The 72,089-nt window shown below is 41.6% G+C and overlaps 1 protein-coding gene, 1 long non-coding RNA gene and 1 pseudogene across 3 annotated transcripts; all 3 read right to left on the reverse strand.

Moving 5' to 3' along the window:
• Window positions 1-2,048: 2,048 nt before the first annotated feature.
• On the reverse strand, window positions 2,049-7,130 carry LOC143829887 (uncharacterized). The gene is made up of 3 exons (XR_013228269.1): window positions 7,078-7,130; window positions 3,722-3,754; window positions 2,049-2,092 (listed from the first exon to the last, which is right to left on the reverse strand). It is a non-coding gene; the product is annotated as an uncharacterized LOC143829887 (long non-coding RNA).
• A 3,694-nt stretch (window positions 7,131-10,824) lies between these two features.
• Window positions 10,825-14,176, reverse strand: LOC143828919 (mucin-6 pseudogene; annotated as a pseudogene). The gene is made up of 3 exons (XR_013227952.1): window positions 14,076-14,176; window positions 11,622-11,807; window positions 10,825-11,076 (listed from the first exon to the last, which is right to left on the reverse strand). The product of XR_013227952.1 is annotated as a mucin-6 pseudogene (transcript).
• A 1,973-nt stretch (window positions 14,177-16,149) lies between these two features.
• On the reverse strand, window positions 16,150-58,897 carry MUC6 (mucin 6, oligomeric mucus/gel-forming). The gene is made up of 24 exons (XM_077321446.1): window positions 58,770-58,897; window positions 57,694-57,729; window positions 46,493-46,555; window positions 45,937-45,966; window positions 44,950-45,000; window positions 43,097-43,337; window positions 41,608-41,734; window positions 38,983-39,070; window positions 37,788-37,897; window positions 36,436-36,643; window positions 34,464-34,586; window positions 34,234-34,354; window positions 32,803-32,941; window positions 28,998-29,102; window positions 27,190-27,262; window positions 24,746-24,883; window positions 23,078-23,239; window positions 21,221-21,315; window positions 19,985-20,117; window positions 18,875-19,124; window positions 17,642-17,694; window positions 17,443-17,552; window positions 17,066-17,217; window positions 16,150-16,786 (listed from the first exon to the last, which is right to left on the reverse strand). Exons 1-24 carry the CDS (start codon window positions 58,816-58,818, stop codon window positions 16,603-16,605), a joined length of 2,841 nt encoding a protein of 946 aa, XP_077177561.1. The 5' UTR covers window positions 58,819-58,897; the 3' UTR covers window positions 16,150-16,602.
• Between the last annotated feature and the right edge of the window lie 13,192 nt (window positions 58,898-72,089).

Raw genomic sequence — 72,089 nt, forward strand, 5'->3', positions numbered from 1 at the left:
TGAAGGTATTTGAACTTTTAAATTCCATAAATATGGCACAAATACAATTTTACATGCTGAATGTATTTTATGTTGATACAACAGTAACATATATTTACATTTTATAGGAATGGTAATTATTACATCTGTTTCAACCTTCTCCCATATTTCTGCCCTTTCCCTCTGGTCTTTAAAATTTCCAGAAATCTTATATTTCTACTTCAAAAATATTTGCACTCTAGCAGCTTTCCCCTCACTCTCATTCTCTGTAATGCCCTTAAGTATATTACCCAGGATTCAGTCTTAGTAGTTTTCTAGCCCCATCAACTTCTATCCTCCTTCTCTCATCTCTGCATGTCCTGTCTTTCGCTCCCTGCCACATTCTCCTCCCTTGGCTGGGTCCCTCAAAAAGGAATTTGAGGTAGGTGAAACTCTACCATAAAATAATGGAATGAAAGTTTTCAGCTTGTCATTATTGCATTTACAGTCACCGATTAATTTACGGCTTTGCTTTCCTTTTTAAATCTGTACATAGGTTTAAAATAATCCATAGAACTAATAGAGTATGTACTTGTGGGAACAACTACAAGTGACACTGAGGGCCATTTTTCACTTCTAAAAATATAGCATTTAGCCAGTGCAATTGCTTGCTATTAAAAATTGCGCCCCCCACCATTTCTCACCTCCTTGCTCTCTCGTTTTCTTCTCCCACTGTCTGACGCTTCCTGGCACTCCGCATGGCTGATTTAAATGGCTACGGAGAGGGACTCGCAATACCAGTGAGTCTTCCCCTGCAGCCAGCCACTCAGCTTTCTCCTAGCTTTAAAGGGAAAGTGATCTTTTTTTAAAAGTAAAACTTCTCCGTTGCTAATCCTAGATGCATAGTGCATAGTTTAATGCCACCCCATTTTGGAATTATGAGGATTGAAGATCCACAAAAGTAAAAAAAAAAGTCCCATTCCAGGAAGAACGGAAAGGGAGGTAGACATGAGGGCGGGTGCTGGAGATGGAGATCACGCTACTTCTGGCCACTTTGGTTAAGCACAGCTATTTCACTAGTGGTTGCTGGTTGCTCTCCTACTGCTTGCACTACAAGGCTGGGGGAATCCAGTTCTGTGGATTCCCCAGCTAGCACTTTAAAATATAGGATTTAGCTGCCAGTTTGCTGCTGGAACGGTGGATGCTGACAATGTCAGGTAAAAAGGAAAAAAAAAAGCATTTGCAAGAGGTAACCCTTTCCCTACATTTTCTGGGTGCGGAATGGCTCTGAATATACAAAACTTATTCTAAGATTTGTTTGCATTCTGAGTTAATGACTGCCTGATAGGAACACTACCTGCCCCTCCTGGATTCTCCCTTTCATTCAAGAAGTAGAAGAAGTTGATTACAAACTACATGACTCAAGAAGAGCAAGAGAGAATGTAATTGTCATGGTGCTATTCACTGAACTACGTAAAACTGAATTGTTCAATCAGGCACTTCTATAATGGAATGATTCAGAAAGGGACTGTGGATTTTATATTTGTTTAGATTTCTGTAATCTTTGTCCTTGTATACTGTTATACAATGTCTCATCTTATTGACTGCACTGTGAAATTCACTGTGAGTCTCAGCAAGAAAATGGACTATAAATGCAGCAAATACATAAATGGAAAGTGTTAAACACAGGTGAAACCTTTGCGTGTCCACTGATTCTGCCCTTTTGATCCACTCCTTGGTCTATCTCTGCATCCTGTCCCTGCCCTCCAGCTATGCTGTGATACCAAAAATAAGACTGACTGTGAGAAACTCAGCAGGGGGCAGGCATGACCAAGGAAAAGTGAGGACAGGAGATACTGGGGGGGGGGGCAGTCATTCACTTTTCATATATGCTGATCCGCTGCTTAATCCAGCATTAGGGTTCATTGGAGAAGCCAAATTCTCCCATGGCTCTTGCTAATTAGGTCAGGTGCCTGACTTCTATTTTCTGACTTTTATTATTATTCACAAATGAAGAGTACATTTGTACTTTTCCTGTCCTATACAAACTTTAAGTTAACCTCAGTGCACATATTTAAAATGTACTCACCTGTTGTCATTGGTAATGTAGTAATTGGGGAAGCTGGTGTGGGAGCTGGTAAAAAAACAAAAATCATGTACAATGAGTGGACATAATATCAGCTGTGAAATGTTTTATACAATCCAAAGGCTTTAGAGTTTTTGAAATTGCTGTCTCCAAGTGTAGTTTAGTCCCATGGGCCCTTCTGACAGTGAACTACTTGGAAAATGAAAATGGCAGAAAAGGAGAATTCTTATCCTTGCCCCAAAATGAGAGGAATAGAATATATGCAAATTCATGAAGAAAGCTTCAAAGATTTGAATTTTGCCCAATGGGATGTATGTATCACAGTATTATGCCTTCATCCAGTTCATATGTCTAGTAATGGATGAAGATACAGAAAATCAAAGGCAATTTTAATAGCACTGAAATGGATGGACTATGAGAGACATACACAATTACTATAACTCTGTGTAGAGTTATCATTGCCCATGACATAAGATATTGTAAATATGTTAGTTCTGAAAGGTAAAAGATTAAATTACAAAGGCAGCTGGTAGATCAGCCCATAGTAGAACTTCATGGTTGTTTGGCAAACATTTCCAGTCCTGGGCTATGCTTAACTGCTAACTTCTTGTGTTCTTCTCTGTTGCTAAAGGGATGTATTTTTAAGCAACAGTAGCAGAAGAAAAACAGTGGAAGAATCAGCCTAAAGTGGCACTTCCTGGATGACAGGAAATCACTTCTTCTCTTAGGTAGTTCTGATCTGCTGACTCACTAATCAGCTGGTAAGTCCTTGGAGGCCTACTGCCATTTATGGTTGATTTCATGAATGCTGTGTGCTTATTTTAACACTCGCCCCAAAGCCCGCTGCAGGTTGTAATGCAGCACGTGCTAGCAGGTCAAAGGGTGTGTGTGGGGGGGAGGCAGACCTTGCAAGGAGTGACATGGCTCAGGCATTGGCCCCAGGAGGGCAGCGTCTCTTGGGAGTGGTGAAGGATGTGGGTGGAGCAGCGCAGGAGGGGTAGCTGGACAGGGCGGAGGGTGAAGGGCAGGCCAGCCTTAAGTGTGGGGCAGGTGGAGGCGGGATGACAGCTGCAGTGGTTGCAGGGTGAGGGCGTGTTGGGCTTGAGGTAGGTGGGCTTGTGGCTGGCTGCTGGTGCCCCCAGCCATGGTGGCATCCCCTCTCTGCTGTTTCAGCCACCACCTCATTCTTGTGCTCTTGTGCGCTGCTGCAGCTTCCACCTCATTGCCACCAGCGCTGCCTCCGCTGCCAACTCCTCTCCACCATCACCGACATGGCCACCAGTGGCTCCTGCTCTCTGCTGGTGCCACTGCCCAGGTGGAGCGGTGAGGCTCCACAGATGTGTTGTCCCTGGCAACCAGGCTCGTCTGGGGCCAGGGTGGTGGAGAGGTGAGTGGCTGGCTATAGAGGGCAGTTCTTGTTGGGGGCCAGAAATCAAGTCCGGACACTCTCTGGAGGCCGGACATGCTCCACCCACCGGGGTGTTTCACAAATATTTAGAAACATCATGGATAAGGATATGAGGTATCTTGAGCACATTTTTCATGGGAAGTTGGCATAACGATGTCTTAATTAAATACATAAACCCCAAGAAAGTTACCGTACAAAGAAAAGACAAAATAAGTTGCAAGTATGTAGTCTGTGGCAATGATTCCTGTTATTTAAACTCTTGTACTCACTTGTTGGGCTTGGTGATGAAGTGGGTAGTTCACCTGATGAAAAGATAAGATAGAATGTGAACACAGTGTATAATATAAGTAATGTATTATATGCTTTGGAGTTTTAGGAAAACGTGAGTCAAAGAACTTGGAATCTTAATAAGCTAGATTTCATTCATTTTTTAAAGAAACAAAAGTCACATGGATAAGTACAACTGAAATTGACAATTCATGTTTTGCATCAGTTCTTGGAGTGATACTTCATGTATACACAATATTGGAGAAATATTGTTTTATTTGTATTTGTACCATATTGTTTTAATTATGTTTTGTAATGGCCTTTGGCTATATACAATAAATGTTATCGTATCGTGTGTAAATATGACAAATAAGATTCCATAGAAAACATTTCAGTAAATTCATACTAGTAATATCTCCCAGAATGTACAACAATGCAGCAAAACACTAAAGATGGGAGCCTGGGGGTTTCAAACTTTTATCAAGTATTTGTCACACAATAATAGAGGCTACTTTATGACAATGATGACCATAAATTTGGTTAATTCAGTTAGAGCAAAGGACTACCGGCAAATAAGATTAACAGAATAAACATAAGGTCAATGTCAACTTCAGTTAACAATTCCCCAGTAATATTTGGGACAAGTACAAGAGGAATTGGGCTCCAAACTTGTGATTAATCTTTGGTTTTATGTCATTCTCCAATCTGAATTCAGGAAATAGGTTTTATTATTCTCTTTCATCTTCTTATTTTTTTCATAGTTCATTCAAATTTAAATATTATAAACTGCTTACAAAATTGAAGCTTAAAAAGGCAATGGGATATTTTATGATGTTTGATGTCTTCAATAGTAGAATATAAAATCCTCCTTAAGATGATTTCAGTATTTGAAAATTAGAAATTTTAGTGACATGAGTTAATGGTACAGTACATAATTTGTATGCAGAAGGTCTCTGCTTGAATTGTGCCTAATTGTGCCTGTATATGTTGACTCAATTATATTTGCTTTTCCTACATGTAAGTAAAGTGTGTGATACTTATAGCTGTCCTGATTTCTGATGGTCTTGTGATTTTAACAAAATGATTATGTATAATGATTGTATTAGCTATATAGTGGAGCTTGCTGTACTTTAGATGCTGTACTATTCCCAGCCACCCACACACTTGGCTTGTAACTAAGATATTAACTCTTTTAAAACTGTTTCTATTTTTATTTTTTTTATTTATTGTGGGATTTTAGACTGCCACTCCCAGCAAGTTGGCTCGTGGTGGTTCACAACAAGTCATAAAAACAGTACACAATATAAAAACTATAGAACCCCATTAATAAAGCTAAACAATTCCCTGAACCAGATACAAACGGCAGTACATTATAAAACTATCCACGCAATGAGCCATTGGAATCGGTCAAACTAACTCTGGAGATGGTAATAAAATAAGTGCATTACAGGGGGCCATCTTCCAATTCTAATACTGTGCACAAGGGCCTGTGGGCCAGAGGGGGAGACCCAGTCTTATACCCCAGGATTCCCCCACCTGGCCTTAACCAAACCCCTGATGGAAGAGCTCCATTCTTCAAGCCCTGCAGAACTGTGAGAATCCTAAAAGGCCCCCAGCTCATCCAGGAGCTTGTTCCACCAGGTTAGGGCCAGGACCAAAAAGGTCCAACTGGTATGGATCCAAGGCTGAAGTTTCATCCAAAAACGATAGGAGCTGGTCCGTTGTGGCCCTTTCAACAACCTTCCCCAGGAATGCAAGATACGATACCAGGCCCACGGGTCCGGTGATGGTTTCTTCAGGAGAGAGCAAGCTACTGCCACCTTGAGCTGCTGAGGGAACTCTCCTGAGGTTCACAATATCCCTCAGGATCACCTATCCGCTGGTCGCTCGACTTGAGCAACCAAGATGAACAGGGATCAAAGGGGCAAATGGTTGTCCTCACCGACCTCAGCAATTTGTCCACTTCAGATATAGAGAGCCATCTAAAGCCATCAAACCTAATCCCCCGTGATAGCCATGGATCTTCCAGTTCACATGGACTTCATCTGGCCTGAAGACTATTTTATTAATATAGTTTTGTGCTGCTAAGTATTGTTTTGGCCTGTTTTTATGCCACTACTTGTTTTTATGGCTAATTATGGGTTATTTTCATGACTTTATTTTGTGATCTGCCTTGAACTGCTCTCAGAAGAAGCAGCATATACATTTTATAAATAAACTAGCAAGAAAGCCCATTGCAAGCAGGAATGCAATGGGCGCTAGGACCCAGGGGACACCAGGAGGTGCAGATCTCGCTCTGTCTCTCCCTCTCGCTAGTGTTTCTTGGTGTGCCTCTCAGCAGAAGGCATAGCAGGTAATTAGGAGGGAAGGAGGGCTGATGTGCTGTTTGGGGCCAGCTCTCTTTGTCTGCCTCTCTTTCCCTCCATGCAGCAGGGGCGGCTCTCTCTGTGTCTCTGTCAGCAGCTTGGGGTATCTCTCTCTGTGTCTCTCTGTGCCTCCCTTGCAGCAGGAGCAATAGGAGGGAATGAGGGCTTGTGCTCAGTCTGGAAGGGCTCTGTGTCTCTCTCTCTGGCATGTCTGAGAGGAACATGGCTAGCATCCAGGGAGGGAGGGTGGGAGCTGCAGGGGCAGGGCCAATCAGGGTGCAGCCAGCTGATGGGCCCTATTCCAACTTGGACAGCCAGACACGTTCCACCCCCAAGGCCGTTTCACAAATATATAGAGGAACCATGGATGGATAAGGATGTTGTATTAAAAGATTTGTTAAATCACACCCTTTCTTGATTTCTGTAATGCAAATTACATTTAGCATATAAAGAAACAGATTAGAATTTCAGAGTTTAGTTAATCTCAAAGTGTTGGTCTACTTAGTGTTAGCACTTATAAATTCTCATCACATGCTTACAAACTGTCTGACTTGTATTTGACTGCTTTTGCATCAGGCAAATTTTGAGTAATAGTCTGCCTATTCTAAAAAGCTGCAACATGTGTGGTAGAAAGTGCTGTCAAGTCATAGCTGATTTATGGCAACCCTATAGGGTTGTCAAGGCAAGACATTCAGAGGTGGCTTGCCATTGCCTGCCTATGTGTCATGCTCCTGATCTTCCTTGGGGGTCTCTAATCCAAATACTGACCAAGGACAACAAATCTGGCTTCCAAGATCTGACAGGATTGGGCTAACCTCTGGGCTACTTAGGTCTGGGCTACAATTTGTGTATGGGTGCATAAAGGGTCACTTTTCAATTATTCCTTTTAGAAACCAAAACAGTCCTCCAGACATAACTTATAAAGTAAAATAACTCTCTTAATAGTGTCACGTTTACAAACAATTTAAAGGAAAATAGGTTTTTTTGCTTACTACAAGGCATGCAGGACTGTGTTTGATAATCATAGTATTCATCCTGTGAACAGTTGTAACAGCCTAGAAAAGGAAAGAGAAATATATTGTTCCTTGTATAACAAGATAATTTAACTCTTCCCAATGGCTGTCAAAAGCAATTGTGTTATTTGAGCACTTGTATTATTGTAAGAAATTGTATTGTTTAGCATAGATTTTCACATATGCATCATCAAGGAAGGTGACTGATTGCCAGATGAAATGTGACTTTTAAATGTTCCACATGAGATGAAATAGTATCAGTTTGCCAATATTATAGGCTGGTACAAACTGATAGAAACCAGAACTGGAACAGAAGAATAATAACAATAAAAAGTATTTGTTATACAACAATTTGTATCCTATATTCTACAGAAGGAAATATAAAACATCAAATTGCATCTCTTTATTTTGTACTCTCTCCAAGAAAGCCTAGATGGGGAATCCAAATGGCCTCTCTTGAAGGAAAGTCAGCATTTGTGTGGAGAAAAAAACACAATAGAGCAAGGGTAGTCAAACTGCGGCCCTCCAGATGTCCATGGACTACAATTCCCAGCATTTGCTGGCAGGGACTCATGGGAATAGTAGTCCAAGGACATTTGGAGGGCAGCAGTTTGACTACCCCTGCAGTAGAGTCTCCCTCCCTGAAGCATCAGTAGAATATCTGAGAATACTGATCCACAAGATTACCTCCGTGGCCTACACCGGCCTTGGGGAATCCAGTCCCTTTGTTTATTTGTCTTTCCCAGGAAAACTGTAACAAAGGTCTACACACTAGCATTTGAACTATTTGCCTTGGCACTCAGGATGTAATAGGGAGACTATTCAAAGTTGGAAGGAACTCTGAAGAATCTTGGCATTTTGAACTGTAGATGAATGGTACAGTGACTGGGAATGGTAAAAACAAGTATCAGCTTTTAGAAGAAATAATAGTAGCTATCAAGAAACTTGCCTGACAGTCTTTTGTATGATATAATTACTGTACACACCTACCATTTTTGTTTTAAAAGGAATAAAAATTGTTACCTTCAATGTTGACATATTTGTAGCTTTGCAACTGGTTTGGACAGTTACAGGGACGGTAATGCCAGGTGCAATTTATTTCATTAAAGTAATCAGAATAGATGTCCTGCATGCTGGTTTTCTTGTGGCTATTGAAATAATCACAGTAGACAGCTAAAATAGATTAAAATATTATTGTTACTAAATCTGTCCTCAAGGGAAAACACGGTTTCTTTTTTTCTTTTATTATGAGAAAGAACATGCAAATAGTATTTGGCAATATATTTCACTTATTTATTTATTTAATTTATTTATGATTGGATTTCTATCCTGCCTCTTCTCATAAAGAGTCATAGTGGGTTACAAGATAAAACCATAAAACCCTTAATAACTGTATCCCCTAATAACAGCAGCAAGATTGGTATAAAACAAGTATTTGGCCCCCCTCCTGGAGTCTCCCCCTGACAGGATGCACAGGTGTAAGTGTGGCAGCCTGATCCCATGGATGGACCCAACTGATCTTAAGCTCACACCCTGGCCTCACCAAAGACCTGGTGGAAGAGCTCCGTATGGAGCCCTTGTTAAGTACAGGAAAAATACTAGAGTTCCTAGGACCACAATTTGACAGCCAGTAATTTACAATACATAATTTCCCCTTTTCTATACCCTTGGCAATCAGTACATTAGACCATTTCTGCACAGGAAGCATTGTGCCAGACTGCAGGCTGGAGTTTGAGCTGGGGCTGGTTGTCCCGCCTCTTCCTGCTCCCACACCAGGGGAACATTTGGCCTGATGCACCTCATCTGCTCCAGATTTGTGCTCCCCCATTACAGAAACAGTCTTAGTGCTGCTAGTGTTGTGTAGCAATTGATGCATGATGTTACATTAACAGTCACTTTTAAAAATGTTATTGATTTTTAAAAAAATTTCTAGTTATTATTATATATAATAATAAGATCCATCACAGTTTTAAAAAGCAGTACTAAAAACTTACGACAGAACTCTGGGGCTCTCCAGTCAATGCAGACACCAACTTCTAAGCAAGCTTCTGCATATGCTGCAATGGCATCACACATGCATAAGCAGTCTCCTCCATTGTCACATCCACATGAATCCCGGACACAAGTTTCATAATATGGCATGCGATATACCTGTAGAAGTGACAGGAGTATTAGGAATGTAATGGGAAGGCATACATATATTTTCTTTTAGTTTTACACTTTAATAAGACATAATCACATATAATTTAAACCATAGTCAGGCTTTTACACATGGATTTCAATATGGATCAGGACCAACATGCATAAAAAGGATACTATATATATTGGACCCAGATAGCACAGGTGAGCCCAATCTTGGAAGCTAAGCCATGTTGGCCCATTTGGATGGGAGACTTCCAAAGAATACCAGGGTCATGACACTGAGGCAGACAGTGGCAAAACACCTCTGAACATCTCTTTCCTTGAAAACCCTATGGAGTCACCATACATCAGCTGTGATTTGATGCATCTAGAATTAATTTATAATATTTATATTTCCCTTGAGTACTCATGATGAAGCAGGCGACAAAATCAAATAGCAACCTTTATTTCATAGAACATGCTTATAGTAATTTCCACATGTTAATAGGATATGATTATTGTGTACAAAATATTTTAGGTCCATGAAGATGTGGAACACATTTGACCACTTGGGAGGGGGTGGGAAGAGAAGCTTGCCGGGCCACAAGCTAATTGGCCGCTTCTGCGGCCGATTTTTTTGTGGCCTGGAGGGGCGGCGAGAGGGAGCTGTGGCCGCTGGCATGTTGGCAGCGCAAACGTGCATGCACGGGCTTGCCGCACATGCGTGTTTGTGTCCCCACCAGACGCAAACGCATGCATGCGGCAAGTCCGTGCATGTGCGTTTGCGCCGGGGCTGCCGCGCGTGCACGGGGCCCCAGGTCACCCTCTCCCCGCACCCCAGCACAGCGGTCCGCGGCCTGACAAAGGTTGCGGACTGCTAATCTAGACCTATTAGTCAGAATTTGCACTGAAACATGCAAAAGGGTATTAAGGGAATACACTTTTGTTTGAAGAGTGTTTATGCAAGCATTTTGTTATAGAGACTACAATGATAATCATATCATCAATATTAATTTTTTAAAAATTATTTTTAATCCAGCCTTCCAAAATGTTCAGGGCAGGAAACAACAGTAAAATCCACAAACAAGTTATTTTTTAAAGAAAAAACATTACAGTATACAAACGACCCCCTCTAATATTTCCAGACAGGGGAGTCCTCTATCAGAGAGCCAATCTTCCAGCTTCTCCTCCTGTTCCTAGTGGTGAGGCCAACCAGCTGTTTGGAGGATGTTATTGTGGGCCTCAACCATAAGCCTGGTGGAACAGCTCCATCTTACAGGCCCTGTGGAATTGATTAAGGTCCCATGGGGCCCTGATCTCTGCTGGAAGTTCATTCCACCAGGCTGGGGCCAGGGCCAAAAAGGCTCTTGCTCTATTTGAGGCCAATTTCTCCTCCTTTGGTAGTGCTCAAAAATAACAGAATACATTTTATTGGTTATATTTTAAAAGCTTGCTTTTTAATGTCTGTGTTTAAATACTGCATTAACATTCAACATGTGAATCAATATGGAAATGTTAAAGGTGAAAGCATATATTGAAAAATATTCATATATTGCACCAATTCAAGCTATTGGTACATAAAGGATATCATAAAATGGCACTTTTTCATGCTTTTACCTTGCTGTGGCAAGCAGCAAATACTTTACTGTTGATGACTGAGCACTGCTTCTCTGCCCATGCTTTGCGATAGGGATTCTTGCCACATGGATCAACCACAAAAAACACATCTCCACAGACAGGATTCTCTTTCCAGGAATTCACAAACTCCAATTCATTTGAGGCCACATATTTACTTCGGGTTTCAAAGTCATCTCTTATATTCCCATTGTAATTGCCACATAAACCACAGAGAAGATCCTAGATTTTAAATAAACAAAAAAACACAGCCCTTGCAATCATATTACTGCATTTTGTTTAAAAAACACTGACTTTTAGTATTATTAATAATAATTTGATTTATTAACCACCACTCCCTGACAGCTCATGGCGGATTACATACGTCTGAATAAAACCCCATATTATTTATATTTATATTTATATTCCTTGTGTCATTTTTTTAACCTCACACTATGTTATGACACTGAACTAAATTTTCAGTATGATCCTTTCTTCTGAGAAAAAGACCTACTGCCTAAGAAAAACGATGCATTGGTGCCCTTCAAGCAGTCACCAACGTTTGTGGGAGCTCACTCACACCAATAAAAAACCAGCAATTTTTGCCCATCGTAGTTACCTTGCTTCTCTGTGGCATGGCTAGTTTGATAAAAGCCTCCGCAGGAGACCTTTGCTTGCGGTCTAATATGATGGTGCTATGACTGCCCATTCAGCTTGATTTATGTCATTTTAGATATATTTTCCTGGAAAGCTGAAGAAAATCCATTCAGGAATGTACTTCATATTACCTGTGCTTCTCTGAAGATTTTAATGAATATATTCATATGCTTGTTCCAGATCAGGACCATATTGTATTTGCCAGGGATTATGATGTCAATGATGTAGTAGAGGCTGTTTTCTCTTATGAAGTACTTTACCAGTGGATTCACACCAGAGACAGTGTATGTTCGGTCTGCCAAAATCATTGTCATGTCCTGCAAGAAAAATGGCACATAATGAGTGAATCTAATAAAATCTTGGAGTAATGTTTTTTCTTATATGATAGGATGACAGGACTTTCTATTGAATACAACTTTTTTGGTTATTTTGTCTCAATTTGTTTTGTCTGTTTTGAGGGTTTTTTTTTTTTTTTGCAGAAAAGATTTATAAACTATTTAAGGCAGCAATATATATATAAAAATGCCAGGTATCCAATTTCTTAGAAAAAAGAGAATGGATTCTTTAAAGCACCATGAGCTATTTTAGGGAGCATTACATTTTTTGCAGGAAATTGAATGTGTTGCTTTTGCTTTCTTTAATTTCATATCGAAAGTTACTGCACTGAAAAACAAACAAATAAGCACACTGAAACTTCATTTATTTTCATTTTCAAAAAACAAAATAAAAACCTAAATTTTAAAAATTGGGAGCCCTATCCTCCATCTTTCTGTTATGCCTATGAGAGGGGATTGTCATATGATTCAGTGATACATCTTTCAGTCTTTCACCTTTCTGGTCAGTGCTTGAACTGTTTCAGCTCATAAGCACAACAGGGGGGTTGTTATTCACCTCTGTATAATGATTCATCATTGTTTTTCTTCTCAGAGAAATGCTCCTCTGGTTTGGCCTCACTTGGAATACTGTGTTCAATTTTGGGCACCCCAGTTGAAGAGGGATGTTGACAAACTGGAACATGTCCAGAGGAGGGCAACAAAGATGGTGAGGGGTTAGGAGACCAAGGCGTATGAAGAAAGGTTAGGGGAGTTTGGTCTGCTTAGCCTGGAGAAGAGACAACTGAGAGGGGATCTGATAACCATCTTCAAGTATTTAAAAGGGTGCCATATAGAAGATGGAGCAGGGTTGTTTTCTCTTGCCCTGGAGGAATGGACCAGAACCAATGGGATGAAATTAATTCAAAAGAAATTCCGCCTAAACATCTGGAAGAAGTTCCTAACAGTTAGAGCAGTTTCTCAGTGGAACAGGCTTCCTCGGGACGTGGTGGGTTCCCCATCTTTGGAAGTTTTTAAACAGAGGCTGGATAGCCATCTGATGGAGAGGCAGATTCTGTGAAGGTTCAAGGGGGTGGCAAGTTACAGTGGATGAGCGATAGTTGTGAGTGTCCTGCATAGTGCATGGGGTTGGACTAGATGACCCAGGAGGAGCAGTCGGTGCAAACTTAAATGTACTTCGAGGAATGTTAGAGGACAGGAAGACCAGGAGGATCATGGATGCTTTAGGATGCTTTGGGCTGATCCTGCGATGAGCAGGGTGTTGGACTAGATGGCCTGCATGGCCCCTTCCAACTCTGTGATTCTATGATTCTATGATCATTGTCCGTGGGGTCGCGATGGGTCGGACACGACTTCGCACCTAACAACAACAATGATTCTACCATAGCCTCCCAATCTGCACCCCCCCCCCGAGTTCCAACGCATGCGGCCGCCTGACGCCATTACCTGCTTCGCCTTGGACAGGGCAGGTTGGCGATGACTGCGGCTCCAAAGAAGATGCCTCCACGCCGCCCCGCGCAGCCAGCAGCAGCCAGCAGCCAGTGGAGCCGGCGGTGGTGGCGGCGGAGCCGGCGGTGCTGCCAAACCCGGTGGAGCTGGCAGCGGCGGCAGTGCCGGTGGCGGCAGCAAAGCCTGCCACACCTGCCCTGCCCACACACAGAGCTGCTCGGACTCCGGACATCCTCGCCTACATTTCCTGCAGGTAGGCCGCACCATGGGAGGGGGGGGCAGACTAACCGCTAGCGCCCGCTGTATTTAGACTACAACAGGCTTATTTTCTAGTTATAATATATTGCAGTTTATTTTGCAATATGCTTTCAGCCATCCCTAATTAGAGAAATAACTTTCATGAAGTTTAAATGATTTACCCCAAATTCTCTAGTATTATTATTATTAATATTATTAATATTTATTAACTGCCCCTCTCTACATCCAGACTTGAGATGGTGAACATTCCTTAACTATATTCATAGTTACAATGTGCATAATTTATTATCAGACAACTTTCAATTCTGTCTCATAAAAATCCTATCTAACACTGATTTCAAACTTGGTAGGTTAGTTATATGTCATGATGAGACTATCAGTGTCTAAGGTATCTACTAACATAGTAGAATTGTTGGAAGAATAACATACTTCCAACAACTCTACTATGCTATTAATGTTGGAATGAGGAAATAATTTCTTGATTGCCTTGGGACTAAAACAAAGAAACTGAAATTGAGTATAATAATAATTGCATATTATTCTTACCCCTATATGGACTTTGATACTTCTGGAACACGTGACCCCTGTATTCCCACAGATAACATTCTCAGTCACCATTTTAAAATTATGGTGAGATCCACTCATGCCACAACCATCCTTGGGGAAAGAAGAATCATTGGAAAATCATTAGTACATTAAGGGTAACCAGGTAACATATTTTATATGAGGATTCAACATACAAAGAATTCATTGAAGATCACATAGCAAAATAAATCAGTGGCCTCTGCCCACAAGCATGATGCAAATAGTAGCATGGAACTGGAAGCTCCATGGGCACATTAACATGAGGTGAAACACTGGCATATAAAAAATATCAGTATTCAAATGCGAAGTCGGAAGGATAATTAGCTGAATTTAAAAAACTGCACTCAACCATGTGTGTACTGGATCACTTGAGCATATTATGTCTCTATATTATTTCTTGATTGGTAAATAGAAAATGACCAGAACCAGTCCATTATGGCAATTGTGCCCATGAATGAGGTAAGGCTTATGGAAGTAATGTGCATTCTAGTATAAGATATCAACCCTACCATGTGGGTTCTCTCAATTAACAGTGTAGTTCAGTGGGCCTTTTAAAGGTAAAGGTAAAGGTATCCCCTGTGCAAGCACCGAGTCATGTCTGACCCTTGGGGTGACGCCCTCCAGCGTTTTCTTGGCAGACTCAATATGGGGTGGTTACAATGTAACAAATAGGAATCCATGAACAATTCATAGGGAAAGCTTTGCCTCTGTCTTCTAACATATCACATACACTGTTCTTTACCCTTTCCTCTTAGTACAGCCTCTTCCTCCCATCTTCACCATATTCCTTCTCCCTCAATCCCCAACACTGGACCCCACCTCACTGCACCTCCTTTCCACAGTCTCTGTATACCTACTCCCACCTCACCACACTGCTTGTGGACCTACCCCTCTCCTCACCATTCTGCCAATCCCCCTTTGCCACTCTGGCCACCCACCTCTACTCTTGATGCTTTGCCCGGTTGCCCAATCCTCTTTTGCACTCCACCCACGTACTTACTGTTTTGCTTATCCACCCCATCCTCAATGCTCTGTCTATACATTCACCTCCCTATCCACAGCACTTTGCCTACACAGTCATCCTCAATCCTCATCCACTTTGCTCACTCATCTCCCTCCCAGTCTTTACTTTCCCCCATTCCTCAGTGGCTGTTCAGTATGTCCAGCTACAAGGGGGTGGCAGGCAGTCCTTCTCTCTATTGGATGCATGCCGACATTAGCAGCAAGTGCCGCTTCAGGAGGGGAGGAGGCTGTATCAGTGCCAGTACGGGAATTTGTGTCCATTCTAGGGAAACTACTGTGCACCTCTTAAGGTTGTTCTTTACCAGTTACTCCTAGTCCTTATCACTCTGCTCATCTCCTTTCCCCACCGCCACTCTGTCCACCATGGCCATCCTCCTCAAGGCTCCCCACCCTCAGTGTTGCCTTCTCTTTTTTGCTATGAAAGGAACAATGGTGGCAGTGGGGGGCTCCTGCCCTCACCTTCCCTGCTTGCCTGCACCTAGCTGACTCAGGCATCAGTCTCCCTAATGTCTTCTGTACATGGAGAGGAAGATGGATGCTTCCAGGGCAGCAGAATCAAGTTGCAGTACAAGTGCAGACAATGCTTTTCTATTGAGGAGTGAATTAAATTCCCCCTCCATTTCTAAAGGTTTTTTCTTTATTATTTTTTTTTGGCAAAAATCAGATTTCCAACAAGTTTGCAGGAAATTCCTCATTCTGTCTAAATGGCCTCAGTCTGCACATTTAAGTATCTGCTGATGAAGTTACCTTTGGCCATTAGAATATGTACTAGATCAAATCAATGCAGAGGATTGTTCATGCTTGTAGCCCCAAGCAATCCTGTTCTGTGACAGTTTGCTTTTTTAATCCTTTTATTGTAGAATGCAAATATGAAATAAAACAACATATATCAAATTCAGATCAGAATGAAGAAGTTACCATATTCATAAAATCCTTAACATTTATGTTGAAAAGGAAAAAGAAAAAGAGAAAACAACTATAGTATTTTCTTTTCTGTGACAGTTCATATTTTTATTCATTATGCCATCTGCTACAAGAAAGTTTGGACTTATAATATCTTAATTTTAGTTTCAATCAATCATTAAAGAATTATGGCTCAGACTACAGTCCATATTGATATCATCGTTATTCAGTCAATAGAAAATGTAATAATTTTGGTGACGCACTAGCTATATAAAGATATCTGGTTTATGAGGATATTGCTTCTACAATCTGTTTGTACTTCCTTTCATATGAATAAATTGGAAGAGATTTAATTTGTGCATGGAAAAGGTAGTTGTATTGAATGCAGCAAAAAAATTCTGGTAATACTGCTTTTCAGAATGTAGTCACAAATATTTGAAATAAATAAGGTTATCATTTAAGCTGTAGTATGGACTACAAAGTAAATCTTGATTCAAATAATTACATTTATTCAAGAGCATGTATTTAATGTTCCAATATGTTATTTTTAAATAGTTTTTAATTAGTTGGAATAATGGTATGTAAGCAATAAAAGTAATGTTACCATAGCTAATATATATTCACAGTTGCCATCAAATACAAAGCGCTGTCCATCAAAAGTGGTGATATGACCTTCCCCATAGAGGCTGCATGTTGAGGAGCACTTAGCTTTCTTAACACACTTCCATTTTCCTCTTGTGCAGGTGCTAGTGAGAAACAGAGAACTGATCAGGAAGACTTCAAATACATAAAAGGTTAACACAACAGTAATGTGTAAAACATCCCAGATTTCTTCATATGGCTTTAATTTTATTTCCTGAAATCTCATATTCAGCTTCACTGTATTTCAATAGTTACTCATCCAGTGGCATTAAGTGGATTTTCAGAGCCAGACTTTTTAGGCTTTGTAGTAGTAACTGCCTTTTGAATTGCATCATTGTACAATTCGTTCATAAAAACAAACTGATGTAAGTATAAAGTCTTACCAGGTTTTGCATTCGGTGTGAATTTCCTCCCCTTTTGCATAAGAAATGCCACCATATTCACAAGGGCATTCATCAGCTGGCACACATGTACCATCTAGTTTTTCAAATAACCCATCAGCACAAACACAACCTGATTCGCATCTGCTGGGAACCTGGAAACATATATCAATTCCAAACTCAGACAATAGGACAATAGGAGTATTATCTAGAAAGCTGGGATATGGAGTACTTTCAGATGTTCCAGTCAACAGTTAGTTCACATTAAACACTGCAAGAATTTACACATTTCATTTCATAATGACAAATAGCATGGCTTGCAAAGTTTGAAAATGCTTTTTTTGATGTCACAGTGATTGCTGAACAGATCATGAACTTACACATTCTATTCCAGTAGCCAGCATCTGGCAAGTTGGTGCACAGGCAGCTCCATATTTATTTCCTGAAATTGCTGAGCATGATATATATTTTTTGGGAGGTTTGCAATTTTCTATGAAGAAGAAAATAGACATGGATAAAGTTTTACTTGTACAACACTTCAGAGACGTACTATTCCAAAAAGTGGGCTGACATTCATACCTGCAGGGTCTGTAGCTTTTCGAGTGCAACTCAGATTCCCATTAATGCAGTAGCTAGAAAAGAAAATGGTGTTAGTATATTCTAGGATGAGGTCAATACAACTCACTTCTATTGTTATTTTTTTGTATTCTGATTAATATTTTGGAGGACATGGTGGTTTTATTGGGTTTTTTGCAATCCATTAATGATTAGCCTCTGGTTCTTTGTACTGTTAATTTTAACTACTGTCATTCTTAGTTTTGCATTAGACAGGTCATAGCAGTGTGCTAGTAGACTAGCCTGGCATTGATGAACCCCATCCAACTGGACCCCATCCAGGCATCCATGCTTCCTGATCCTGTCCTCTTCTACCCTGCCAAAGGACCTCCATCTTGTAGCTGAGTTTCAGGCGACTCTTCATGATCTATCCAGACACAGCTTCCAAACAACTGGTGAATGTTTCTGGAGGGTGGGGGGAATCTGGCCATCCATCCATCAGGAGATAGTGCTGGGTGCCGTATGCATACTGGTGACACCCCAGCCCAAAGCTCTGGAACAGCTGTGCCAGAGGGTGTATATATATGGTAAAAAGCATGGGGGAGAATATCTCCCCCTGCAGCATCCCACAAAGGACTGCAAAGTGTGTGCCGGGTGGGTGCGTAAACAACTGACAAGGAGCATAAGCACAAGCACTTAGATGTTTTTTCCCGAAACTTGGCTTGATATCATGAAGAAGGTGACATTGATGAAATGTGGCTTCACCACTGCAAGTCCGAAAGCAAGCAACAAAGTATGCATTGGAAGCATCCATCATTTCCTGTAGCAATGAAATTCTAGAAGCAACCATTGGCGGGAAAGTAGATGTTGACCATCTTCTGGAATTCTCATGGTCATGGCTGAAGCTGGACGTATGGAGCACTCAGCATCCATCACACTAGTACAGCCAGTTTCAAACATTTCAATCCACTCATAGATGACTTATACTAAACAAGAAGGTCAGCTTGCCAGACAGACTAGTCACATGACACTCTCAGACATGACCAATTACTACTATTCCCACCCTCATCATTTCCAATGAAAATATAAGTGCGGCAACTTTTTGAAGACCCCTCAAAGAATTCTTTTTTTTTCCTTCACATTTTTGAAATCTAGTGATTAAAAAATAAAGAATTTAAATTTTGTTATAAGCAAAGGACACAATCGAAACTCCAGTAGAAGATGCAACCCAAGTAGGTTAGCATAATAGATGCTTACCAGGTAATTCCACCAATTATGACTGATTGATCAGCCTCAATGATCTGTCTATCTTCCAAGTAGCAAGGGCACTGGGATTTACGGACACATTCATTTTTGTAGTTCAGGTATGTCCCTTTTGGACAATTGCAGCCATCTATAGGGATGTCAGTGGAGTGGCATTCTAAATCCCGGTTGGAGAGAGACAAGCATGTCCTGTCACATGACTGAGTGTTATAGCTGAATGTCTGATTTCCAGTACAAGACAGACCTGTATATAGGAGAAAAATATAAGTCGGTTTTGCTGGTCAGAAACTATCCACTGTTTCTTGGCACATTCTACTCTGTCTCATATTTGATTCAGGATATTAATAGATTTCAGGCAGTTCAGTGAAGCCTGTTTTAGGCACTCAACTCTTATTGCTCTACTTCCAGGAAGACTATTGATGGTGCAGAAGTTAGAAGAGCTCCAGAAAGTCCTCTGACAAACTTATTCTGCAATGATCCTGACAGTCATCCATTTTCACAGAATTCATAGCTGAGCAATCACCTCAGGATAATAATGGAATCTGGGGGCAGTGAACTTAACAGGTAGGTTGCCACCCATGCAAACACATCCTCTCTGCACCCCTGCTTCACACCCCCGTCTTCCATTAGAAGTATGGTGGGAGACCAAACAAGACAAGGGGAGGGCCTTTTTGTGGTGGCACCTATGCTTCAGAACTTTCCTCTTGCTTCTATATTGCTATAAATCAAGAAACAGGTGAGCACTATTTGTTTTTGCTATGGAATTTGTTTTAAATAGTGGGCTTTTTGATTGGCTTCTAATTGTTTTCTTTATTCTGATGTTTTAGATTTTTGAATAGATGTTATATTTTATAGCTTAAATTGTTTGTAAGTCACTTTGTAAGCCTGTTAGGTTGAAAAAGCAAACTACGAAATAATCTAAATAATAAAAGTGAAATTACACCCTGGCTTCTCAGGTATGAAAAACTACAAATTATACTACTCAGTTAATTTTCCTGAGTAATGGAAATTGGCTTTGATTGTGAAAACTGAATCACCATCTGCCCTTAAGGAGGTATGTAGTTAGCATATTCTGTTCTGTATACTCATTTGAGGACTACTTACTGCAGTTGTCTATGCTGCTCCGCCAGTTCCCAAGAATGAGTCCCATGGAAGCACACACACGTGCATATGATCCCAGGGCAGAACAAATATAAGGAAAGGTCTCTTCATAGTTACAAGCTTGGTATACACATCTCTGAAAACAAGCAAATGTTGTCTTACCAACTTTGATTACTAGTTTGATTGAACTAGTTCATACATACGTATCACTTGATCAGACAACACAGATGAATTCAAGATGTCAAACTGACTTCATTTAAAAGTGTTGTGTTTAATGTTACACAGAGGTTCTGTCTTTGGCACTTGACCTATGATGGCTTATTCAATAATGAATGGTGATGAAAATGTTACAGTATAAAGACAGATGTCCTGAGTCTATTCCAAATCTGCATCTTTCAATGTTTAACTAGCATTCAATGTTTTACTAGGAAATCATGAGCTACTTATAAGGGCTCCTGTTTATACATATGAAATTCAAGTTGGGACCTGGTTCTTTTGAAGGGAATGGCAACTTCAGAAGGTGACCTCCATGGCATCATGTCTCTGCTGACCTCCCTCCCCTTCCCAAATTCTATCCTCCCCCGGAAATACCCCAAATTTCTAGGAATTTCCCAATCTGTAATTGGCAACTCTGTCTCCCTCACAAGTCAAGGTGGGTAGCTGTGTCTGTCTGTCTGCAGCATCAGGAAAGAACAAGAGTCCTGTAGCACCTTAAAAGACTAACAATATTTGTGGCAGGGTATGAGCTTTCATGAATCACTGCTCATTTTTTCCAATATCTGAAGAAGTGCAAAATGACTCATGAAAGCTCATGCCCTGCCTCAATTTTTTTTTAAGTCTCTGGCAAATATTTGGGACTCTGAATGAGTTCAGGAACCGCACAAAATTATTTATGTAATCACAGCAGCATAGTAATGAGGTAGGTCTATTTTGGCTACAGCCAATTGTATTTTACCAGAAACTTCAATAAAATACTTATAATCCTTTCCTTTGTAGTCCGAGGCTGCTTAAACATGGTTCTCTGTGCATAGGGTTGCCTCTTTCCTCCCTTTTCAGATTGAGCTCATAATATGTGGCCTTTAACATGTATTTGATTAGTTTGACTGAATTTAATTTAGATTTGAAAGAGAAGAAAAAAATCACCGAGTTACACATTACGATTCATTCTGAACCATTCCAGGCACCCATAGAATCAAATATTTAGCTGGTTTGTGCTGGGTGGTTTCTTGTAATATCTACCTTATAAAATGGAGCAGGATTCACCACTGGATGACATTTCTCAAATAACGATCCCTTCTTAGTAAGAATGGAACAGTGGGTCTCTGCACACATTTCTAGACAAAAGACACAAAGATGTAATCCAACTTCCTTTATTTCTGAGCTAATCTTAAAATAGTCAAGATGAAGGCAAATTGGCAACAGTGGATTTCTGCACCCCTTAAAAATAGTGTCATGCCCACTGAATGAAAGCTGAATATTCTGACCCCTCCATATGACATCGCCCACATCCAGCATCTAGACAGCTGACTGATCACTACATCCTCCATTTTAAAGCACTTGTTCAGGAATCACATAAAGTGGATTCACCACCCTAAGAAGCATGATCCACCAGCAGATAACCAGCAAGAAAACCAGCAGAAGGAAAGTATGGAGGCTCAAACATACTATAGTCATCTGAATTGTTCCGCCTTCCCTCTCTATTGTTCCCAGGATTTTTTTTTTCTTTTTAAAAATGGTGACGTGCCTGGGGCAATGAATATGTGTGTAGGTGATGCCAGAAATAAAAGCATATTTTATTCAGTCTTGTGACACAAAACATTCTTTTCAAAAGTTCTCTTCCCCCAATATCAGGAACGATATTAATTTATCAAAGGACTTGTGATCCCACAAGGGGTGACATTCAAAAAGCACTATGCATCTATGATTCTATGCATAGGCATTGTAACAGATAAGTATGAATTAAAAAAAATTAGCGGGCATCGTGGGACCTTTAAACTGTGTTAAAATATGAAGTAAGGGGATTGGTTGCCTGAACTGATTGACAGGGCGAAGTGCGACATGTATAAGGCCCATTGCTCTTGTCTGCCTTTTCCATTAGCAGATGAGGAGAGTGAGACACGTGAAAAGACAGCAGAAAAAAGGCAAGACAGCAAAAAGGTGAGGAGGGCCTTGGAGGTGTAATGTAATTTAGCAATTTGCCATTCTGTGGGCAAAACACTATTTTTACTAATGTGCAGAAATTCCTTGGGTATTAGATTATTGTTACTTTTGAAGCCTATTTCCTGGCCTACTTCATTTATTTTCTTGACATTTATGACTAGGTTTGTCTCTTATTTGTTTGTTTGCTTGTTCGATTTATCACTTTTATGCTGCTTTTCGACCTGACTCAGTGTCCCCAAGGTGTCAAACTTTAAAACAAAACATTCAAATGTATCAGACATTTAAACACATTTAAAATACAAAGATATATTTAAAACAAATAAAAAAACACAAGAACACATAAAAATATACACAAGGCTAGTAAGAGTTAGTGAGATAAAGCCCCATCCAAAAGAGTTTTCATCTACTAGTGGAAGAGAACAATGGAAAAAGATAGATGGATTTCCCCGGGAAGGCGTTCCAAAGTTTTGATATGTGATAAAGAAGGTCCTCTTCCAGGTTGCCCTCTCATCTAGCATTTGACAGTGGAGAAACCAAAAGCAGGGTCTTCAAAGAGGTTGCTTGATAAAAGTCAACATGGATTTCTCAGGGGTAAGTTCTGCCAGACTAATCTTTTTTCTTTTTTTGATAGAATGACTAGCTCAGTGGATGCAGAAAATATGGTGGATATAACATACCTTGAGTTTAGTAAGGCCTTTCATAAGGTCCCCCATGACATTCTTGTGAAACTTTTAGTAAAAATAGGGATGGACAAGTTAACAATCAAATGGTTTTGTAATAGGCTGGCTGAGTCCAAAGGTTGGCTTCTAGTTTCATCCTGGTTCATCCTCATCTTGGAGGCGGGTGACCAGTGATGTTCCAAAGAGGAGCTAAACTATATAGTAATAATAATCACTCCAGAATAAGAGATCCAGTCAAGCAGATAATTTTACTTACTGTTCAATTGACTCATGGAACAAGGATCTGTATCTCTTTCTACGGCAGGGTGGCAATTCCCTGCTCTCCAAGAATCCACAAAAAGAGGTGCCGTTCCTTCAACAATATCCATGCTGGTCAAGAAGTCATCTGAAGTTTCTCCATTGTAGTTACCACACAATCCTGGTGACAAAGAAAAACATGGGAGGAAAGAAAGAATGAAGTCAATTCTTTGGTAACCCAATGTACCTCTCTACGTGATTATGACAAATGGGAATGTTCTAGTCCACCATGTTTCACTCTATTAAGGATTCTAAAACAAATGAGCTATGGGCTGATTATGGAATAAAAATAGATTTCACAGTCCTTTCCAGTCTCTGAAGTAGCCTCTGGTCAAATTCAGAGGCATCAAATATATCTCCAGCTCTAATTAGATAGTGTCAGAAGCCCACAGTTTATAGCAGGTTACCAATGACTGACTCCTGTACTGCAATAAAAATTTATATCAAGAAGTCTGTCTGAGTTTAGAGATGTTCCAATATAGATCAATTTATAGGGGCTTTCCGCACTCCTTCAAAATCGCACAATGGTTGCCAATTGAAAACGCTAATGATTTGCCGTTATGCACAACGTCGTTGACAATCTGCCACACACCTGAAACTGATCCGAAAAAAGCGCTTCCTTGTAGCGCTTTCAGGGAAATCCCCAAAAGTGGATTCACCCTCTGGAAAGTGCTACACTCCTGCAACCAATCTGCAACACTAGTGGGAAAGTTCTGTGCGTTACCATTGTTGTGGTTTCTACAAAGTCCCTCCCCCTGGCTCTCTCCTCTGATCTTCCAGCAAAGCGATCTCCATTTTTTTTCTCCGAACGAGCGGAGATCAACGCACCGGCGAGCCTCCATTTAGCCAGTGAGGCTTCCCCGGCTGCAGTCCCTCTCCAAAGCTGTTTACAGTCACTAAGCACAAACAACAGAGAAGCCCGTTTGCTGATGTATTTTCCCTTTATTTTTCACACTGTTTTCGGCCGAAAATCGCACCCGTGAGGGGGGGATTTTTTTTTTCACTTGGGGGGAGCGTGGCAACGGTGAAACGGCAGCTCAAACACACCTGCCAGCTGGATGGGTCTCTCCGTTGCAACGAATCAATGCATATTCGTTGCAACGTGTGTGTGTGTGTTTTTTTTAAACCCTTTCTTAAAGGGAAAGGGGCTGTTTGGGAGCATGCTAACGGCCGCCCATTGGCTGCTTGACGGCCAGGGGCGGGACGAGCTCGGCAATAGCGCTTCCTTTCTAGCGATTTTTGCCGAGACCGGAAGCCTGTGGGAAACGATAGAAATGCAACTGGATTCCACTACAAAGGCAGGTATGCGTAACGACAAATTCCACTATTTTAAATGGCGATTTTTTGTTCAGCAAACAATTTGCTACAAGGATCCCGGTGCGGAAAGCCCCACATTATTCTACACTACAATATCAATAATGTCATCTATCCTGCAATTTGTCAGCAAATCTTGCTGCGTGAGGTCTACCATATCTGAGGTCATGCTATATTGCATTTTATATGATATTTCTAAACTATATCTCAAGCACTCTTCGTCAGACTATCATCTTTTTATAAGTATTTGTGTACAAGGTCTCACTGCCATTAGTCACTGAAATGAAGAATTAGAGAGTATGGGAGTCAGTACCTTGGGTTTTGCCTTTGAACTGAAAGCCAACTTTAATATAAGCTTGTAACACCGGCAGAATTTGAATGATCAGATCCAGCCCAAATGTTGTGTGCATCTGAATATGAGTAGATGATTGTTTGAAGATAGTGATGTTCCCTGAAAAAAATGATAGAATTGAGAAACAGTGATTATGGCTTATCTAGTTACCTTATTATTTGTTTGTTTGTTTATTTATTTGATTTGATTATTTGGAGCTCGCCACTCCAAAAATGGCTCATGGTGGGTTACAACATAAGTAAAAACCCCAATAAAACTTCTTATATTCTCTTGTATGATTATTTGGCACTTTTATATCTAAGCTACCTTTCGCCCTGCAAGTGGGTTTATCAAATCATGTTTAAAACATATTAAACAATTTATATTTTAACATCTCTATTCATTTCACAACCCCCGTTGTCTTGTCCAATTGCTCTTCTCAGTCTCCATGCATTTCACAGGCATGGGGGGACATCAGCATGGAGATGGAACAGAAAGAGAGAAAAAGAGAGCTTCTCCACCCCAGTGTTACTGCACCAGGCTACACCCGGGTGTTTGCAATGGGACTGGGGGGCCCCACCTCTTACTGGGTTCAGATGGGGGAGCATTTTCCCTCCTGGATTCAGACTTTCCTGGATTTGTGCCTCCAGATGAGGCAGCTGGGGCAGAGAGATTCCACCGTGCTCTGTGGGGATGTGGGGTGTTTTGTTTCATTTTTAAGAAGGTAGGATTGTACTACAATGCAATCCTACTTTCTTTAAAATGAAACAAATGCCCCAAGTGGCTCCACAGTGCTGTGCAGTGCTACGAAGCCAACTAGGGCATTTTTTGTCCCTGGATGCCATAAGCAGGGTAGGAGCTGGGCCTGGAAGGCCTGACTCTTCCCCTTCCACACGGGCCTTCCCTGATATAGGCCTCATTGGCACCCAGGACAAAAAAGAGAACGTAGGGCAATGGAGGGCCTGAATCAGGTCAGGCTTGGGCCTGGGCTGGGCTGAATGTGGACATTAGCCCTGCAACTGGAAGAGTGCCAGTCCGGGCTGAATTCTTTGTGTGGAATTAATCAGAGAGACAGCATATAAAATGGATAAGGCAGGGGGAGGCCAATAGTTGTATCTCAGCTCTCCTGCCCTCAATCATAGGCTTGGTGGAAGAGTGCTGTTTTTTTAGCTCTGTCAGAGCTCATATCTGTATTGGCAACTCATTCCACCAGGCAGGAGGCAAGCTAAAGAGGCCGTGGCTCTGATCAAGGCTAGTCACACTTTCCTGGGGCCAGGGTTCATTAACAGAGTGTAGTGCACAAAGCTCTTCAGGGGACATACTGGGAGTGGCAGTCTGGCAGATATACAGTACCCAGATTGTTGGGGGCATTAAAAGTTAGCACCAATACCTTGAAATTGATCCAGAATTCTACTGGTAGCTGGTGGAGGGTGGGTTGAATATGAGCCCTCCAGGGGGGCCTTGTAAGAATTTGCGAAGCCACATTTTGTACCAGTAGTAACTTCTGGATCAAAACTAAGGGTACAGTAATCCAAACTGGAGGTGACCATCGCATGGATCACTGTGGCTAGGTCTTCTGGGCCAGATAGGGTACCAGTATCTTTGTCTAATGAAGATGGTAAAATGCCTGATATGCTACATTCATGACTTGAGCCTTCATAGAAAGGGAGGCATCAAAGATCACCCCCAGGTTCCTGACAGAGCATGAAGTTGTTACTTGCACTCCATCAAGGCAGGGGAGGCATGCAAGAAACTTGAATTGTTTATTTATTTAGGATAGAAACTCTATGGCACATCAGAATCTTATTCAAAGTGGTTTATAATTAAAATCACCACAGTATAAAAAACAAGCCACTAAAAACAGCTGTTAGTCATAAGCAGCTACAAAATTATGCATAAACCAGAAGCCAACCATACCCCCCCCCCCCACTATACTCCCTAATTCAGATCCGGGCTAAGAAAATGTGCTTTGGCTAGGTACCTAAAAGAAAGTAAAATAAATATCAGGGATCTTTAAGGGGGAGGGCTTTCCAAAGATGAGATGCCATCATAGAAAATGCCCTGTCTTCTAGATGTAACCCACCTCATCTCTGAAAATGAGGGCATAAAGAGCAGTGTACTTCAGAAGTACATCTTAACTATTGGGTTGCATAGTACCACAGGGGACTGCCTTTCAGGTATCCTGGCTCCAAGTCCCAAGCAATCTTGAATGTTTGCTCTGAATAGATTCAACTAATTCCTTATATATGATCAGGTTTTTGCTATTATGACAAGAGAGTTGGTTGATTATTTATGTATATTTGAATATAAATCCAGCTGTATGGGGTAGGTAACATAACATCTTTTAAAACAGAGTAACTTAAATAACATTGACTGACTTGTCTATTTAATAAATGCATATTCTATATTCTCTATTCTTATTTTACCTGACTGATAAGGCAGCCATTTTAGTTCATCCTCATTAGCTAAGATCAGATTTGGGGAAATCACAATTTTGTCCTATCAAAAAGAAAACACAGAATTCCGGTGGGCAAGTCTGGTTAATGGATAAATGGCAAAGCTAAGCTAAATACTAACTTTTAAACTAAGATGAATACAAAATTCACATTAAAAACATGTAATGTAAGCATGCAAAAAGATATGGCATTTTGGGTATTGTAGAAATGTAAGAGAAGAAGTGAGCAGGTCCTGTCTCTGATGTAAGACATTAAAATGTATGCTATCACAATTTTTGTAGTTAAAAAACTAACACACTCCTTTGGTGTCCTGTTGCCCAGAAAATGAGATTATTCTACATTTAATGATATTGTGCAAGAGCATGCATTTCATTGATGCCATTGCCTAGGAAAGTGATGGCAACAGATTCCAGGAGTCATTTCCATGATATGGAAGTAGCTAATATATCCAATTATTCCTCTTTGTTTGTGCTGGATATAGAGTTGACATGTTAAGACTGGAAACCAACATGGGGGCTGGGACATGTGGGGCAGCTGTTGGGTATGGTGTGATGTCACTTCCAGAAAAATCCCAAAAGTGACTTTAGTTCTCCCTAGGCATTGCTAGAAAATCTATGATTTTACCATAAGAATTTCAAGAATTTCTTAAAGAGTTATGACATCCTTTCTAGGTATCCACCAGAAGAAACGTCACACTATAGATCTACATTTTTTATCCTGCCTCTACTTAGATCAGTGGTGGGAAATGGGAGCTGGGAGTTAGGGATGCCCCACCTCATCAGGAGACAGGCAACATGGCACCAGGAGAGCCAGATTGGTGTAGTGGTTAGGAGAGCCAACTTCTAAACTGGCAAGCCGGGTTTGATTCCCTGCTCCCCCATATGCAGCCAGCTGGGTGACCTCGGGCTTGCCACAGCACTGTTCTGACCGAGCAGTGATATCAGGGTTCTCTCAGACTCACCCACCTCAAAGGGTGTCTGTTGTGGGGAGAGGAAAGGGAAGGGGATTGTAAGTCGCTTTGAGACTCCTCCTGGTATGTGGTGGGTTCTCCATCTTTGGAAATTTTTAAACAGAGGCTAGATAGCCATCTGACGGAAAGGCTGATTCTGTGAAGGCTTTAAGGGGTGGCAGGTTACACTGGATGAACGATAGGGTTGTGAGTGTCCTGAATAGTGCAGGGGGTTGGACTAGATCAGTGGTCCCCAACCTTTTTATCACCGGGGACCACTCAACGCTTGACAATTTTACTGAGGCCCGGTGGGGGGGGTAGTTTACTCCTCTGCTCTCCACCACTGCCCTAATGCTCTCTTATCGCTATGGTAATATTTAAACATCCCTTCAAAATAAGATACAGACATGCCAAAACAATGAACATAAGGAACATTTCATTTTCTTGGAAATTTTAACTCATGACAATGACAAATCAACGGGAACCCTGAGCTTGTTTCTCTGCAACAAGATAGTCCCATCTGGGAGTGATGGGAGACAAAGACACCCAAAGTGTGTTGTAAAGGGCCGGGGGGGGGGGAGAGAAGGCATCCTTCGCGGCCCACCTCCAATTAGTCGATGGACCACATGTGGTCTGCGGCCCACAGGTTGGGGATCGCTAGACTAGACAACCCATGAGATGCCTTCCAACTCTATTATTCTATGATTCTTCTTCCATGCTCATAATCCCTTGTACAGGTGAAAGTTGAGAGTAAATGTAACTAACTGCTGGACTGTGTCTGTTCTCTTCTGTTATTTTCCTACCAATATTTAATGGAATGAGCACTTACTTGTGAAGAGATGTAAACAATAGCACTCAGCGATGTCTCAGAACTGGAATATCCAGATTTTTTATATATAGCCATCAAGGTTCCATTGTGTGGCAACATTGGGCTCTGGAAGTGGGGGGGAAAGCAAAACAAATCTTATGGGAAGGAAAAGAAACGTCTTTTACATCCCTTTTTCATCACTGTGTATCAAATGTTTGGGTTTCATTAAGACTTTTCACCGAGGTGTCAGACAAGTATATCTCTGTGATGCATGTCACTTGTGTTCAGTTGAAAATGTAATGTGTGAAGTGGTCCATAATATTATATTTTTGCCTGTGAAAAATTCTTGACAATGTTTACTGCTGCTGATTTGTGAGCTAATTATACTGTTGTTGTACAATATAGATGCAAATTTTTGATCCCACCTTCATTCCATTTTAACTTCCCAGTAACTCTGAAATAGATTAGGCTAAGAGAGAGTGATTCCATCAAAGTCACCCAGTAAGATTCCAGGATGGGAATTTGAACCCAGGTTTCCCATATTCTAATCCAGCCATGCACACCTGAGCATGTCGGTCCCAAGCCCAGGTAAATGAGGAGAGTTAAGGAAAGACCTGGAAAGCTACCTTGTAAAAAGAAATTGTCAAGAAAATCCTATGGTACAGCTCTCAAACAATTTTGATATGGTGCCCAATGGTAAGCCCCTCAGGCTAGAATGTACCCATCAAGTGACTGAATAGGAGCAAGGATCTACATCAAGTAGCCCTGGATTTTATGAGGTGCCTGGGGCAAATCTAGCAGGAACCTCATGTGCTGATGCTGCCAATGGTGAAAGTATCAACGCTCTCTGGACCTGTTTGCACCATTGCACTGTTATAATTGTCAGTTATTAATACTATTGCTACAGTTATTTATATGCTATGGATTGTTTCATGTATTGTTTAAACATTTTCTGCAAAGCGCCCTGAGCCTTCGGGGAGGGCGATATATAAATGTAATAAATAAATAAATAAGGTCTGCACTTTACAAAGGTCTGCACTTTACAACGATACACCAAATAGCAACTTGGAATGTTAGAGGATTGACTCAGGGAAAATGGGAAACTGTTAAAAGAGAAATGGTCAGACTGAACATTGACCTCCTTGGCATCAGTGAATTATGATGGTTTCATTCAGTCAGGGGATTTTACCATTTACTATTCAGGACACAACTCCATAAGAAGGAACAGCATGGCTTTCATTGCAAGGGCATTTTTTTTCTCAAGCAGTGGAAATTTTTTCAATGATCAATGATTGAATCATGACAATTTTAATTTATGCCAAGCCAATAAATATCACATCTGTCCAGGTATACACTCCGACAACTGATATAACAGAGGTGAAAACTGAAGACTTCTTTAACAGGGTTAAGGAAGTTTGATGTAAATAAAATTCTACTCATATATGCAGTGGAGGTGAAAAATAAATTTCAACTATTGGAAGCAACAGAGAAAATGCCTGATGAACTGGGGCAGGAAGTTCAATCAACTGTTGTTGAAACAGCAGTTAAACACATACCACACAAGAAGCCAGAAAAAAAGATCAAAATGGCTCTCAGATGAAACTATAAGAATAGCTGAATGTAGAAAAGCAGCAAAAGCTGCAGACAAATGGAAGGAAGCAAGAATATTAAATATGGATTTTCAAAGCAGCAAGAATAGACAGTGAAGCTTACTAGAATCAGAAATGCAAGCAGTTAGAAGAAGTTTACAAAAAGGGACACACGAGAAATGCTTTCTCACAAGTTGATTTCAAATGCCATTGGCTGCTTGCAAAAGCATTATCAAAGATAAACATGGGAAGGAACTGACCAACGGAGCATCAGGTGGCAGGAATACACAGAAGAACTGTACACATGGAGAACAGACATACGCTCAAAATGAAAAAGAAATAGAAATAGAACTTGAACCAGCCATTCTTGAGGAGGTTGAATGAGCCTTGAATCAATTGCCAAATAACAAGTTCCCAGGCATTGACTGTGGAACTGCTGAGATGTGTACCAATCCAAACTGTTAAAGCTTTGTGCCAGAAAATCTGGGAAACTAATAACTGGCCAGGGGAATAGAAATGATCTGTGTTCATCCCACTACCAGTACTTTCAGTATTCAGTTTATTGATTGGCCATAGGCCATTTCAATCAAATGTAAAATGCACACAATCAAGATTGGAAGATAAAACACATGGAATCATCCCACTACCAAAAAAAGAGTGACTCAAAAAATTGTTCCCATTACCATATAACAGGCCTCATTTCTCATGCTAGTAAAATCCTGCTTAAAATCATACAACAACGCATAGCAACAACCATTGAAAGAGAATTACCAGATGTTCAAGCTGGCTTTTGATGGAGGTGTCACTCTTGTGATCACATAGCAAACCACTGGATTTTGGAAAAGTCACAGGAATATCAAAAGGACATCTACATCTGCTTTATTGACTACTAACCACTGCAAAAACAGATATGTCACAATAACAATTGATGGTGAAATTCTATCTAAACATCCAGAAGAAGTTCCTGACAGTTAGAGCAGTTTCTCAGTGGAACAGTCTTCCTTGGGAGGTGGTGGGTTCTCCATCTTTAGACATTTTTAAACAGAGGCTGGATAGCCATCTGATGGAGAGGCTGATTCTATGGAGGCTTAAGGGGGTGGCAGGTTACAGTGGATGAGCGATAGGGATTTGAGTGTCCTGCATAGTGCAGGGGGTTGGACTAAATGACACATGAAGTTCCTTCCAACTCTATTATTCTATGATTCTATGATTCTAAGAGATCAAATGCGTTCAAGAATTCATTTTTTAAAATCACAAATTGAAGTGAGTAGCGATTGCAATATGGAAATAAAATGTTGAATTGCTCTGGGTCACTCAGCCTGATTACCAAATGTAGATTAGTTAGATCTATCACATTTCCAATAGCCAGTTATGCCTGTCAGTGTTGGATGATGAAAAAATTGGACAAGAGAAGAATTTATTCATTTGAACATTGGTGTTGAAGTAGGCTTCTGCAGGTTCCATAGACAGCAAAAATCACAAACAAGGAAATACTACAGTGCATAAGGTCCGATATATTATTCGTAGGCAAAATCATGAAACTCCAGCTCACTTCCTTCGGTTTTATCATGCAATCCAACTAAATGGAGAAAGCAATTATGCTAGGATTGGTCAGTGGAAAAAGGAAGCCAGGTCAGCAAAGAGCATGGTGATTGGACGTCATCTACATCTATGGTGGTTGGATGCGAACAGAGTAGACACTGGCCAGAACACTGAATGGCTGAGGGAGGTGGTGCAGGATCAGGGATTGTGGCAACAGCTGAGCCATGGGATTGCCAACTGAATGGCTGACAACAACAACAATTCCCATATTCTAGCTGGGTACTCTAATCACTACTCCACACTAGCTCTCAATGAACAGGTATGTGCATTTTTGATCCAATACTCCAAATTCTAAAAGCCAGAAACCCAATTGATGTCCATTTGTATAAACTAATTCAGAAAGGTAAAACATTCATGGATCTTTAGGGAACAGTACATATAGGAAGAGGAAAACATAACAACATCTAAGAGAGAAAGAAATTCAGAATGTAAATTATCTATCTCCCAGCTCCCCAACAATCCTTTTAATTTCTAGTCATCTGCATATGCTATATGAAGAATATAGTGCTAGAAGTTATGATTTTGTGATTCCACTATTTGGATATAGATATAAAGTATAAATATTGACCATTGTTGGCGTTCAGAAAGTCCCTTTTATAAACCCGTGGAAACTATTCTTTTGTCAAGTAGATTACCTTCATAAGAATGTAGGTGCAAACTCCATGAAAACGGTACGGCCTAGAGTCAAAAGTGGTGACAAATGAACCTCCTTCCAAGGAACATGTGCCTGGGCACGGTAGTTCTCTGCAGTTCCACTGGCCCATCTCACATTTACTAGGGGAAAATAAGTATCAGTTTATATCAGCTGTTAATCTGAATATATTTTAAAGCTCATAACTTTGCATTCAAGTGCATGAGGGCAATATACTTCTATCTCCTACTTTTAGCAATGGCTGGCTACCTTCTTGACCTGTGCCTCCATGGTTAATGAGGCATTAATGGTCACACCCAAATTCCTGGCATGAGTTGCAGTCATAAGTTGCATCCCCACCAGGGTACTTCCTGGCCCATCCCCCTGCCTCCCAGCCACAGGACCTCCGTCTTGGAGGGGTTGAGTTTCAGATGACTTTGCTCAAGCCATTCAGTCACTCCTTCCAAACATCTGGCAAATGGTTCTGTGGGGGGAGTCTGGGCGGCTGTCCATGAGGAGTAAGAGCTGTCATCTGCATATGGATGACAGCTCAGCCCAAAACTGTGCATCAGCTGAGCCAGAGGGTGCATAAATTTGTTGAATAATATGGAGGAAAGAACCATGCCCTGGGGGACCCCACATGGGAGTTGGTAGGTGTGCAACAACTCCTCCCCCACAGCAACCCTCTGGGTCTGGTTATGGAGAAAGGAGCACATCCAGCTAAAACCTGTGCCCCGTTTCCCTGTCCTGGCGAGGTGGTGGGCCAGCAGTTCATGGTTGACCACATAAAAGCAGCCGACAGATCTAAGAGATCTCTAGCACCATTGTGTCCTATTTCAATGCTGACTAAGATAATTTAAAAAATCAGTCGGAAATACTGATTGTAAGTTTATGCCAGTCCTGTCAGATTCACGTATAGGAGCCCATTTCTTTTACTGCTGGATCTTCTTCAGAAGTCTCACAGCCACCCTCTATTCTCTAGCATTTTGGATGGCCTGTCAGCACCCGCTGGAATATCATTGCCCCAACTGGAAAGAAAACTCCTATATTCTGAACGTTTCAGTCCAAAAGTCTTCTGATGTGCAGTTTGAAAATGCAGATACACAATGTGGCTATATGATAAATAGGCCCATGATGGTTTAGTAGCATTTTCAATTTTCCAGCTCATTCTAGCAAAGAAACATAAAGTGCCAATGGAAGAGTTTTCATGTTGACTGGCAGTAGCTTATCATACAGTGGCCCACTTCACCTGGAGTATACTACCTCCTTGTAACAGAATGTTAATCTCACCCTGTAGAAAATAAGGCGCTAAGAAAAATTACAAGGATTTTAATGATGACTTTGCAGGTTAAGGGATATTGCTGCTAGGTTTGCCAACTGTTTTGATGACCAGTTCCTTCTAATCCTCCTTTAATCTTTATCTCTCAGTGCTCACCAGGTTCTACATGGTGCTGTCATGACATCACCAGGATCATATTTTTCACCATTCAATGTGCATGGGCACTGCTTGATAGGAACGCATGTTCGGTTTCTTGAAATGTCATCTAGAACAGTGCCTGTCACATGAGGAAAACAGAAAAAAAGCAAAGCAAAGGCCAGTATTTAAATTGCTCCTGAATGCACAGAGTATAGCAAACTGATCATGTTTTTGTTATGTTCCCTTACCTTCTGGACAGAAACAGCCATATGTACAGTAGCTGGCACAACTGTGTTCTGGGTTGGAACATGTTTTAAGACAGGGAGAACCACACTCTCTGTAGATTTGGTTAGCTGGACATCTTTTTAGAGCTGCAATAGACATTGGGTTGGAGAGCTTGTTGAATGTTATTTGTAAAAAATGGACACTAACTTTGAGATGAGTCTATATCACATTTTAAATATTAATTGTATCAATGATATAACATTACACATGTTTTCCATATTAGTTTTCTAGTCATTTAAGAACTTGTGTTCCCTATATCCAGTTAAATATGGCTATAGATACCTTCACAATTAAATATCACTTATAAATTTATGGCAAGTTAAAAATTACTCCCTAAGGAGAATATTTCATGAAGGGGGTAACTTATCCCAAACAAGTTTCCAATATTTCAATATTCATCCAACTCAAAGTTGTAGTATAAACTCTACTGATATAACATTGGCCTTCAGTTCACAGGTATAGGAAAGCTTTGTCAAGAGACCACTCCCCAACAAATGACAACAAAATTGTAAAGAGCCTAAATTTGCCTGTACATCATATTCCAAGTAAATTGGATCAAGGACCTCCAATCTTTCCTATGGAAAAATCCCATGCTTTCTAGAGGGCAAAGAACTCAATACACCACAACAAAAAACACTGACAAAAAGCTTCCCAAATGCACACAGAACCAATGTCAAACCAGAGAATCCCAGAAGAACTGTGGGACACTATGGCCCATTATGCACGGCCGCCGAAACGGCGATTTCGGGTCACATGGAAAACGCGGAGGGGGAAAACGCGACGCACACCGGTTATGCACGGGGCGGGGCGCAACAGCGGCAAAACTCAGAGTAACCGATTATGCACGCGGCGATCCGGGCGGTGCTTCTGGTTGCGCCCCGGTCAACCGGAAGCTGCGCTTTGTTTCGCGTTTCACTGATGCGGCTTTTTTGGCGGCATGCACCGAAGCTGCGGCTGGTTGCAGCTGGCACCGTGCATTATCGGTGATTTTAGTCGCCGCCATTCCACCCCGAATATGCGTTATTCCCCCTGTGCATAATGGGTCTATGGCAAGCTCAGAACTACCAATGTATATCTGAGGAAGTGTGCCCATATCTTGAATAAAACTTTGAATAAAACTTTGTTGGTCTTACAGGTTACACTGGACTCTAAATTTGTTCATGGTGATAGTAGTTCATGGCCATCTGGGGAGTCATAGTTTGGTCATCTCTATCCTAGACCCACATTCTTCTCATTGCTCTCCATTTTGATTGCACTACACTTCTTCCCTTCATTGTATGGTTTAATGTAGAATACCTGCTTTGATTGCAGTCAGTCCTCAGAATCTCCAGTTAACAGCAGGTGAACTGAAAGACCTCTGGAGCTGCCAGGCAGATGATAGGCAATACCTGCCCTAACAGACCAGTGGTTTGGCTCAGTATAAGGCAGCTTCATGAGTTGAAGAGAGAGCCAGTTTGGTGTAGCGGTTAGGAGTGCGGACTTCTAATCTGGCAAGCTGGGTTTAATTCCGTACTCCTCCTCCACATGCAGCCAGCTGGGTGACCTTGGGCTCACCACAGCACTGATAAAGCTGTTCTGACCAAGCAGTAATATCAGGGCTCTCTCAGTCCCACCTACCTCACAGGGTGTCTGTTGTGGGGAGAGGAATGGGAAGGCGACTGTAAGCCGCTTTGAGCCTCCTTCGGGTAGAGAAAAGTGACATATAACAACCAACTCTTCTTCTTAATAGGGAACATACTTTCCTCACCCCCTCATTAGTTTCTATGATTGATTACATTTCCCATATTTTAATACACTATATGACAATAGATTGCTATACATAATACAAACAATCTGTTGCAACTTTGCAATATTAAATGTATGCTTTTATTTTGTTCACTGTGTAGTAATTGAAGCTCAACAATATATAGTCTAGATTAGAACATTGCAACTTACAGCAGAAGTCACTGCTTCTCCAGTCAAATACTCTCTGATGGGACATGGAACACTGTCTGGAGTATTCCGAAAGGGTAGCACAAGTACAATTTCTTTGCCCTGGATTTCTGCAGTGTTGCATATCAAGTTGGCAACGGATGACAAACCCTTTCCTTGAGATATTGCATGATGAAGATACATTGTTTAGAAGGTGGGCGCAGATTCTGGCCTAGAAAATAAAGGAAGGCTGTTTAAGTTCACCTGGTACAGTTTGGAATAGTTTGTGTTTATGCCACACTAAACTACACTGATAACTTCTCACTAGCACAGTGATCTCCTTAGCTCCCCCTATGGAATACAAATAAAATCCCAAGTAGGCTGCCAAGCAATGTTTTTCCCTTACCAATGCCTCTTTATGTCTGGGTGTCAGGATGACATCTATGGAAGTAGTGGTATTACTCTCTAACTAATTTCACACTGACAGGGCAGGGTCAATCTTGAATTCAATCTAGCAATCCTATCCCTCCCATCTTAAATTTACTGTCCTTCAGCCAAGTTGGCATGAAAACAGCTGGAAAGCAGGAGTGTATAAACATACAAATATTTTCATTTCTTTTTATTTTCATCTGCAATCAGGAAGACCATTTTTGTTTCACCTATTATCTTTGGCATTTTCCTGTTTCTGTTTGTTGGTTTGCTGTTTGTTGGTTTACAGAATTTTTGCCATTTTATGTTATACTACAGTTTTATACCATTTTGTGTTGCGTGCCAACATACATGTGGTCAACAGTTTTAACTGCCATAATTGCTGTATTTCTATAGGATTTTCTTTCATTGATGAAGGAAAGAGGATGACGTCAGTTTTGTCGTAAATGTGGAAAAACTGGAAATGGAAGTTGAACTTTTAAAATAAACCAGAGTTACCACAAAATTCCATAAACACCCCACAGGGAAGTTATGTTTTTGCCATCCTCTCCCTCACTCCTCTCAAAAAAATGGAGACCAGGGTTTCTGGGGATTCCTTGTTCAGGTGTCCATAAAATCAGACCCCTTCTCATAAAACTTGGAGGGTGTTTAGGGGGCGGGGGGAGGTATGCTACAATTTTTATTCAGCTGTTCCAATCCCTGGAAAGAGTCCAGATTCCCTCCATGGGAAACAGTGGAAACTAGGATGGTTGGGAATAGGGGGCATGCACAACAAAAAATATTATTTTTTTTATTATCCAGATTTATATTACTGTAGACTTTTAAAAATATTACAGAGTTATTAGATTGTGAACCTACTGTAAGCTGCAGTCAGCTTGTGGGATAAAGTATAATGTAACTGAAATAAACAGATAAATTCTATATACAATTTAAAAAATAGTACATACATATTTCTTGTGAGGAACATTAGAAACTGTCATCTGCTCAAATGGGCAGATCTCAGTAGGATCATCCATTTTTTGCAAGGCAGCATATTTGTATGGATCCAGTAGTTTTCCTATTAATTGAGGTATAAATTAAATTGAGCTTGTTAATAAAGAACACTACTAAATTGCAAGCCTTTACAATCTGACTGTTGGGTCACAGGGTTGACCAAGGATCCAGTCATGTGACAGACTCATTTTTCATACAACTGTCAATTTCATACAATTAGGAAACTGTCTTCAAGGGGTACCCACAGTGCAGAATGTTACAGGAGACCAACTACTAGGTTACCAAAGTACAGATTAATACAAACAGGGTGGCTCAGTCTAAGTACTGTTACAATGCTGGCAGCTGCTATCACCAACAACCACATTCTTGCTGTAGGAAGGCGTTGCTGATCCCAACCAGTTGCACTGTATGACAGACAAGAGAAGGAGTGTTGCTGCAGTACCACTCAGGAGGACAAAGTCAAGACCCAGTGGACAAGCAAAAATCTTTTTGCCTTCTCCTCTTCCCATTGGTGATGGATGGGGATGGAAGGACCCAAGACCAATTCCCTGGCCCAAACAGCAGTATAGGTGGCTTGTCTGGTGCCAGTGATGAGCCCTCCAAGGGCAACTGGCCTACCATGCCCTCTCCCAGGGACAGTCACCTCTTGGTAATTGCTAAGGCAGCCCTGCTGATTGGAAATAAGGACATGTAATTTTACTGCTGTGTCTGTGTATGGATTGTACAAGGCCTGCAAAAAGGAGCTCTTCCGCCAGACATCTGGTTAAGACCAGACGTAATCAACAGTGATTGAAGGGGCCCTGCTCCCCCCTGCCCCCTCTCAGAATTCCACCAATGCTCTGGACCTGTTTGTATTGTTGCACTGTTGTATTGTTGTATTGTTTATATTGTTATATGATTACAACTATTAGCATTATTATTGTAAGGTATTCACTTGTTTATAGACTGTTTTATGTATTGTTCTTTGTTCCTATGTAAACCCCCCTGAGCCTTCGGGGAGGGCGGTATATAAATATAAATATAAATATAAATATAAATATAAATATAAATATAAATATAAATATAAATATAAATATAAATATAAATATAAATATAAATATAAATATAAATAAACATCATGACATTCATATTTGGGACACATGAACTTACCTTCACTCAGAAACTCATTTAGTTCTTGTCCATCATAGTTCCCACAAAGTCCACATGTTTTACCCATGTATTTTTCCTCAACTGCAACCTAGAAAAACAAAATCAAATGAATTAGAAAATGACATTAGTTTAATGTTCCGTTGTCATTTGTTCATTCATGTCTTTTGGTCACATCATGGGATAACACTGTTATTTTTGTCATGGGAAATGTTCACTTGGGTCAAGAGTCAGTGCTCCTGTCACAACAATATACTGAGCTAAATGTCCGTGATTGCCACAGACTGTATTTCTGATCTGACTGACCTCTGCATATTACGATTTGCACAATTGTCAGGCAAAGAGCTTAAATGCTCTCCCCTAATCAGCTCACTGTCCTTGCAATGAAGGGAACATTGCTCAGGGATGGAAGGGGGATCCAGGATCTTCCAGGCTAATAAATGAAGTGATGGCTGTGATTACTAACAATACCTGAGCCAACCCTGGGTTAGTGAGGAAGTCTGGAAAAGTGCAAGTGCAGCTGAGAGAATACAGGTATGATTGCCACCCCAAGGGACGGTCATCAACCACTACCCTTACTTCAACCAGTTTCTACTACATATTGTCTTCAAATTGCAATATCAAGGAACAATAATTTTTTCCCTCATGCTTGGGTATTTACTTGATTTCTAGCTTGTTGTTCCCCCAAAGAGGCTCAACAACTAACAAAAGCCACAAAGTAACAATAATGGTCTAGAGCTCTTATTTTAATTATTCTGATATAAAATCTAAAAAGCAGTCAACTAGATACATTCTAATAGGCTGTTAGCTTATATTGTAAGCCACCGTGAGCTTTCTTCTGTAAGGAAGAAAGATGACTTAGCAATGCTTTAAACAACTAAATTAAATAAACACACTGTCAAACACTAATTACAATTCCATGTTTTTCAGTAAATGATATCATACAAAATATGTATATAAAAATTCCAATATTATTAAATACTAGTAATCAAGCCCGCTGTATCTAAATACAGCGGGCGCTAGATCAGGGAGCCCCTGGCAGTTGCGCGGAGCGCGGCTGCCGGGGGTTCCCTTTGTGGGCGGCCTGAAGCAGCGTGTCAGGCCGCCCTCAAGGAAGCAACTGCGAGCCGTGCAGAGCGCGGCTCGCAGTTGCTTCCTTCAGCAGGCTGGGAATCGGCCGGGCCAATCGGCAGGCGCGAAGGGGCCAATCAAGCCCCTTCCTCATCACGGACAAAGCCCTCCCCCCAAGGGCTTAACAAATTATTTAGTCCGCGGCGCCCATGGCGCCACGGGCGTATTAAGGATTAAAAGGTAAAGGTAAAGGTATCCCCTGTGCAGACACCGAGTCATGTCTGACCCTTGGGGTGACGCCCTCTAGCGTTTTCATGGCAGACTCAATACGGGGTGGTTTGCCAGTGCCTTCCCCAGTCATTACCGCTTACCCCCCAGCACACAAGCTGGGTACTCATTTTACCGACCTCGGAAGGATGGAAGGCTGAGTCAACCTTGAGCCGGCTGCTGGGATCGAACTCCCAGCCTCATGTGCAGAACTTTCAGACGGCTGCCTTACCACTCTGTGCCACAAGAGGCTCTTTATTAAATATTATCAAATGTTAAATACCATAGCACACTGGTCATAATATTAAATTATTGATTTCATTTATGTCTGTCTTTCTCACTGAGACAACACAGAAAAACAGTGGAATGGGGGGCAGTTATAATACAATTAAAACAATGCAAAAAGGACGACATAATACAAATGGTAACCAGACTGCAGGGTTAAGAACATTTCACTCTGAACATTTTTAACATTTTAAATATACAATGAAGAATGCAATTAACTGCCTAGAATTAATTTTAGTACTGCATCCCTATTCCTTTTGTTGCAATATATGTGAATTTAATGTTACAGTTTACATCTTTCTTTTAAGGAGCTTTCAATTCAGTGGAAGACCATGGGGGAATTATGTAATACATGTGAATGCCAGTGGTTAAAAGCAGCTTTAGGAAAGAGTGATACAGAATGGAGAAAAGGAGAGGCAGGTAGTAAATTATTCCCCCATCTATGACTGTTCCCCTGCTATTCCCCCCCCCCCACTCTCACTTACATATGCACTCATTTGGGAACTTTGGTGTCTATGGGAGGGAACCAGTTCAAGAGAGGTGTCTTGCACAGGAAAAGTGGCAGATAAAGCACTCCTCTCAAGAAGATGTTTTTCCTTAGACAAAACAACATTTGCTCAAGGACACTATTATGAATTTTGGGGTGCAAATTTTAGTGCAGTTTCTACAGTTGTTCTATGTCCATATTTAAGCATCCAGGAAGGAACCTGGATCATCAAAAATATAATTAATTTTCCTTTGAATATGCCATGTTGCAAACTGTTTTTGAATTCAGGAACCATAGGGCTTCTCGTGTTGAGTTGCATCCTATGACAGTATTTGACCAGTTTGTATATGCAAACTCATCCCGTCACAAGTTGATCAGGAAATCAATTTGCTATCCTTCCATGATATCATCATTCAGTCAAAACAGAGAACACACACAAGATAAGTTCTTATAGAATGGATGTGGAATTTTAGAGTTAAAAAAACATGATCACTAGGTAGGACTGGAATTTCACTTGCCATGAGATAGTCATCATTGTTCCAAAACACCTCTAGTTCCATCTCTTGGAGCTTGGCTGACAAACGGATATTGTAGCCAAAAGACGCAATCTGAACTCCATTTCTGGTAAATGGCAGCCTGATTATACTATTGTAGTAGTGAAGAGGAGAAAAACATAGTGTTAGATATACCAAGGACTTTCACAAGTGCATTTTTGGGGGACATACCCAGTACTTTCACTGAATGGGAACTGACTGATCAGTTGGAGACTGTATGCAATGAATGGAACTAATAGTAGGAATTTATGGTATCTATTTTGTAGATAAAGTTTAGATTATCTAAATACAAATAAATATTATCAGAGAAAACCCACATAATCCACTTTCCCCATCCAAACCTCCATGAGATAAAAAGAAAGAGTAAAATAAATAAAAGAGGTTATAAAAATATATCAACGTATCTAATTCTCAGTTTGGCCAGATCTGTGAATACATAAATTCAAAAACTGAAGCTACCATCATAGGAGACAGGTCTGTCTACAAATCTGAAAAATGACTCTGGTTTAAAGAAAAATCTCAAATTTAAAAAACAAACATTGGGGACAAAATGGAGTGCCTGATTCCTCAGTGACTGTTGCAATTGCAACAGTGTAGATAGCCTTCAAGATATGGTTCTAGTCAAAGCAGGGTGAAGGGGAAGGGCACTTTCCAGAGATACTTTAACCTTTGAGAGAGACCAGGTCCACCAGTAGTCAACTCAAAATGGGTTACAATATAAAAACATAAAAAACAACACAACAATATTAAATACCAACAAAAAGACTAAAACAATTTTTTTCAAAAATCTAAAAAGCAAATAAAAAAATGGATAGCCTACTGAATTCACCACCAGCTGTTGCTGCTACTACATACTTTCTAAACTAGGACTGCCTATGTTGAGATTGCAAAGTAATGATTGAATCAGTTGATTGTCCCTCATCCTGGGAGGCATGCCTACTCTCAACCAAGGCCTTCTCGATCCTGGCCCTGACCTGGTGGAATGAGCTCCTGGAAGAGCTGAGGGCCCTGACAGGGGTTTCACAGTTTCACATGGCCTGTAAGACAAAGCTCTTCCACCAGGCATTTGGTTGAGACCAGGCTAGGAAGATAGGTCCCTCCCGGTACTGGTCCCCATAGGCCAGACACCACCAAAAGATGCCCTTCAGGTGTGGGTGTGGTGGTGGCTGTTACTATAGGATGTGGATGAGTGGGAGGGGGGAAGTCCACAGATTGGTTTTTTTGCCATCAGTATGGTTTTATGGTATTGTTATGTATTTTATGCGGGTTTTAAATGTTACTGTACATTTTTACTGTAAACAAGCCGACAGGGTCCAGGGGTGGTGGTTAATAAATATAAATTAAAATAAATAATTAAATAAATTATTGTGGGATGCCCTCCTTCACACACAAACAAAATTGCTTTGCAGATGAGCTGTAATTAGTGCATATCGCTTTTCCCTTGGACACTTACCCAACATCTTTCATTGATATACTACCCTTTTCAACCATAACAACAGTGGATCCCATCTCAATGATGATTCTTGTGATTTTGTTCTTCTGACTACGCCGGAACTGAATGTTGAAGTCTGGGGAGATGGTGTCGCATTCACTGGCAAATATGTAATTGCAAGTTCCAGAGAACTCATAAAGGTGTTTGTCAAAAGTTGAGATATGCCCTTTGCCCCAGGTAGAACAAAATCCTTTTTCTGTTCCTTAGAGAGAATGGAAGCAAATCAACATACTAAGAGCCTGTTCAGCTTTTATGATTGTATCAACCACTTTAAATGTTATCTTATAGATATTTCAGTTCACAACTGCTGTTTACATCAAAAGACAGTTTACTCTTCTTAATTTGTTTCTCTGTGGATCAGACTGTACTCCAAGCAAGAGGCAAACATAAATAATTTCTGGTGGGTAGCCATGTTGGTCTGAAGCAGCAGAGCATAGTTTGAGTCCAGAGACACTTTAAGACAAAATTTGGTTCATCTTAAAGGTGCCACTGGACTCAAACTTTGTTTTATAAATAATTTCTGTGTGCCTACTGGAATTCTTAGGACTTTCCATTTACAGCAACCATCCAAACATCTTTTTAGATTCTTTTAAGTTTGCTGTGCAATTTAAATGATTTCCATAAGGGAAGCTGTGTAAATTTTCAGAAGAAAAGAGAGAAGAGAAAAAGCCATAGATCACAAGAGATGAATGTGAATAAATAAGAGAGTAAAAAGAGCCCTTTCTGGATCATATTGGTGGTCCATCTAGCATCTTGCTTCACCTAGTTGCCCTGAAGCTTATACCCCCCCCCCCACCACTCTTTTTGGTCTCTAATATGCTACTGGATTTGAATCTGGCTGTTCACCAAACTCATGTTTTATTTTGTTTCTATAGATCAACACAGAGGCCTGTCTTGAATTAACAACTTCTAGTAGCTGCAATAAAGATGGAGGAGCCCAGTGTCACATTCCATGGGCATATGTGGGAATGCAGAAAAATCACAGCACATGGCACTGGGTATAAAATTCAACTCCCCAATACTATCTGTTCCACATAATATATTTCTGGTAAGGGCTTGGAGGAGGAGCATATCTCATGTCTTAAGTGCCAGTCAGCACTTAACACCCACTCAGGGCGGCTGCCCCTGAGTGCCTCCTCCTCCTCCAACCAGCTTGCCTGTCTGTCCAGCGGCCAGCCAATCACCTTCTGTCCCCCACTCCTGATTACCCACTCCTCCTTCAACTTCCCTCTGAGGCTTGGATTCTGCATATCCCTGCAGTGTGAGAACTGCCCTTGCTGGTGAGTTCCCTAACAGGAGCCTGCAGCCTTTCCAGGTCCTGGGGGGAGGGAGAGGCCATCCACCGAGTTCTTCCACCCCCCCCCCAATCTAGTACCCTTTGTATTCCTGAATGCAATGGGCTTGCCCCCTAGTTTACTTCTTTTTTTCCCCAGCTATCATGGTTGTGTGAATATCAGCCCAAAAGCATGTGAAAAATGTTTGCTGAAATCACAGAACCAGCACAGTGGCTGGATGAGATTTCTAGTGCTTATCATAAATGAGGTCTTCCGTATTGCTTAGTTAAACCTCATGACTTCTAAAGTCAGAATAAATTATTTAAAAGAAGAGAAACTGTATAATATTCTCAGCATACACAATTATAAAGGCTACAGGATCCGGTTTTTCTTGGTGAAGAATTTGGAAATTGCAAATTTCATTTTCATTTGTTTCTTTTAATCAGAAAGAACCCACAGTCCTCCATATAGCTCTGTTCAGAAGTCTTAGGAAGCAGTTCTCAAATGTGTTTGTTTTTGCTAAAACTAGGCCTGAAATACCTGATTGATGATTGACATTCTCCAAACTTCTTTGCCCTTCTGAATAGAAATCTAGAAAACAGCCAAACATTTACATTTCAGATGTGTCTGAATATGATGTTAATATCTTTCCATAATAATTTTCCATAATGTGTTTCCAGAAATAACAAATGTGAACATGTACAAGATCTTCTACAGTGATTGGTGAGCAGAAGATAAGTGTTATGCAAGAAACTGATATAGACACGAAGGGTAAGAAATGTTTATATTCTCTTGAAGCCACTATGGCAATGAAATGATGGAAAGTGTAAATATTTAAAACAAACCATTAAATGACATTGGTCTCTATGACAACCTATGCTCACCATTCATCCATGCTTTCAGTTAACATCAGGGCACTCTTATTGTCTCAAAAAGCTGTAGAGTGTTTTGTTTCACAATTATTTTGATACAAGTTCCATGAAAAAGAGTTGGTTTTTATACCCCACTTTTCTCTACCCAAAGGAGTCTCAAAGTGGCTTACAATCTTCTTCCCCTCCTCTCTCCACAATAGGCAACTCAGTCAGAACGTTATCAGTGCTGTGGCAAGGCCAAGGTCACCCAGCTGGCTGCATGTGGAGGAGTGGGGAATCAAACCCAGATTAGAAGCTGCTTCTCTTAACCACTACACCACACTGGCTCTCTCATGGAATTCACTACTTACTTCATATTAATTCCTTAAGCATAGATTGTCATACAGATCCCAGACTGCAATGAGCATTTCCTGGTGAGTTGGGGCCATATTTCAGGCATTTTTAAAGCCTTAAATTTGTTAATCCAGTTTTCCAAATGACTAAAGTTTCAAATTCAGAGATCTGAAATAGGCAGGATGCTAACCAATCCTTACAGCATTTCTTCTCAGGTTATGTGATTACAAAACAGAGCCAGTCTATTTTGGAATAGCAAAGATAATGTTTTTTTTTTTTCTATTCACTAATGCTGTTTAATGATAGGAGAAGAAACACTCACCTAAATCAGGCCATTCGTGACTCCTTCCGCCTGAAGGAAAAAATATATTTTAGGAATTTTTGTAATAATACTTGGTATATCAAAACACTTTTTAAAAAACTGATCATGAATTGTGAACTACATCATTAGAATGCATCTAGAAAGTAGCAACATTTTCTAAAAAATTAGGTGAAAGGGGTGAAATACTTGTGGATGTTACATTTTCAAATGCAACATATATAGTTTTACCTCTTCATCCTCTGCATGTCTTTTTGTAGCTCAGTTTTAGAACCAATTTATGCTAATTCTGTCCCTGCCACACTCATGTCCATACACTTCTGCATGATTTCTCCACTTCCAGCATACACAGAAGTGACATCATCATGATAGTGATGTCTGAGGTGACACCTTTCCTGAGTGTCGTGGTAAGACCTCCCCCATCGTCTGCTGATTGCCAGGAGGGACCTGGCAACTCTTATCACAGTCACATGTAATGGAGTCAAGGTAAAGGCAATTGCATTATTCCTGTCCTCTAAGAACCAATTTTTATTAATGATAGTAAATATGACTAGGTTACCTCTCTGTAGCACCATTTGTGTTTGACTAATCTGTTTTGCTAATGACGCCTCTCCTTGAAAGTCTGCAAAAGAAACAATGAAAATAATGAAAGAAAACAATATTCAAATAACTGTAAATGGTTATTAATTGCCAAATGTATTAGGAATAATTATGATTTTTAGAAGTGAAATAATTACTTAGTGTTTTTTTTAAAAATAGTGCACCAAAATAATATTAATTAAATATAAAGATTGTTCTTAATCTACCCTAAGTTTTGTTGCCAATAAATACAATAAAAATAATCTAAAAATGTAACTACAATAAAAATAATTCAGAAATGGAATTGCATAGCAGGGAGGCAGATTGCGGGGTGGAATGAAGACTCAGCACGCTTGTGGTTTGGCAAGAAATTGGCCACAGCTTTATTTTTATACAAATTGAACAAAGGTGCAAACAAGGCTGGATCCAGCCATTTCACGGCCATTCTGTTTTAAATCTGACTATCCTGAATTTAAGAAAGGCAAGTCTCATGCTGAGTCATTGTGTGCTCATTTCCTCATTACCTATAATATTGCTTTTTATGATTCAAATATAATCCATCAACCAATCACATATTAGTACTGGTAAGATATTTTTATCCAGGGTCAGTATAATACACAGTATTCTTATAAGAAGGTTATGAAAACTGCACCCAACAAGTCAATATTTCAACCAGAAAATACTTCCTGGTAGCTAAGTCAGATGATTGTAACAATAATGTATTGTTAAAAACTTCACCAGTTACAATATGTCTATTGTTTTAGCTTTCTTCTGAAAGTAAATAAAGTGCATTTTACTTTGATTCCTGTAATCTTCACTCATAAAAACTGCCTGGTGTAGATGCTGTAGTTCAGTGGTCCCCAACCTTTTTATCACCAGGGACCACTCACCGGGGACCACTCAACGCCTTTTACTGAGGCCTGGTGGGGGGGGGGTAGTTTACTCCTCTACTCTCAACCACTGCCCTAACGCTCTCTGATCGCTATGGTAATGTTTAAACATCCCTTCAAAATAAGATACAGACATGCCACAACAATGAAGTGTGTTGTAAAGGGCTGGGGGGGATGAAGTAAAGGGCCGGGGGGGAGAAGGCGTCCTTCGGGGCCCACCTCCAATTAGTCGAAGGACCACATGTGGTCCGTGGCCCACAGGTTGGGAATCGCTACTGTAGTTGATTTCAGATGTTCCCTCCTGTTCCCATTTTGCAGTAAATCATGTCAACATTCATATGAAACTAGACAGTATCATGACATGACATTAAGTAATGGACTCTTTGGCTAGCATGATTTCAGAAACCAAAATGTTTATAGATTAGCCCTGTTCACATGTTACAATGATTGCATTTTCTTCCTGCCTGTACATGCATGCATCTGCTTGTAATAAAGAACCAATGTGCATACAGTTTACAAATAAAACTGGGCACCAGTACTTGGATAAATGTGGGGTCTGTGCCACATGTTACTCAATTACTCAGCCCATCAGGTATACACAGTATAAGGACTGTGTGTATGTTTACTATAACTGTGAAAAGGACTCATGTCTAAGCTTGATGGCAGGAATTTACCGCATATGGACCTATTATGCATGGCGGCAGCTATACTGTGCTGCCACTGCTCTGGTGTGGCGGGGCAAAAAAGCTGTTCTCCATGTATGCACAGGGGAGGGGCTCCCCCGGCACATGCCGGTTGACCCGATGCAATGGCCCCGCACTGTAATTTAAAATAACTACATAAAAGCTAGGGCCTATAGGAAATACCAGCAGGGGTAGGCACAGTTGGGAAATCAAATCCACTCCTCAAAATCTCATCCTCTCGTATTATCTAACCTTTCACTCCTCTTGTATTTTTCCTTTAAGTACTTCAACTGCTGTTACCATTCTATGCTTTCCAGAGTGTATTTAGCCCTTCTTAGCAAATTTGATATCCCACTCCTCTCTTTTTCCTTTGATTAATTTTTAAAGTCATATTTTTCTGAAGGTTTCTTCTGAGTAGGTTTGTGTGATCTGATTTTACTGCTTCTGTTATTTGCACAGGTGGTAGACAGGGCTGATTTACCCATGTGCTACAGGCCCTGCACTTGCAGGGGTCCCGCACAGTGCCTTCTCCTCCATGAATCAGGGCCTGTCACCTCCCCCCCTTTCCCTCTTTAGGACACTCAGAGTGACACCCCTTTCCATTGTGGGAGGCCCCTCTGCTCCCCAGTCTGGCTGCTCCTACCACAATTGTTCTCTGCTAGGGCTCCATCAATCCTTAAACTGACTCGGGTGCTATGGGCCCCATAAATCCTTAAACCACTCCTGATGCTAGCAAGTTTACTACTAAATGTGATGACCATACAAATGGGGAAAAAACAAGCACCTTCTCTTTGCCTGTCTTTTTTTCTTCTCCAAAGCCAGTAGTAGTATGGGGAAGCATGCTCAACTGGCAAGACTGCTTGGTGTTAAATCTCCTTTCCTTCTGCGTTTAAGTCCTAATTTGGAAGTATTTCCTTTTTTTACAAAAATGCCAAGAAGATTCATTCATAGATCTCCCAGAGTGATGACTTATTTGTTGAATTGTAAGCACTGTAAATTTTGGGAAGGTGGCAAGATCTCATCAGATCTTGGAGCCTAAGCAGGGCCAGTACCTGGAAAGGGAGATCATCAAGGAAGGTATGCAGAGGAAAGCAATGGCAAACGACCTCTGCTTCTCACTTGCTTGAAAGTCCTTTGCTAGATCTCCATAATTTGACTGGAATTTGATGGTACTTTTGTATATATACAATAAATTAACATACAGTACTAGCAAAGGGTCAGGTGATGAGCAAAGGGTCAGGTCTTAATAGCAAGCTTAGCAAATTTATTATTGCATCAGTTTTCATAGACTAGAGCCGTTCACCATCAGATGTAGGATATATTATCTTTCATGTGTCTGTATGGTACACAAAACCAAAGTGGCAAATAGTGTAGCCAAATGCCTTGAAATGCAAGATGTACCCGGTGGTATTTCTATGAAAAGTCAAATGTATACAAGACGAGTACAAATTCCAGGTGTATGGAGTAATCCAAAATAAGAGAGTCTCATGATACCTTAAAGATGTGGCCAGAGCATGCTTCTCAGATATATGAAGACAAATATAGTGACCATACTCAGCATAAGTAATCAGCAATAAAACTATCATCTTGGCTTTGCTGTATAAATTTAAACCCTATCGTAGGTGAGGTCTAATTAAGCCAGAAGCAGAGTCCAACTTGCTGATCAATTCTAGTTCACTGCTCTCATGTTGAAGTCTTTCTTCAAAGTTTTTTTTTAATTGATGAATGGTACTTTCTGTTCAGCAACAGAATGTGCTTGGAGACTGAAATGTTCCATTGCCTATAGTCACTGTATTTATATTTAATATATTGGACTTTACACTTGAACTGTCACAGAGTGTACCTTTTGTATTTCATGGCTTTTAGTTCCATCGATCACATTTCTTTTCTCCAACAAAGGCATACAGAACATTTCATGTGTCTGATCAAGTAGGCGCTAATCAACCAATTCTTATGCTACAATACATACCATGCTACACCAGATCTATCAGATCTTCTGTGGGAATCACTCAGCGTACTGAACCAAAGTGGAGCCATTTTTGAGAGCTGAGTGACCAAAGGAGGATGTGCAGAGTATGGAAAAATACTGACACTGCCACGTTGACAGGAACAGAGCTATGTGTCCTAAAGTCCAGAAGACTGGAAAATAACTCCATACAGGAAGGAAAAAGGCCGGTAATGAATGTATGTATTAGACTTAATGTATGGTATATATTAACCTTGTAGTAGAGATAAGCATACTCACAGAGTACAGGGGGATTAAGACTGTAACAATAAAGGAGGGGGGAGTGAGAGAGAGAGAGAGAGAGAGAGAGCGCGCGCTCAATTCCCAGACGGGGAAACTCTGCTCGGACTCCCCTCAGCTCCTACCCAGATGAAAAGGCACACCGACTTTGAATCTTCTTTTTGGGGCTATCAGCTGTCGGCTGGCTCCGACAAGTGGTGCCCCGTGTGAGTCTCGTCGCGACACGTCGTCGGATATTTCAACGCTCACCTCGCCCGGCAAGGGTTTCAGGCGCCATTCATCTTCGGATCCCGGTGAGACGTTCCCCGGTGTTTGCCTTCCGCTGCTTAGTGCTTTTTTCTCTCCACTATGGGCAGCTCCCTTTCCAGTCCGCAGAAGCACTTTTTGAAAGACCTTCAGTATATTCTTAAACAGAACAGGCTGGAGGTCCCTGAGGAAGATTTGACGTCCCTTATTTTGGCAATAGCCACGTATTGTCCTTGGTTTCCCGAAGACGGCACACGGGAAATAGGGCCCTGGGACAAGGTTGGGACCACTCTCCATAGAAATCCGCATGTTTCTCTGCCGGTTTTGAACGCATGGTGCAAGGTTCGTGTGGCCTATGGCACTTTAACGCCGCCTAACATCAGCCTGACCACGCTTACGCCTCAGAGCCTGCCTGTTCCTGCTCTCACTCTCCCGGCACCAGCCCTCCCGCAGCTTGCCGCGCCTTCGCCGCCGTCATCTGCTCCGCCTGCCTCCCAGGCTCCGCTGCCGCCTGCACCCCCTCCTGCCCAAGGCCAGCCGCCGCCATCCCGGAAATCGGCTATCTTGGCAGCGACCTCTGGGTCTGCGGAGCCCACTGCTTTTCCAATTTTTGTTCCGCCCTTTGGTCCTCCTACCCATGTGCCTTTCGAGTTCCAGCTCATGAAGGAACTGAAGATGGCTGTGTCCACGTACAGCATTAGTTCTCCCTATGCTCAAGGATTAATGGACAGTGTTTTTTTCTTCGCCTCATTCCCGAAGACCTTAAGTTGCTGGCGTGCACTCTCCTCCCTCCCTCAGCTCTGGTCATTTTTGACAATGAATGGGAGCATGAGTGCCGCGAGCGGGCTCCTGCGCTCGTTCAGCAATATAATGCCCAGTTGCCCCCTGGAAGTGTTCTAGCAGATGAGGCCATCATGCTAGATGGCTTGTTGGGGCGAAGCACCCAGGCAGCGATAACAACGCAGGTTGCTTTGTTCCGCCCGATTCAAGAGGCCTCCGTGGCTGCTGCGCGAGCCGCCTTTCTTCGCACCCCCGACCCTACCGGGAAACTGCAGAAATGGGGAGCGGTCCGCCAGGGTCCAGCGGAACCTTACGCTGAATTTATACATCATCTCATGACCGCTGTTCAGCGACAAGTCACAAGTCCCGAAGCTCAGGAGGTGGTAGTCCGCCAGCTGGCTTTTCAGAATGCCAACGACGATTGTCAGGCAGCCCTCCGTCCCATTGCCGACCTACCAAGGACTGAGATTCATGCTATGCTGCAGGCCTGTCAATCGCAGGCCGCATACTCCTGCGGAGCGACATTTTCGTGCAGAGGAACCTCTGGCTCAACCACTGGTGGCCCACCGACGCCTCCCCGACCCGGAGTGGAAAGGATCTGTCCCGCTGAAACCAGGAAAATGAGCTTTTGTATTTTTCTGTTCTGTTACATGCTTCTTTTAGTTGATTGTAATCTCTTTGTACGTTATGCTCACTATATGTTTAAGCAACACGGTAAGGATTCTATCTTTCTGTATGAATCTCTTTTATCGGGGGAGAAAGGCAGGGTTTGTCCCTGGCTTATTGGCCTCGCCACAGTTGGTGATGGGATCCCTTAATGAGATGGGAAGCAAGCCTACTGTATTTTGGCCCCCTGAACAAGCTTGAGATTATTTAGAAACAGGTTTTCGAATTAGATAGATGCGTGTGACCATGTATACTAAAGGATTGGGTTTTTGTTGCGGGGTTAGTAATGTTATATATAACAAACATAATAGAGATTCTGTCCCTCAGCGGCAGAATAGAATTCCAGGGTGAACTTTTTAAAATAAAAACACATTTGCAAAATGTCCTGGATTTCCAAAGCCACACAGATAATAAATTGAAAAGAAAATACAGTAGACCCAGTAACCCAGCTTCACCTCTTGTCTTTAAGGAAGAGGAAATATTCTCAGTTCCCCCATCACAGAGTCAGGAAGGAAATCTTGCCTCTGAACCCGTACAGAGTTCCAAAATCCAAGTTGACAACAATGGTTTTAATAGGGAAGAATTTGTTGCAAGGACAACATTCCTTTTCAATTTTCTCTTAGCTTCCCTCCTCCCAGTAAATGTTGCAAGCAAAGATTCAATGATATACACAGGAAAAATAATGGTTCAACATGTGTGCGTCCATTTTTACTTTTAAATTTTCAAGTTTTAAATTTGGCTGCAATTAGTAGAGCCTCCAGCTATAGTTGCAGTCACACTGAAACAGCCACTATTTTGCAGTCTTAAAACAGACTCTCTTTGTCTAACTGCCTTCCTAGGCACTAAGCCCCATGACTCATGCCTTGCTCTCCCCCATCCCAGCAACTAATCCACATAACAAAGGACTGAAAGTATTCCTTCTTCCCAAATCAGGAAGGGAAGAAGTTTTGTTTCTTTAAAGACTGACCCCTACCTCAGAGAGAATCTAAGGGGGGGTAGAGTACAGTAAAATAGTTCTGTTCTAAAATATGTTTTGTTTTAGTTTTTATTTTAAGACAATTTTGGCAGCTTTTAGTATTTGAAATATTTTCTTTTTGAGAAAAAGCATTCCCTCCATAGCTTTTCCCTCTGACATTTTTACTTCCTATTTCAAATTTTAATTGGCAGTTAACACTTCTTGTTCTTTTTTTCATAAGACCATTTTGTTTAAAAATCTGTTTTTGCAATTTTGTTTTTGTTTTGAATATGTTTAGAAAGCTTCATACAGATCTTTCATTTGGGTACTCAGGCTTCCACAAAGCCTGACTCCTATGAAAGGGCACTCTGTGTATGTACAGAGGAACAGTCTTTCCTCCTTAAAAACGCAATTCTTCTGACACACTATTGTATAATAGGACTTACATGCAGATTGGAAAGGACTGTCAATGCCACTGGACTGATTATTCGAGAATTGCAAGGGGAAATTGAAGAATTAGATCAAATAATGGTGCAGCACCGTTTTGCCTTGGACTTTTTGCTTGCACGCCAGGGTGGATATTGCGAAATTGTAGGTCAGACAGCATGTAAAGTGACTTTTCATAATAATAGAGATAATGAGTACAAGTGGTGGGACTGGATCGTTGGGTGGCTACCTTCAATAACCTGGCTGTGACAAGCGGTGGTGGGAATACTATGTGTGATTTGTGTATTAATAACAGGATGTTGTTGCTTACAATGTATTCCGTCTTTGATGACACAGTGCGCTGATTGGTTTCAGGCAAATAAATCGGCCAAAGCCGTTTCTAAACAACATTTCACGGCACCTGTATATCAGGTGGTTCCCACTAGAGATATGATTGGCTGTCAATTAAAAGAAAAGTGGGTATGTGGGAATCACTCAGCGTACTGAACCAAAGTGGAGCCATTTTTGAGAGCTGAGTGACCAAAGGAGGATGTGCAGAGTATGGAAAAATACTGACACTGCCACGTTGACAGGAACAGAGCTATGTGTCCTAAAGTCCAGAAGACTGGAAAATAACTCCATACAGGAAGGAAAAAGGCCGGTAATGAATGTATGTATTAGACTTAATGTATGGTATATATTAACCTTGTAGTAGAGATAAGCATACTCACAGAGTACAGGGGGATTAAGACTGTAACAATAAAGGAGGGGGGAGTGAGAGAGAGAGAGAGAGAGCGCGCGCTCAATTCCCAGACGGGGAAACTCTGCTCGGACTCCCCTCAGCTCCTACCCAGATGAAAAGGCACACCGACTTTGAATCTTCTTTTTGGGGCTATCAGCTGTCGGCTGGCTCCGACAATCTTCCTTTTCAGCATTGCTACCTCAGATGCTGAAAGAGCATGTTACTTGTGATCCCCCCAATATATATGCAATCATTTGTTTGTATGAACAGGGCAATTGGTGTATTTTCCTGCTTCAGTAGGCATGATTAGAAATGGAGGTTTGTTGCATGTATGCATTTAGGTATAACAGCATTTGAAAATTAATTTGCTGTCCTATTTACACAACATTGTGAATGTAATGCACAGGTTTCATTTGCAGGTTTTATGATTAGATATACCCACAGGTTGGTGTTACCGTCAAAAAACCATCAACAGAAAGAATAGGACTTGAAATAATCCAGTAGGGACATTGCTCCATAAGCTATTGGGCATGCCAAAATAGTCATGTGGTCCTCTGACCCATTTCATGACAGGGATATTTGTGCATGACAGTGGCTGCACCAGGCTGCTGCTGGTTCCTTGTGGTGGGGTAGTATGCCCCGCCACTTGTTTCCAAGAACGCATGGGGGAAGGAATTCCCTGGTGCATGAGGACTGCCCCAATGTTGTTTGCGCTCACACATAACGCCAGGGCTGGAAGAGCCCATTGTGTCACGCAGCAGTGGTGGCAGTGGCAGCTGCAGTGGGGGGGGGGAGCACAGGGGCCCCACCACACTGGTAGGAGAGCGGCATGCCGCTATCCCAACTTGGGGGGGTGAGAAAATGCCCCGTTTGGTTCTGTGGCACCGCAAAGCTAACTTGGCATTTGGCATCCCTGCAGGGACACTGTGGGTTGGGGGAGAAGCCAGACTCAAATGCCCAAAGGCCCATGTATTGGCCTGGCCAGACAGGGCTGCGGATGGTGATTGCGGCAACACAGGGAACATGGAAGTATCCACGTAAGCTTACCATGGGCCATCCAAGGCCCTGATTCAGGCCAGGGCTGGGAGGTGGACAGAATGGCGACAACATCGTGCATAATCAAGGATTGGCCCTGCTGCCCTGTCACCACCAGCCCGGCCTTTCCACCCCATGCATAATTGGTCATAGTGACCATCATAAACACATTTAGATGTCATTCTACAAAGTCCACGTAGTTTATGTGAAAAAAATGGGGGTGGGGGAAAACCATCTTAACCATTTTTTTGTCTTAATATTTCTGAAAAGGCACTCTGGGTGGAGTGCTGACCGGGACACCTCTGGGGGTCCAGCCTGCACTTCCACCTGCACAGGCCAATCTGGGTATGCCCGTCAAAGCTGGGCGCACCCGGATTGGGCTGGCCTCTGGAGTGCCCGCCCCCAGAAGCCAGCCGCTAGGCGCTTGGCCCACCTCATGCCCAGACACTGGCTGGCCAACGAGGAGAGCACTCCCGTGGCTTTGTGCCTCACTGCTGATTGGCCTGCCCACGAGTAGCCATCGTGGCCCAGCCATCAGCACACCTATCGGGCCACTCACCAGTGGCACTGCTGCCTCGCATGATGCGATGTGGCCTGACTAGCTACAGGAATGTTTGCTGGCCACCACTACAACGCCATACTCGGACGCTGCACACCCGCAGACCGTCCACTGAACCGTCGCGCCCACCATGCCCTGGTGACATCTGGAGGCATACCCTGCTAGCTAGTCTATATAAATAAATGTATTCCAGCTATGGTTGCCTATTTACTTCTCTTATTATTTCCTGTTTTATTAAGAAGTTAACCTATCAGTCCTAACTATTTGTGACAGTGTATCTATTTGAGCTTCTGGAATGTCGTAAGATATCATTTGTTGATGTTAGCACTTATTTTCTATTTTGGCAAGCCTTAATTTAACATAGAAAATATCTATTTTTATTTACATTTCAATTGTGCTGATGTCCACTTCACAAGTAATCAGGACTGCTAAAGCTGGGAGCACTGGAGAAACATCACATCCTGATTTAGACAGGGGCTACTATGCCAAATGTGCAGCAGTCTATTTTGTGTTTGTCCTTGGCAGGATGAGGAATTTTCACTGCCAATGGGTCATATGTACATGATTTTTCTTCCTAATCAAACAGCTGTGGTTAAGAATGCATAACTCTTTTTTAAAAACCTAAAATCCATCTAGCTACATTAGAAGAGGGGATGAATTCAGGTATACAAACATCTTTCTGGGGAAGATCCTTAGCTACTTTTAGGCTACGGAGATCCAAACTGATGGACAAAGAATAGACAAACACACCAATGTGAATCAAAGGAGAACTTGTGTGAGCAAAGTAACTTTATTCTAATATCTGAAATCATTGATAAGATGGGAGGCCTGTGATTATATGCATACATATAAATCATAGCAGCCCCATAATTATGGAACAAGTCCCTCAGGGAGATGTTCCTGGCCTGAGTTTTGAACTTCAGGAGGCCGTTGAAGACAGATTGATTTAGGACTATATTTGACTAGTTTAGTTTTTATTTATTGGCAATCATAACTGTGATTTTAAATTATGATATTTTATCTGTTTTTATATTGTTTTTCTGTTTACATTGCCTAGAGTTCTGTGGCTAGAAAGGTGGCTGATAAATGTTTTAAATAAATAAATGATATATAACCCAGGTTTTAAACTGGGAATATGATATCAGAATTTGTGCCATCATTTTCATCATGACCTCAAAATATCTTCATCTTTTATGAAAATGCCACTTTATTCATGCACATACTTCACAGAGTGAAGCCTGTTTTGAGAATTAGCATTTATTGATAAAAAAATTCTTGTAGCTTTTTAAAAAACCAAATAGTAATCTTCCAAAATATCCAAATAATTGACCTCAAAATATCTTTATCTTTTATGAAAATGCCACTTTAATCATGCACATATTTCACAGAGTAAAGCCTGTTTTGAGAATTAGGATTTATGGATAAAAAAAAGTCCTGTGGCTTAAAAAAAAAACAAATAGTAATTTTCCATGGATACCATAGTGATGGGAATTCTACAAGTATAATAGAATTGTCACATCAGAATTTACCATCACATTTAGTCTTATGATTCTAGAGCCAAATTCTGTTCTTAGATTCACCTGCACTGTCTCTTTATTATGGTGAAATATGATTATAACTATGTTGGTGATGTTTAAATTAAAACATTAATTGTACATACTTCTCATCTTCTGTGCTTGGGCTACAATCTTTCAGGGATATATTATTTTAAGTGGTTATTGTCAAATGGGTCATTAGGTGCAGTAAACAATATATAAACAAATTTAGAACTGTTGAGAGCCAGTCAATAGTATTTTCCTAGAAACTTGTACTATGTGCTTGAATTGTTTTTGGCACACGAAAGGAATAAATAACATGAAACCACAATCCAGAAAAACCACATTAATCAAGAGGGAAGGGAAAATCAATGGTAAACATGGCATAAATAAAAAAAAATAGTCTGCCATAGACTTACCTGATAATGCATGTGAAAGATCCAAATGGTTCTCATCTGAAAAAATAAGAGGAAAATCCTTTGTGAAATGAATGTTGAAGTCATAATAATTATTAGTATAGTTTCAGTAGCTAAGATTGAAATGCAGCTGTATCCATGGTTATTAGCCATGACATGGAAATGGAACTTCCCTAGTTAGAAGCACAGTACCTGTGATTACTAGGGCCCTAGGTCTGATTCAGCAAGGTAGTTCCTATTTTCAGGTCAAACAGAAATTAAAATTTTTTGCTCTAACCTAAGGGAATTTTCAAAGAGAAATATGTGGTGACAAAAGAATATTGTTTGCATGATATAATTGTCAGCCATTGGGCCTGAAGAATCATAGAGTTGGAAGGGATTTGTAGAGGCCATCTAGACCAGTCCCTTGCTCAGTGCAGGATAAGCCTAAATCATTCCTAACAAGTGTTCGGCCAACCACCTACCAGTTAGAGGGAGATCAACACCACGCATGGCAGCTGATTTTACTGCTGAAATATTCTTAACTGTAAAAAATGTTTCCCCTAATATCCAACCAGTACCTTCATGATTACATAAAGAAGATTCTCATTTCTAGGATCCTTGTGGAGTATTATTTTATAGCCCACAGTTCTGAAAAGATATTCCAGGGAAAGTTCTTTATATCAAGGGAGGAGGTATCTTGGTGAAGAGCAGCATGGAAAGCTGTCATTAAACATCCAAGAAGTCATTAAACATCCAAGAAGAATTGTCAAGCATCAAAGAGAAAAGTAGAAGCATCAGATCAGTCTGTCTTGCCTCAAAGTATTGTATTTCACTCCCATTTAGTAGTCACACTGTGATTCTTTTTCTCTCTCTCTCTTCACAAAATCTTCTTGTTGAGAAATTATTATTTATTAGCCATTTCAGCCCAAAGTGGTGAACAGAATGAGACTTGGTGCCATCAGGTAATTTATCAATAGAACCTTCTAAAGTAATGGCCTGTCTCCTCTTTCTGTAAATCCTTGCCTGGACACCAGGTACAATGACGGACTGGGGATAAATGTCATTGGCATGCTATCTAGACTTGCTGTGAGACTTACCTGAGCTATGCAGGATGGTGCTGAGGAGAACCAGTAGTGGCCAAAGCATGATGTCCACCTTGAATGGAGAGTATTTTTTCAGGGCTCTCCTCCTCCCCTAGCTGCTTAAACTGGGCAGTGCTGCTGCTGCCACTTGCTAGCCTCACCTTGTCAAGCTTGGATGCTTTATATAGAGCACTACAAGGCACTCCCTTATTCCCAGGCACTTTCTGGAATGGCCACACAGCTGGGCAACACGAAGTAGCCGCCAAACAGGATCTTCACTTTATCAGACTCAACACACCTCTCAGTGCCACTTAGCAAAGAAAATAGGAAAGAAAAACACATACCTCCACTTCATTATCATTTTTACACAGCATGTTGAGTGGCTGTACTTTACAACAATTCAAACACATTTAAAAGTATTTACTGTAGATGTCCAAAAGAAATGCCGAGCAGTAGTAGGCAAAATCTGATAGCATCCGTTAAAGTGATGGAGCTCATTGGCCAAAGATGGAAGACCCAAGTTGGGCAGGACTGCAAATGCTGCCACTATGAACAAGCAATGGGCAAGGAAGGCCAGAGAATGAGGATATAAAGCAGCTGCTGGTCTCAGAGTCCTAGCATTGACTGTTCTTTATCTCAGTTCTAAATCTTATTCTTTCCTTTAGCATTTATCCTTTCACACAGAGTAGGACGGAACACTTTTCAGCTCTAAATAATGGCATTTGTCTCCAGGAGGAGGGCTGGACCAGCATAATTATGGGGAATGTACTGTAGTTTATAAAATACTTTTGAATGCAATTCCATTATTCCAGAGTACAATATATACCCATAACTTGCACCCATAGAAATGAATGGAAGCTTTGTGCTTGTGAGTGGGGTGTGTGCCTCAAAAGAACAGTCCAGTGGGCTGGGCCCCCAAACTTCTAGCATCAGTAATATTATTAGATGGTGGTAAGGTAATGGCTTGGTTTCAAGCAGAGTGAGATGGGAGTAAGGTAGTACAGTCATCAGGTTGTTAAATGTACTCTACCACTTCAGGCTGCTGGGGTTAGAAATTTTAATGCTTTCGTGTTTAAATGGGGGAAGCCCTCCACACAAGAAGAAAATCAGCATAGCAGCTTCACATACAGACACCTGTTTCCATAAATGGATTGTATTCTTTGGGTTGTGTTTTCAAATATACAGTCAATGTGGCAGGATCACAATCATGAAGAGGTTCTGTTTATATGAACTGTTATCTTCAAATAAGTAGTTACCATAGATAAGAACCCTCATCAACTATGGCCCAATGTGCCCCTGCATCAAGCTGCCATCAATATCTACACTGGTCTAGGCAGGGGTAAGCCAAACCACCAGCACAAGGCAGTATGGGAGTGCTAGTTGGTCTGGACCAACTGACTCTGCTCCTGAAATATGCCTATATACAAAGAATCTGGGTGTCATGTACACATGTTCAAACCAAGAACACTTGCCCTTCCTGATATTTTCCTCTCAACCATTGTATTGCTAACTAGTGGCCAGCATATTTCATTCTTAATCTCATCCTGAAGCCAAAATCCTTTGTTTACTGCAAACCCCCATCCTGTACCAAACATTAAGCCAGCCTTCCAAGAGTTTAATTACTCTCATTAGCGAGACATTAGTTATCTGCCCATTTCCAGAATCTTCCCAATTCTTCCCATTCTTCTCAAACATTCCTTTTGTCCATCTCAATCATGGCCACCCTAGAGCGATCAAATCCTTTGTTTACTCCCTGGAAACCCAAGTGCAGGTTCATTCACATTGCTCTGCTTTCTTCTCAGTGCATGCCACATCCAGGTTGGTAGTTATTAATCTTGCTGACCCTCATTTCCCCAAACCTAATCCTTTCCTTCTCTTTGTTCCCCCCTGTGTGTGTTCATTATTTGTCTCAAGTGTTAGCCCCAGTAAAACTGAATTCTTTTATTTTAATATCTGTTGTCTGCTTCAGATTCCTAAAAAAAGACAATTGCCTCATAAAATATTGGCAAAATGTCTTGCTAATTCCTCCCTCTCGCTCAGCTAATTCCCCCCACTAATTATGTCATGTTTGAAAAGTTTGGATCATTTTGCTGCTGTGAGCCACCACAAGCTAGATGGTCTAGGAGTAGGAGCATAGAAATCATTCAATCAACCAATCATCAGTGGTCCTCCTATTTTATTTAACATCTTTATGCACCCTCTTGCCCAACTGATACGGAAGTACTGGATGCTTCCCTCACAATGGAGGCCCAGGTCACAAAGGCAGCATGACTGGCATTTTACCGTCTCTACCAAGCCAAGCTACTAGTGCACTACTTGACCCCAGAACACCTAGTCACAGTGATCCACATGACAGTCACCTCTAGACTTGACTTCTGCAACTCACTGTACACAGGCCTGCCCTTAACCTTGATCCAGAAACTACAGCTGGTCCAAAATGCTGTGGCCAGGGTCCTTACAGCAATACCATGGAGGTCTCACATTCGGGCCATCCTCCATCAACTTCAATGGCTACCAGTAGAATTCCATCAGGCTAAAGGGTCCGGTAATTACCTTGAAAGGAGTTCAGCTGTCAAAAATATCGATGAAAAGAATCAAGGGACACCACCAGTATGCCTCTACTAAGAGACATGTTGGTGCTGTCTGCAATGAAGTTGTTGACACTTTTGTTAAGTTCCAGAATCAACACTTTGAAGTTGATGCTGATCTGTTGCTGATTATGAAGTCATTTGCCAGTAAACCTGGATGCAGTTCACATTTTGTTAGATGGAGACTTCGACTTGGCAGAACTTTCACTAGAATATGATGGGATATTTGAACTTGAAAAAATTGATGGCAGGCCGCCCCCCCCCCCCCCGAGGCTCTCTGCAGCCTCTGACGCGGCGAGGGCCCACACAGAACTCTTCCCACATCACCGCGCCGTCCCTCGCCCCTTTCTAGCGCCCATTTTATTGCTTCTTAAAATGGGCTTAAAATCTAGTTATTCATAAAAGCACTTTCATTGCTTCAGACTATGGCAATAAGCGGTTATAAGCTCCTGAATCCATTTCCATAGTTATGTATTGTTAATTAATGGTAACTTCTGCTTGCATTGGCTTTTCCTTGTGGATTTTTAAAAACAACCTTGAACATCTCTACCTTCAGAATAATCTTTCTCACCTGAAACTTGGTGAGTCTCTGTCATGTGGTTTTCCTTTTCTTTCCTCTGCTGATTTTTACTATACACACCTTGACTAGATCAGTGGTCCCCAACCTTTTTATCACTGGGGACTAGTAAATGCTTGCAATTTTACTGAGGCCCATGGTGTGTGTGTGTGTGTGTGTGTGTGTGTAGTATTTTGCCGAGGGATGTTGCCGCCTGAGCCCCTGCTCCACTTGCTTTCCTGCTGGTACCCCTGACTTCCCACCGCCCACTGGGGGGCACTGCCAGCAGCAGCTGCACAGTGCCATGCCGAGGGGGAGGCCCAGTCATGGCAGCCGCTGGAGTGCACCAAAGGTGAGCCAGTGGCAGAGTGGCAGGGCAGCCCCCGAGGCAGCAGCCGGGAAGGAGGATGAGGAGGAGCCGCAGCCCGCTACCGACTGATCCACGGACCGGCACTGGTCTCCAGACTGGGGGTTGGGGATCACTGGACTAGATTATCCTTTTCTGCCATATTAAGCAAATCTAAAGTGTTCTGTGATGCCATTTCTATGCCTTGTACAATGGCCAAAGTTGTTTTTTTTTTTAAGTCTTGTTTGGATTCTGCCAGTCAGCATCTTTGGATCCTCTCACCATTAATGGTGCAGAACAGCCTGCCCCTCAGCAAAGCATTTAAAGTATCTTCAAAATTATCGTGTTCTGAGAGGCGGCATAGTTCTGCTTCAAAGACAGCTCCTGCCATTCCAGGTGGTTGTGAGAAACTGTTAAGCTTAAAGAATTGTACACTTCCTGATGGCTTTGGTTGTAATGATCCTAGACAATGCCAATTATCTCCTTAAATGGCTTGGCAGTGAGCATTTCAGGTAACATAAAACTTCTAAGTAAGCCATAATTCCTTGCTCCAGAAATACTCAGCATGATTGCATGCTTATATTTATTTATTTTATTATTTATTCACAATTTGTATTCTGCCTTTCTGCCCTTACAAGTGGTTACCAATTTAAAACATACGTGATAACATTACATTAAAATATTAAGATCAACTCCCCTCCTCTGAACACACTTCATTAAAATGATTGCCAGTACAGCACAGTGGCAACAGGACGTTCACATGGCCCACATTTACAGCAGTAGTCATGCCTTTTCCTCCAACTTCCAGGGCTTTTCCAGACTTCTTAAAAAACAAAAACAAATCAACAGTTAGGCAATAAGCCTAACAAGTTCTCAGCTTTCATTTTAAAAACATCTCCTGTACTTTTCATTACAGAACGATGCCCTTTCCCTTATATCTCAGCCATAAAAGGTGCTAGAATCCTACTTTTTTTAAAAAATGAAAGTTTAAAATTAAGAGAACATGTTACAATTGTCATTTAAACATTATATCAACATAACAATATTCCGTTGCTGTTTTATTTTAAGCATCCCAGTGCCAGAAAAGGAAATGCCCACTGCACGAAAAATGGCTGTTTTGTGAGCAGTACCAGTACTTCCCCACCCACACAGAACACATCCAAGCTTTGCTACAATATTTCCCAAAACTTTGGAGCAAAGAAATTTTGGAAAAGATTGAGAAAAAAACAATAGGGAAACCCCAGGAGGTACAGGAATGCACCATGATGCAGTTGGGAAGCAGGGGGGTTGAAACCTGGGGCAAATAACCTGTGTGGAAAAGACCCTATCTACCTACAGCCTGGAATTTGGGGGTGATCTCTGATGCCTCCCTTTCTATGGAGGCTCAGATCATGAGGGTGGCTCAATTGGCGTTTTTCCATTTGTGCCAAATGAGACTACTAGTGCTCTACTTATCTCCAGCACATGTGGCCACAGTGATCCACACAATGGTCACTTCCAGATTAGACTTCTGTAACTTGCTCTAGATCAGTGGTCCCCAACCTGCGGACCGCAGCCCGGCACCGGGCCATGAAGGCCATGGCGCCGGGCCGTGGCTCCCTCTCCCCACCCCCCCACGCAGTAAAAAACTTCCCAGGCCGCAAGCTTGCGGCCCAGGAAGCTTCTTACTGCGGGAGGGCGGGGAGAGGGAATCAGGGCCGGGCCGCGCATCGCGCATGCGCGGCCCGTGCGGGCGTGGCCCGTGGGTGTGGCCCGCTGCGTGGGTACGGCCTGCGGGCGCGGCCTGCAGGCGTGGCCCGATGCGTCGGCGCGGCCCGCGGGCGTGGCCCGATGCATGGGTGCGGCCCGTGGGCGCGGCCGGTCCGTGCGGGCGTGGCCCAATGCCCTGCCGGTCCCCAGCCTCGGAAAGGTTGGGGACCACTGCTCTAGATGGTCCCACCCTTATCTCTGACCTGGAAATTGCAACTGGTACAAAATGTGACTGCTAGGGTCCTTACAAGGTCATCTTGGAGGACCCATATCCATCCTGTGCTGAGGCAACTGCATTGGTTACCGGTTAGCTTCCAGATCAGGTTTAAGGTTTTGGTTCTTATCTTTAAGGCCACGCATGGCCTGGGCCCTGTATGTCTGAGGGACCGCTTGTCTCCTCATGCTCCCCACAGGGCTCCTCGCTCCGTGGGTTTGAATTGATTGGTTGTCCCTATACCTTGGGAGGCTCACCTGGCCTAGACCAGGGATGGGGTCTTTTAGGTCCTGGCCCTGACTTGGTGGAATGAGCTCCCGGAAGAGCTAAGGGCCCTGATAGAGTTATCACAGTTCTGCAGGGCCTGTAAGACGGAGCTCATGGTTAAGGACAGGCTACAAAGAACGGGTCCCTCACAATGTAGGCCCACAGGCTGGGGATCGCTAGTAGACTCCCCTGGGTGTGGGCAGTGATGGCTGCTATTATAGGGGGGAGCGGGAGTTTTTTGCCATCATTATTGTTTTATGATACTATCTGTATTTTATGTGGGTTTTCACTTTGTTGTATACCACCACGAGCCAGCTGGGTCTGGGAGTAGTGGTAAACAAATATAAATATAAGTAAAATAAATAAATAAAAATTATGTATTTCTTTATTGCTTTTATTAGCTGTCTTTCTTCTTTAAAGGGCTCAAAGTGGCTTTCAATATGGATAAAAACATAAAAATCAAAATTGAAAATCACCATTTATGACTGTGATCCTACATAAATCCATCTTCAGTTGCTACCTAAAGAAGCTGAAGGGGCTGGGTACACCTCACTGGGGATATCGTTCAATATTTGTGAACTGCTCTGTCTCATACCCCCACCAAAGAAGCTTCTTTGATTGATGGGATAGTCAGGAGAGCGTCTCCCTGTGTTCTTAAACTTCCTCTGTATAAAGTGCAAACTGACAAAAGAAGAAAGTTTAGTGCTATGATTATTTACCTATAAATAACTGCAGAATACCAGAAGACCCGCCCCCTGAAATGTGTATTATTTTTGGCTGTAGGCAAAGCAACGGAGGGTTTTTTCCACCTTATCAGAGTGCTAGGCCTGCTAAAAACATAGGCAGGAGCCCTACCTCCATTTGCACTTAACTTTGATTGAGCTTCCTAATTGGACTGCCTTGATGGTTTGTCAAGTGCCATGCTGAACAGATTTGTGCCTGCCCATTAACCACTTGTGCTGCTTGTCCAAGACATTCCATGATAATGAAACAGATATAAATTTGACTAAATCTTCTCACTTGCTAGAAGAGAGTCACACATCTCCATGATCAGTTTATTAAAATGATCTGCCCATTGAGCATGAAATCACTTGCATTCATCCCCTTCTCTGCCCCTGCATTCCTGAATGTATCATTTAAATGACCAACATTGGATACATTGCACTGCCTGTTTTTTGTATTCTTGCATCTGAGAGGTGATATGATAGCCATCTACAAATACTTGAAGGGCTGACATAGAGAAGATGGAGCAGAGTTGTTTTCTGTTGCCCCAGAGGGTCAGACCAGAACCAATGGGATGAAATTAAATCCAAAGAATTTTCAGTGAAACATCCGAAGACATTCCTGACAGTTAGATCATTTCGTCAATGGAACAGGCTTCCTCAGGAGGTGGTGGGTTCTCTTTCTTTAGAAATTTTTAAGCAGAGGCTAGATAGTAATCTCACAGAAATTCTGATTTTATGAATTTAGGCAGATTGCAAGTTGGTGGGAAGGAAAAGATGTGCCAGTGTAGGTCTCTTGTGACCCTTCATTGCATATGCAGGGAACTGCTAATTGCTGCTGAGGGATGGTAGGTGAATTTACTCCAGCTCAGGCTGAATTCTGGAGATTTTTGGAGTTTGGGGAAATTATTCGGGCATGAAATTGGGGTCACTGTGAGTAGTCAGGTATTTGTGAGTTCCTGCATTGTGCAGGGGGTTGGACTAGGTCAGAGGTAGTCAACCTGTGGTCCTCCAGATGTCCATGAACTACAATTCCCATGAGCCCCTGCCAGCATTTGCTGGCAGGGGCTCATGGGAATTGTTGTCCATGAACATCTGGAGGACCACAGGTTGACTACCCCTGGACTAGATGACCCTGGAGATACTTTCCAACTCTATGATTCTATGTTTCTATGATCAGCAGTGTTTATTTATGAAGTGACTGTAAGAACAAAATGCAAAATTCATTAGGTTCATGGGCAGATATTGAAGACAGAGACATCAAAGTGCAAACACTTTTCCCCTTCTAACTATGCTGTTTAATAATTGGGAGTGGTGGTGGAAGATGGGAGGAGGACAGAAGTTGTAAGAAAATAATCTAAATATGCAAATAGATGGACACATCAGAATTAATTCAGACATATCCAAAGAGTTTGGCAAACAATCATCTCCTTGATGACTGTCAACAAGCTGGATGAACTTGCAGGAGATCAAGTACACCTGCACTATTCTCAAGAAGCAATGCTAGGAATCTGGATCAGATCCTTGGATCTGTTATAGAAGGAAAATGAGGTATTAGTGCTGGATGTAAGTAGATGTTTCTTATATTTTGGCCTATGATTCTGTTTTTTTTCCTGATTTTTTAATGTGAAACACATCTAGCATGCTTCCTGAAATGGATTTGGAGCGCACTAGAAGAGGCCGGAGCATCTGCAGGGCAATGCAGCAGGTAGCTGGCTGGGGTAGCTGCGTCACCACTGCACTGCCTAAGGAGGCCTTGGCTGCCACTCTCATACTGTCTCAGGAGTCTTTGACAGTCGCACAATGGCACGGGAGGAGTCCAGTCCATCGGCTGAGGAGGCCTCGGCAGCCACCACTGTGGTGCTTGAGAAGGCCTTGACAGCCACCCCCATGCTGGCCATGTCTGAGTGGGAGGAGATGAGAGGGAGGAGGGAGTCTGGGTGGGGGGCAGTTGGGAGGGAGGAAAATGTCTTGTTGTGTGTTTGAAGGAGGGGGAGGGACCAGGGAGGAGGTCAAGTAAGCAAGAGGTACGGATGGTGAGTGCAGGGGGGAAATGGGGGGGAAGGAGTTTGTGTGTGTGTCTGAGAGAGGGGGATAACAAGGAGCGGGTATGCGTTCCACATACGTTGTGAGAGTTTTTTTACACACACACACACACAGACACTGTGATTACTAAATTGTCAAGTGTTCAATACCCTTACGGTTGATATATTGAAAAAAACTGGTTAATTTTAACATTAATTTTTAAGATCCGTCCAGGCTTTTTATATGTTGGGACTTCACAGGCATATTATGAATATAATGTATAAGAGCTGTTTACTTTTGACAGAGTTTCCAGGACCTACGTTTGTTAGCTCTCAGATAATGACCTATTATGTACTTTAGGCAAATCAGTCTCCCAACTGATTTAAAATCATTTAGATATGATATGAATATCAAATGTGAGGTCAGAATCTCTATTAAGTCCAGATACTGATATACAGACAGTGCAGTCCTAGAAGAGTTGTTGCAGACTAAGCCCACAGACAAAAATAAGTCTGAATATAATTTGCTCTGTAGTTTAAAGGAATTTTAAAAATGTAGTAGACATTGTAATTAAGTGTTCTAACAAAGGATTATTGGGGTACAGCTATGGATACATATATCAGTGTTTTTACACTCACCTTTTGTCTAACATCTCTGTCTCAATGCCTCCTCCTAGAGCTGGGTTGATCAAATTGTGGCTCTTCAGATGTCCATCCGCTACAATTACTGAGAGTCCCTGCCAACATGGTGCTGGCAGGGGCTCATGGTAATTGTAGTGCATGGACATCTGGAGAACCACACTTTGGCCATCCCTGTCTTAGATCAGAAAAAAATTGAGTTTCTCATCTTTTCACCCAGTCAAAAGATCTCCATTTTCACACCCTGCAGATTGTTGGAGTTGCTATCATTTTCAGTGTGTCAGAAAGCTGCTTTGTACAGCATTTTAATATTTGGTAAAGGTGCTTGATACTGATGCCTCACATTGGTTTATGTTTGGAGCATGTTTAGATAATTACTTTTCTTACAAAAGTGAGCATTGAAACATCATTCTTTAATTGGTGGTGTGAAGCATAAGTATTTTGCATTTCTTCCCTATTTTATGTCATTCTACACACCTCATTGCACTGTGTTGCATCTTGTATTGCATGTGGAGTAGTATCTACCTATCTTATCCACCCTTTGTGGCATCTTCTGATGGAGTTACACTGGTACTGGTGTAATGTCATACACTGTAATGTCACATAGTAATTGTGCTAATCACATCAATTTGGTTGCTGCTTTGCTGGAATAGTAAGCTGTAGAAGTCTAATATTTCATTGAATATTGACTTTGTTTCTTAAATTGTTTTGGTTTTATCTAAAAAGAAAAGAAAAAAGAGAACCACTACCAACATGTACGAGGGAGACATTCCAACCAAACAGAATGAATGGAGTAAGTCTGCACAACATTTAACTGGCACAACCAACAATGAACGAAGGGTCCCCGCTCTCCCCCCCCTTCCTCCCAAAACTCCACCAGAGTGCTCTGGACCTGTTGTGCCATTTGCACAGTTGCATTGTTATACTGTTATATTATTATTATTGTTATACTGTTCACTATACTGTTTTCTGTTACAACCACTGTTATTATTATTATGTATGAGTATTAATGAAAACTGTTCCATGTATTATTTATATGTTTGATGTAAACCGCCCTGAGCCTCCGGGGAGGGCGGTATAGAAATATAATAAATAAATAAACAAACAAACAAACAAACAAGATTGCACTGTTAATATAGCAGACAAAACATACAGCAAAGGTTGTCAATTTTGTTCTTAGTATGATCACAGAGGATGAGTCAGTCTTCTTCTATAGTCTCCTCACTGTTGCACCATTCCAGGATTAGAAGTTGTCTTTTAAAATATTTTCTCTCTTACTCTCATACAGCTGTATGTTTATGACCATGCTCAAGAATGTTCTAGATCTTCCGTTAATCTGACACAAAATGGCATTGCCTTCTTTGATACTTGGCTAATTGAAATAGAAAATCTCTATCTCTATGATTACACTCTGCATTTATAACACAGCACTACACAGAGTTCAGAAAATCATTCATGAAAAACTAAGCAACAATAGACAGCACTGTGTTCCCACATCTCGCCATGGGCTACACTACCATTTAGCTCCTCCTGAGTATGGGCACGGAAATCCGTTTTATCCCATGGAGAATCCGTGTGCCTTGGCAGGTCTGCTTTTTGAACTTGATTGGCCACCTAGAACTCTCCATTGTAATCTATGTGAAAATTTGGCTGCTTCTATTTCAACCGTGCTGTCACTGATCTGATTAATGTGGCTTCATTTATTAAGCTCTGTCCACATGGGTGACAGTTCTATCATTTATTTTGGATAGCCTATGTGCTATGGTTGAGTACAGATTGAAGGGCTACTATATATTTGCACTGTATATATACCACATAAACTGCTGTACATATACCTTAGGTCTATAATACAATTACAAATAGATGATTGAATTATAAGAGTATTGATTTCCCATCTTATCTTTAATGAAGGGGAGGAGAATGATGTAAATCGCTTTGGTCCCCCCTGTGGAAAAAGCCAGGGAATAACTGAAGTAAATCAATAATAAATATAGCTAAATATTGGACAGAGATAAAAGGTAGATTGCTGAATGGCTGAGAAAGAGATAACAGAGCGGGGGACAGGGAAAGGATATGGGAAATAATATGGGGAAGGAATATAGGGAAAACTGAAGTATCACTTGGGCCAATTCCACATGGGTGAAAAAGGAGGGACAGCACTCATATGGTAGCAGGGCTAATCCACATGTCCATATGACATCAGCCCCAGCCCTGGCCTGGCCTGGCCTGGATGAGGCCCTCCATTGTCCCACAGGAAGGGAATGTGGAGAAATCCGCATTCCCATTTTTGCCATGGGAGCCAATGGGGGCCTGTCCCAGGGCAGACCCATGAAGACGGGGAAGGGGAAGGGACATATGGTGTCACGGAGGGGACAGAAAATGCCCTACTCAGCTCTGTGGCTGAATGGGGCATTTTTCTTTGCATGAAGATGGGATTGTGTGCCATGCAAAGACCCTCCCCCACACAACCCTCCCCCCACAGCAGAGCCATCCTGCCCCGACTGCCTCCGTGTGGAGGCAGAAATCCAGGCCGGACTGGGTCCACTGTGAAAAACAGACCCCTATGAGGGCACAGGAAGTGGTGGGGCATTTACAGTTTCCTTATTCTGGATATTCAGTTCAGTTTTTAACATAATTTTCTTAGGGCATTAGATTTGCTTTACAGATAATGGCCCCAATCCAGAGATGTTGGCTGGGTGGCTGCAGATGTGCATTTAAATTCCTACTCTACCCAATTAAACAGGAGTTGGAATGTCTTCCCTGACCATCCTTACAACTAGTTAGGGAGTCGGGAGGGATCAAATCAAGTTTCTGTTTCCTACCTTCTCAATATGATACGATAACATTTATTGTGTTTAGCCAAAGGCCATTACAAAACATAATTAAAAACAATATGGTACAAATATGGATAAAACAATATTTCTCCAATATTGCGTACATAAAATTGTAGATGAGGGCTACTGAGTTACAATTTAAAAGAAACACGGTGTATCAAGGTGGGGACACCTGTAAAACAGCTTTGGCTCGGATCTTCCTAGCGGCCAGAGTGAAAAGTGCCACCCTATATGAAATATAGGGGTCGACATCTGATAACAGATAGGCGACTTTATCAAAATCAGAAGTGGGGTGTGAGTTTGGTAGTAACTTGGCAAGGAATTTGCCCCTGGGTTCAGAGTACAGGGGACAAGCCAAAACATAGTGGGGCAGGTCCCCCACAGATTAATTTCCACATAAACACAGGCGTTGGGCTGTGGGTATTTGGAGATATTGTCCAAAGAACATGGACGATATTTCATTTCAAACTGCAAAGATGTTAGGGCCATTCTAAGATTGTGTGTTGTTATGTTTACTAAATATGATGCTCAAGAGTGGTCTTTTTAATTGTTTTATACTATGGGGCTGATTGTGATAGCAGAATTGAAGAGTGATCAATCAATGAATCAGCTTTGAGCACCCAATCACGTACCTTCTCACTTATACATGATCAACAAAGGGGATTGTTGATCATCACTTTGCCAGAGAAGAGCTTCCCTGAGGTCTCACCCAGGAGCTTTTTGTTCTGTTTACCCTTTTGGGAACATGGGCAAAATGCTATTGGTTTTCGCATTTGCATCTTGCTTGATCATGCTAAGTATAGCTATACTTCTGTACTTTCCATGAAAATATTTAGAGCCTCTCTGATTGGATTCCAAAGAAACCACCCAGGTTTTATCAGTTTGCAGTTATTGGGAAGTTGGACTTTTTGTTAAGGAAACAGTCAGTTGCATTAAGAATGTCAACAAATTGCATTGGCTACATTTTATATTACATCAATCCTAATGGCTTTGTGTGTTTCGTTTCAAGATCTCCCTAAGAAAGGCATTGTTTAAAAATGGTTATCTCTTAGTGGCTTGAACTTTTTTGCCTCCAGTCCTCACATCCATACAAAGTTTATTTCCATTTCGTAAGTTGTTTTTTTAAATCAGGGGCCTATGTGATATGAATGTTGTCCCTTTCTCTGACTTTTCCGGCCTTTCAGATTGCGAGCATTATTATGGGCAAACAAAAAAAGGGAAGGGAGGCTACACTAGGGTAAGGTTTAGTAAACGATTCTTCTCAAGCCATGTGCAGGCAAATGTAATCGGAATTAGGGATGGGCATGAACTGGAAAAATGTGGTTCAGTTCATGGCATGTCCCATTCGGGAATCACAGAAGTCACAAGCTTTTAGCCATCTCATAAACCAATTCAG

Source organism: Paroedura picta, chromosome 2 (assembly GCF_049243985.1).
Source record: "Paroedura picta isolate Pp20150507F chromosome 2, Ppicta_v3.0, whole genome shotgun sequence".
NCBI lineage: Eukaryota > Metazoa > Chordata > Lepidosauria > Squamata > Gekkonidae > Paroedura > Paroedura picta.

Excerpts from the sequence above, each read along its gene's own strand:
- MUC6 (XM_077321446.1), bottom strand. The coding sequence starts at position 58,818 with ATGCTTTGGCCACTACTGGTTCTCCTCAGCACCATCCTGCATAGCTCA. Across the intron at positions 45,967-46,492 it reads ACAAATGGTGCTACAGAGAG|GCGGAAGGAGTCACGAATGG; the intron begins GTAACCTAGTCA and ends TTTTTCCTTCAG. Across the intron at positions 17,695-18,874 it reads ATAATTGGTGGAATTACCTG|CTACTGCATTAATGGGAATC; the intron begins GTAAGCATCTAT and ends TTTCTTTTCTAG.